This window comes from Pseudorca crassidens, chromosome 17 (genome assembly GCF_039906515.1).
Source record: "Pseudorca crassidens isolate mPseCra1 chromosome 17, mPseCra1.hap1, whole genome shotgun sequence".
NCBI classification, from domain to species: domain Eukaryota; kingdom Metazoa; phylum Chordata; class Mammalia; order Artiodactyla; family Delphinidae; genus Pseudorca; species Pseudorca crassidens.
Genome location: NC_090312.1, coordinates 70166411 through 70227358, shown reverse-complemented (window position 1 = coordinate 70227358; position 60948 = coordinate 70166411). Strand labels below are relative to the sequence as shown.

Below are 60948 nucleotides of genomic sequence, written 5' to 3'. Positions count from 1 at the left end.
TTATTGCCCTTTGCTTTATTGTGCTTCTCAGATATTGTGGTTTTTACAAATTGGAGATTTTGGCAACCCTGCATTGAGCAAGTCGACCAGCACCATTTTTCGAACAGCATTTGCTCCCTTTGTGTCACTGTCACATTTTGGTAATTCCCGCAATATTTCAAACTTTTTCATTATTGTTATATTTGTTATATATGGTTATGGTGTTCTGTGATTAGTGATCTTTTACTCTTTTTTTTTAAAAAAATATTTATTTATTTATTTGGCTGCGCTGGGTCTTAGTTGTGGCACGTGGGATCTTTTAGTCGCGGCGTGCAAACTGTTAGTTGTGTTGTGGCATGTGGGATCCAGTTCCCCGACCAGGGATCGAACCCAGGTCCCTGCATTGGGAGCATGGGGTTTCACCCACTGGACCACCAGGGAAGTCCCAGTGAACTTTTACTCTTGCAAAAAGATTTTGACTCGCTGAAGGCTCAGATCATGGTTAGCATGTTTTAGCAATAAAGTATTTTTAAATTAATGTATACACATTTTTTTAGACACAGTGCACACTTAATGCACAGGCTTTTAGACAGAATTGCACACTTAATAGACTACAGTATAGTGTAAACATAACTTTTATATGCAACCAAAAAATGTGTGTGGCTCACTTATTGCGATATTTGCTATATTGTGGTGGTCTGGAATCAAACCCGCAATATCTCCAAGGTGTGCCTGTATATTGAAATCAGTTTACTCATTAGAGATAACTCACCTAAATACCAACATCTCTAAGCCTCAGTTCCATGATCTGTAAAATGGGACCAATGATACCCTTCTTATAGAAATTTGTGAGAATTAAATAAAATAAAGTTTGTAAAACACTTCACACATAGTAAATACTCAGCAGTGGTAGCTACTATTCTTACTATCTATTCTTCCACTATATATGGCAATATTTTTTTTCCTAGATGGTAAAGCTTAGGAAAGTACGTTTTTTTAAATGATGTTAAAACAGGACTTGGGTACACATTAAACACATCCAATATAACCATGTTAAGGCATCTGCCAATGTTCTGTGGAATTTTGTTCCACATGCTCAAAATCTAGTACATTAGACTTCCGAACTCACTATTCCTTCCACCTGGCAATCTTTTTCATATGACAGCCACATGGCTAATTTCATTACTCAAATGCCACCTTCTTAGTGAGACCTGCTCTGACCATTCTAATTAAAATTGCAACCTGTGGTGCACCCGCCTCTACTCCAACTCCTTAACATTGCTCTGTTCTTTCTATAGTGCTTATCACCTTCTAATATGATACCTAATTTACTTATTATTTTTATCGTTGATTGACTATCTTTCTCTGCTAGGATGTAAGTTCCATAATGGCAGGGATTTTTGTCTCTTTTGTCACATGATCTATCTCAAGAGCTTAAAATAGCACATGGTAGGTTTAAGTAAATATTCAGTTAAACAGAACCTTTTGATTAAATCTCATTCTCCTAAGCTCCATGCTTATACTGGGCATGATGTCTTTCATTTTAAGATTAGAAACTTATTGCAGGGAAATTCGTGGCCTGCTAGATTGGAAATACTCAGATTTTAAAATTATTTTTCCATCCTGTTTGGCCACGACATTCTTGACAGGAAAAGTAGTGATAATGAGCTTTCGTTTTTTTCTGTAAGAAGAGTGAAATATCTTTTAATATTATTCTGAAGACTTGTAAACAAAATACTTAAAAGTGCTAAAATGACAAGAACGCTGTTAAGTATTAGGTTGTGTTTTTTTTAAAGTAACACTTTCTCCTCCTAGTTTTTAAAGTAATAAATGTTCTTTATAGAACACAGGGTGTTAGTCTACTCAGGCTGCCTTAAGAGAATACACCAGACTGGGTGGCTTACATGACAGAAATTAATTTTTCTCACAGTTCTGGAGACTGGAAGTCCAGCCTCGAGGTGCCAGCAAGACTGGTTTCTGGTGAGGCCTCTTTCTTTGGGTTGCAGATGGCTCCTTTCTTGCTGTGTCCTTTCTTATAAGGACACCAGTCCTATTGGATTAGGGACCCATTCTTGTGACTTCTTTGAACCTTATTACCTCCGTAAAGACCTATCTCTAGATACAGTCACATTGAGGGTTAGCACTTCAACATATGACTTTTGGGGGGGGAAACTATTTAGCCCATAAATATAGAAAAGAATGAAAAAGAAAAAAATCATCTATAATACCATTAATTCCCCAGATAAAATCACTGCTAACATGTTTTGTATTTCTTCAGTCATATTTCCTTTGCATTTTCAAAGCTTTGAGATTATAACATAGTATTTTTTCACTTAACATTCTTTAAAATGAAGTCAAAGATTGCAAATGCAGATGCTTACAGATGTCAGGCAGACAGGCAAGATAATAATGATAACTAACATTTATTAAGCCCTGACTATGCCAGGTACTTTTCTAGAGGTTTGTATGTATTATATATATTATCTTTCTTAACCTTCACAGTAACACTCTGTGGTATATACCATTATTATCTCCATATTTCAGAGGAAGAAAATAAGACAAAGGGAGGTAAAGGAGCATATTTAAGGCCACACAGCTATTAGGTAGGTGAATTGGCATTGAGACCCAGCTGTTGAAATGACTGAAGTGTGGTGGCTGGCTACTGTGGTGAACTTGAGAGAGCCTATGCCATTAGGGGGGTACCTACTGCTGATGAAGGAATGATAGTCTACTGTAGCAGATCTTTGAGTTTTTCAGTAGCAGGGAAAATTCTAGATTCTTGTATGAAATGTTAGCAATTAATTAGGGACTTCCCTGGCGGTCCAGTGCTTAGGACTCTGCGATTCCACTGCAGGGGGCATGGGTTCGATCCCTGGCTGCACAGCATGGCCAAAAAAAAAAAAAAAAGGACAGTTAAAGAAACCACTGTTGAGTCACACAAATCTCATCTGCAGGTTGCTTTCAGCTTACGTTTATAAAATAGGGTTCACAGTAGTAATATCTACCTCCTAAGTTTGATGTAAGAATTAAATGAGGACAGTTTATGTACAGCATTTAGCTCAATGCCTGGCACATAGTGGTAAGTAAATGTTAGCTATTATTAGTAGAATAAATACTTTCTCCAGTCATCAAAATTCTTTATAAATATCATTTACTATATTTTTATTTTAAGAAATTATATAATACCTTAGTACATGTCTGTTGTAAAAAACTCAAACAATATGAAAGAATATTTAAAGGATTAAAATTGCATTTGCTTCCTACTCCCAACTCCTTTCTCCTCTCCATGTATAAGTAGGAAGCATATATTACAATATGCTATATTTATCCTTTTGGTACTTGCTTTTTTCACTTAATGTGTCTTTAGATCTTCCAAAGTAGGTTATACAAAGCTACTTCATTCTTTTTAAAGGTTGCATGGTGTATTCTTTAGTATGGATGTACCATAATTTATTGAATTAGGCTTCTCAATTGTCATTTGGGTTGTTTTCAATTTTTTGCTATTTTAAAAAAGGTTCTGCGAAGAGCACATATCTTTGTGCACATCTGTAAGCATTTCCCTATGCTTGATTCTTAGATGGAATTGCTGTATCAAAGCATATTAAGAATTTTCGGGACTTCCCTGGTGGCGCAGTGGTTAAGAATCCGCCTGCCAATGCAGGGGATATGGGTTTGAGCCCTGGTCCAGGAAGATCCCACATGCCGCGGAGCAACTAAGCCCGTGTGTCACAACTACTGAGCCTGTGCCCTAGAGCCCGCGTGCCACAACTACTGAAGCCCATGTGCCTAGAGCCCGTGCTCCACAACAAGAGAAGCCACCGCAATGAGAAGCCCATGCACTGCAACGGAGAGTAGCCCCCGCTCGCTGCAACTAGAGAAAGCCCCGCGCAGCAACGAAGACCCAATGCAGCCAAAACTAACTAACTAAATAAATAAATTTTTAAAAATGCTTTAAAAAAAGCATATTAAGAATTTTCACAGCTACTGTACCTTTGTTAAATATATTTTTAGTAGCTTTGTAATATTCCATTTTATGACTCTACCATTATTTATTAACTCCTTTTGTTGACACATTTAGATGATTTCCAGGTTTTTGCCACTATAAATGGTGCTGTGGTAAATGTCTTTGTGAGCAGGTTATGTGTTTTAAAAGGTAAGTAGTCTGAGAGGAAGTTGTCAACTATTAAGTATATCTCTGACACTTTACTTTCCCAAAGCTATATATTATAAAAAGTATATTTAGTGGTAATATATTATTTTTAGAAAAAGTAGGACTTTGATAAAATCATGGCCTAGGGTTTTTAATACTATACTCAAGATTTTTAGCATCTTTTATGATGTTTCATTTTAGGTGTTGTCAGCTGTAATGAAGAACACTGTGAGACAGAAGATTGAATAAAGCCTTGTAACAACTGGATTAGAGGTTTAGAAAAGAAAGTTAAAATTAGTCACTTTGGTTTTAGTGTTCCAATTTCATAATATTTATTCTTTCTTTTAAATAGATTTAGGGAGTAGAAATTAAAATTCAGTGCTACACGAAAGGATGCACTAATATTTGTTCTTTTTTTTTCTTTTTGTATGAGAGAAGGAGGTAGATAACCAAGAGATATAGTGATTCATAATGAAATATACTAAGTTAAATTTTATGATGTCGGTTCTTGGCATTATAATCTATGTAACTGATTTAATTGTGGACATCTGGGTGTCTGTCAGATTTTTCTATGAGGGACAGCATGTTTTCAGTATTTTAACAGTAAGTTTTATGCTCTTTGGAACACTTGTGGTCCAGTGTTTTAGTTATTCTTGGTTCAAGGACGATTTAAAGGAATCAGGACAAGAAAGTCAGCATTGTTTTCTTCTACTTCATTGCTTGCAAGGAGGAGTTTTTACAAGGTGAGCATATACTTTTGATCATTAACACTATTATTCTTTTTTTCAGACAGAAGCTACCTTTCTGTATCTGGGTAGTCAGATGTACAAAGGTTCCCTATTTGCATGTAGCACAAGGGTTATTTGCTTCTCACTAGCAGTACTTGTGTGAGTCATTGAACTCTCAGAATTTTCCAGGTTCATTAACATAATATTTTAATTTACCTAATTAAGTTACTTTTTCTAATATGTTATCACTTTTTTATGAGAAGGAAAAGGACTCATTTCTATGTCTTTTGAATCTTTTCTCATCTATTTTATATTTTAAGACTGATTATGTAAATATAGCCTTTCACTTGCAACTCTGATAGAGCACTTAATTTTTTAAGTTAATTGTACCATTGATTTAATGAAGTGAAATTTTTACTGCAATAACGCAGTAACCATGTGGTTAGCTTGGTACAGAATCATCCACAGAACTAAAAACAACCTTAAGAATCATGTTGTTTAAAGCCTGTTTTCTGGTTAAAGAAAATAGAATCTAAATAAGCCCTGAGAATTCTGTGATTTTCCATATACCTAATTTCATATGACCTTTTCTTCATTATCTTAAGAGATTTAATTCTGTTCAAAGCGATATATATATTAAAAGTAAAGAGAAGAATTAAAGACAGATATAAAATCATTGTTTTTCGTAGTAAATTTTATCTGTATAAACAGTTGAATTGAAGCCTAGCTTCAATGGCAACATGGTAATTCAGCTTTTGAAAATGGACATTTACAATGTATAAATGTAAAATTGCAGCTTATAGCTGTTGTCACTTTTTAATGTTATAATTGACCTTGCATGGTGTGAAATAAAAGTTTAAACACTGGTGTAAAAAAAAATAAAGACATATTAAGAGGATAACGTATTATTTTGCTACAGTTAGGTTTTGAAGTTGGGCCATTTTTTTTTTTTTTTTTTTGTGTGGTACGCGGGCCTCTCACTGTTGTGGCCTCTCCCGTTGCGGAGCACAGGCTCCGGACGCGCAGCTCAGTGGCCATGGCTCATGGGCCCAGCCGCTCTGCGGCATGTGGGATCTTCCCAGACCAGGGCACAAACCCGTGTCCCCTGCATCGGCAGGCGGACTCTCAACCACTGAGCCACCAGGGAAGCCCTGAAGTTGGGCCATTTTAATAGCCATCTTTCCTGAGAAAGATTTTAGTGGCAGTAGAATTCTAGATGAATAGTTATTTTCTCTCTGTATATTATATTCTCTCATCTTTTTGTTTCCATTGTCACTATTGAAGAGTTAAATGTCAATCTTACTGTTGCTCTTTAAAAGTATTTTGTCTTCTTTTTTTCCCTCTGGCTGCTCTTATGATTTTTCTCTTTATCTTTGGGTTTCTAAAGTTTATGATATATCCAGGTATATATTTACTTTTATTTCTCCTGCTGGGGATTTGCTGGTTCTCTTGATACTATAGATTATTATCTTCCATGAATTCTGCACAATTCTCAGCCATTATCTTTTCTAACATTTTCTTTACCATATTTCTGTCTCTTTTCCTTCTGGGACTCCAAACAAATTTAAGGTAGACCTTCTTGCTGTATCTAACATGACTGTTACATGTTAGATTGTTGATTTGAGATTTTTCTTGTTTCCTGAGGTAAGCTTGTATCACTATAAACTTACCTCATAGAACTGCTTTTGCTGTGTTCCACAGATCATTGTGTTCTCATGTTTATTTGTCTCCAGGTATTTTTTGTTCCTCTTTGATTTTGTCAGTGATCCATTGATTTGTTTAGTAGCATATTGTTTTTGTTTTTTGCATTCTTTTCTCATAGTTGATTTCTAGTCTCATGCCATTGTGGTCAGAACAGATGCTTGATATAATTTCAATATTCGTAAATTTATTGAGACTTGTTTTGTGGCTTGTCATGTGATCTATCCTGGAGAATGTTCCATGTGCACTTGAAAAGAATGTATATCTTGCTGCTTTTGGATGGCATGTTCTATATATAATCTGTTAAGTCCATCAGGTTTAATGTCATTTAAGCCCAGTGTTTCCTTACTGATTTTCTGTCTGGATCTTATGTCTCTCCACTGATGTAAGTGGGTTGTTAAAGTCTCCTACTAGTGTTGTGTTACTGTCAATTTCTCTCTTTATGTTTGTTAATATTTGCTTTATGTACTTAGGTGCTCCTATGTTGGGTACATATGTATACCCATATTGTTATATCTTCTTCTTTGATTGATCCCCATATCATTATGTAAGTCCTTTTTTGCCTCTTGTTACAGTCTTTGTTTTAAAGTCTATCTTGTCTGATATACGTATTGCTACCCCAGCTTTCTTATGATTTACATTTGCATGGAATACCTTTTCCTATACTCTCTCTTTCAGTCTGTATGTCTTTAGATCTGAAGTGAGTCTCGTGTAGGCAGCATATATACAGGTCTTGTTTTTGTGTCCTTTCAGTCAGTCTATGTCTTTTGACTGGAGCATTCAGTCCATTTACATTTAAAGTAATTATTGTTAGATATGTCTTATTGCCATTTTGTTAACTGTTTTGGGGTTGTTTTGTAGTTCTTTTTGGCTTCTTTCTTCTTCTTTTGCTCTCTTCCCTTGTGATTTGATGACTATCTTTAGTGTTATGTTTGGGTTTCTTTCTCTTCTTTTGTGTATATATCTATTATAGATGTTTGGTTAGTTATTACCATGAGGTTCATGTATAACAATCTGAAAATTATACTGACAAGTGATTATTTTAAGGTGATGATGGTTTAAGTTCAAACACTTTCTAACAACCATGCATTTTTGCTTCCTACCACCCATGTTTACTGTTTTGACATCATATTTTACATCTTTCTGTTTTGTGTATCCCTTAACTACTTATTGTGACTATAGATGATTTTACTACTTTTATCTTTTAACCTTCCTACTAGCTTTATGAGTGGTTGATCTACTACCTTTACTGTATATTTGCCTTTACCAATGAGATTTTTCCTTTCATAATTTTCATATTTCTAGTTGTGGTCTCTTTTCCTTAGAGAAGTTCCTTTAACGTTTCTTGTAAAGCTGGTTTAGTGGTTCTGAACTCTTTTAGCTTTTGCTTGTCTGTAAAACTTTATATTTCTCCTTCAAATCTGAATGATATCCTTGCTGGGTAGAGTATTCTTGCTTGTAGGTTTTTTCCTTTCATCATTTTGACTGTATGGTGCCACTCCCTCTGGCCTGCAAAATTTCTATGGAAAAGTCAGCTGATAGTCTTATGGGAGTTCCCTTGTACATACAGAGATTCTTCATTCTTACTGATTTCTTTGCTTAGGAGTTAGGGATGTGGGGACAAGTAGGTAGCCATTTGGAAAAAAATATGTGACTTATAACTGGACCTTCACACAAAGTTCAGGGTTAGCCCATGCTCTAACATGGCACGTGATCTTGAAAAGAGTTTAGCCTGTTCTGTGATGAAGGTGAAATCTTTAGAAGTATATTGATAGAAACATAGAGATGAGTACAGTATTGGGAGAGTTTTAAAATGTTGTAGTTTATGTCTTCAGCTTCCCAGTCTTTGATATGACAGAACATGTGCTCTAACTCCTCCTAACCAGAAGAAAATCTGAAAGGATAAACTGGCAGAGTTTTGTTTCTGGAGTAGCACTAGGCACCCCACCCCTCCCCAGCCCCCAACACTAAATCCCAAACCACAAGGACAAGAAAATAGCTTTTTCCCCTGTTTGCCATTCAAATGGACAGACCACAGATTGTAGAAATTGACCAGAATGGAAGTAAGAGGAAGCAATAGCCAGTATATGCAGCATAAGAACAGTAACGGTTTTGATTCACTTTAGAGTTGGGATAATTTCAGATTGCATGTTATGGACTATACATCTAGGTAAAATACCAGACACCAGGATAAATTTCAAATGAATCAAATATTTAATGTAAAAATACTTATATTATAAGAAAACATGGGAAAATTCCTTTATAGCCTTGAAATAGGGAAAGCCTTTCTAACCATAACTTAAAATCCCTAAGCTATAAAAATTATAGATTTGATAATAAAAAATGCATGCTAATTAAAAAAAGCAAAAATCTCCCAAACAAACAAAAGCAAAGCAAAAAGGAAAACAGCTTTAACAGGAGAAAATATTTGCAATTTTGAATAGAAAAAGGGCTAGTCTTTTAGTATTTAAAGAGCTTCTGAAGTCAAAAAGAAAAAGGTCATCCACCCAATTGAAACATGGGAAAACAGTGAGGATAGTTCAGAGAAGAGGAAATGCAAATGGCTCTTAAGTTGTCTGAAGGATGCTAAGCCTTGTTTATAATTTTAAAATTGCCAATTAAAACTTCGCTGAGATATTCTTCACCTACCAGACTTGCAAAAATCCAAATGATAATACGCTCTCTTGGTAAGGCATGGGAAAACAGGTATTCTCATACTTTGTTGATGGGAGTATGGATTGGTTATGGGAGTATGGATTGCCCACCATCCCTGTGGAAGGCAGTTTGACCATATTTCAAATACACATACATACCTTTAGGCCAGAGGTTCCTCTTCTGGGAATTTATCGTACTTGCAGACATGTAAAATGACATATGCACAGCTTTTCAATTGTAGTATTCTTTGTAACAGCAAAATATTAGAAACAATTGAAATGTCTGTTGGTAGAGTTTATGGTATACCTATGCAATGGCACACTACATAGCTATTACAAAGAATGATAAAGTACTTTATGTACTGAAATGGAAAGATCTCCAATATGTACTTTTAAGTGAAAAGACAAGGTGCATACAGCAGATATGATATGCTACAGTCTGTGTAAAACAAAGTGGTGAAAAGGCATATATACTTATGCTTGCTTGTATATGCATAAAGAAACTCTAGAAGGGTACACATGAAAGTAGTAACTGAATTCTCATGGTCATAGGGGAGGGTGAAAACTGGGTAGTTAGGTCATAGGAGTGGCATGGAGTTTTTTCAGCGAATAACTTTTTAAAAAATTTTTGAATTATTTGAATATTTTGCCTATTCAAACAAAAGAAGAAGAAAAGGAAAAATTGAATTAGGTTTGCTATTAGTGATAAACAGATACTTGATAAACAGACACTTCCCTCTTTTTGTTTTTCTTTTTCTTTGTATTTTCTTAGTGCAGGAAGTGGCAGAATACTGAGATGAATAGTGAGAAATGAGCAAAAATTAAAACGTAATTAATTTAAAACATAAGTTCATAAAAATGGGAAAATTATCCAAGGGTCTGTCTAAACTAAGTATGGAAAAACCTGAGATTTACTGAACTACAGATTCACTTCCCTACAGAATAGATAAATTGAGTTTGTGTTGGTAGATGAAAGACAAGGAATGTCAACATGAATTATTTATTAGGTGTAAGTGCCTGTTGCTACTAAGTATGTTCTCACTGCTCAGGGGTCTGTGGAGTAGAACATTTCATTTTCCAGAATATAAATTAGATGACACTTCTGTATTTCCATTTTATGTACTATTTGTGATAAAACCTTTCTCCTTGCCAAAGGAGACTTTTCCTTTGATGGGTATATGAAAGGCATTTGTATTATTTAAAATATGGAAGTTATTGTTGCTCTTTTAAAATAACTGGTAAAAAAAGTTCAAATCGTGTGAAAGAAAGTACAATGGAGATGAGTCTCCTTCCTTCCGCAGGTCCCTGGGCTCTTTATGGAGTTTCTTAAATGGGCATTAAATAGTTGAACATTTTTTCTTACCTATTCTTCTATTTAAAATGCTTTAGAGAGAGGTCATCTGGTAATGTTCAAATTTCCTAGGGTGCAATATTTATGAAACTTGAGGATCTGGGCCCTTTACTTAAATCTCTAAATATTTGAGGATTTTCCGAGGTATCTTATTGTTGTTGATTTCTCATTAAATATTGTTTTGATCAGACAACATAATTTGTGTGATTATAGTCTTTTTACATTTATTGGCTTGTTTTATGGCCCAACATATAGTCTAACTTGGTGAATATTCCATGTGCATTTGAAAAGAATTTGTAAATTGCTCTTGTTGAGTGTAGTGTTCTATAAATGTATAAATTAGGGCAATATGTATCAACATATTATTAAACATATTATTATAAAACATATTATTAAACATATTATTAAAATCTGCTATATTCTTACTGATTTTTTTCTTTTGGCCTACCTTTTCTTTCAATTACTGAGAGATGACTGTTAAAACACTCTAATATTGTGGACTTATCTTTTTCTCCTTGTACTTTGAAAATTTTTGCTTCGTGTATCTTCAAATGCTATTATCAGGTACATTCAGATGTCTTCTTGAAAAATTGATTCTTATATCATTATGACATGACTCTTTATCTCTGTTAATACTCCTTGATTTGAAATGTATTTTGTCTGGGATACTAATATAGCCATACTAACTATTTTTTTGTGATTTCCTTTCAAACTATTTGTGTCTTTTTTGTTTTTTAATTTTATTTTATTATTTATTTTTGGCTGCGTTGGGTCTTTGTTGCTGCGCGCAGGCTTTCTCTAGTTGCGGTAAGTGGGGGCTACTCTTTGTTGCAGTGCGCGGGCTCCTCATTGCTGTGGCTTGTCTTTGTTGTGGAGCATGGGCTCTAGGTGCGTGAGCTTCAGTAGTTGTGGCATGTGGGCTCAGTAGTTGCAGCTCTCAGGCTCTAAAGTGTAGTCTCAGTAGTTGTGGCACATGGGCTTAGTTGCTCCGCGGCATGTGGGATCTTCCGCTACCAGGCCTTGAACCCGTGGCCCTTGCATTGTCAGGCAGGTTCTTAACTACTGCGCCACCAGGGAAGTCCCTCAAACTATCCGTGTCTTTATGTTTAAAGAGAGTCTCTTCCAAATCATATAGAGTTGAATCTTGATTTTTTTATCCAGTTTGACAATCTTTTATTGAAACTTTCAATCCATTTACATTTCATATATTACTGTAATTATTGATATAGTTGTCTTCTGGGCCTACATATTGTTTTATTTTTTCTGTTTGGGTTCGTTGAGCTTTATGTTGTTTTTGATCAAATTTGGAAAATATTTTTCGCCAGTATGTTGTCAAGTTTTTTTTTTTCCTGCCCCATTCTCTCTCTCTGTTTCTTTTGGGACTTCAATTACACCTTTGTTATTGAGGTTCTGTTAATTTTTTTCATTAATTTTTTCTCTCTGTGTTTTGTTTGCTAATTTCAATATCTGGGTCATCTGTGGGTGTGTTCTTATTAACTGATACGTTTCTATTAACTGATTATGCTCTTTAGCATAAGTTACATTTTCCTCTAAATTTGCATATCATTTAATTTTTTATTGTGTAGTGGACATTGTGATTGATACCTTGTAGAGACTCTGGTTTCTGTTATCTTCTGTTGAAGAGAAAGCAGGTAGTTAAATTATTGGCAAATTACCTTGACGTGATACAGAGGCTTGGTTTAGGCTTTGCTAGGGAAGGTCTATTTTGCTTTTGTTCTTAGTCCTAGGGGAAGTCTTACAGACCTGAAGTATGGTTTTTACTCCTAACTTATCACCCTTTTGGCGTTTCAATGGGATGCTTGAAGTATTTACCAAGCCCCTCCAGTTTGGTGGAACTTAAACTCCAGACTCTTCCCTGTGGTAGACAGCTGCCAAAATCTCTGCTCATTCTTGCCATTTTTCCTCAGTTCCTTGGAGCCTCACCCTAGCTATACATAGTAAGGGGTTGGCCAAGGATTTAAGGAGGGTATATGCAGATTTGGGAAGTTTTTTACTCTGTGGCTCCCTCTTTTCTAGGATCCCTCTTAATTTCTAACCACTCTGGCAGATTCAACCTTAGTTCTCTCACTCTTTGAGCCAGTAATAATTCGACTTTGTGCTTGAGCTGTATCTACTTTTTGCCATTTGGACTGTGGGATGCTGGTAGAGGAAAAGCCAGATAAATGCATCTCATGCAGTATGGTTCCCTTCTTTCAAGGGTTAAGTGCCCTCATCCTTCTTCCTACTTTTGGTTGCTCTTTAGTGCCTTGTTTTCTTTAATATTTTGTCTGTAATTTATCATTGTCATCAGTAGGAAGGTGAGCTTGATACAAGGGAATTTCTCATCACTGGAAGCTGTTTCCTCTTTATCTCAAATAAAAGAATACATTGTGATAAAATATGCTAAGAAAGCTCCTTCTGTTTCTTTTTCTTTGGCCTCTTCATCATTTCTCCCATAAAACTGAAACAATATCCTATTGATTAAAAAATTATATTCATACTCCCCTTCTCATGAAATTATCCTCAGATAAGCAGAACTTTGCATAGGTTTGCTATTAATTGCTACAAAATTGGAAAATATTCCTCTCTAAAGTCACTGGAAATATTAATGTGCACATCTGTAAACAGCTCCATCTTTTTGTTGTTGTTGTTGTTGTTTGTTTAACAGGCACTGATATACCACTTAACATGTGCCAGTTACTGGTCTAAACATTTTACATGTATTAACTCCTTTAATCCTCATATCAACCCAATGAGGTAGATATGATGATTACCCCTTTTTCAGATGAGGAAACTGAGGCATCACTAGGAAGTGATGGAGCAAGGATTTGAATCCAAGCATCCTGGCTTTTTAAGAGTCTGTACACTTAATCACTGTGCTCTGCTGGCTTTCTCACTCTATGCTGTCTGTACTGATTTTGTTCTAGGTATGTACTTGTTAATATTTGTGAATTTTTCAAGTTTTTCAATTAGCAGTATCTATCCTCCTGCTTTAAAAGGATAGATACCTTTAAGAACATACTGTATTACATATCAGTCTTAATAATATACATACAGGAACTCCCTATTGTGCCAGATACCCAGAAAAGGCTCAAACATAAATTCACTTATAAATCTCACCTATAAATCCTAGACAGTGTTAATCATTTTTTTTCCTATACTTTTACAACATAGTATTTACATTTCTGTTGAGTGGTTATTTCTTCTGCCTTGTATTGCAGCTAGCAGTTTATAGGCTTGACCTTCCTATTAGGTTGTAAGGTCATTGAAAGTGGAGGTCATGTCTTCATCATTTTTGTAGACATTCTACCCTGGCATCTAGTCCACATTGAATATAATGGACCATGTTATTCTAAAACTGTGATGGTAAAAAATATACTTTTATTTGCTAGGTGAAGAATCTTTGCATATCCATATATGTATACATCTTGTTTAAAATGAGAATATCTTATATTTGTGTTTTACTTTCAACTTTCCAAAGTCCTTTCATATCTACTGTCTCTTTATCTTTATGGAAAGATTGTCATGAGCTCTCATTTATTCATTCATTCAGTAAATATTTTCTTAGAGCGGCTATGTACCGGTACTATTTTAGTTTCTCAGGATATAGCAGTGAACAAAACAAAGTCCCGGCTTTCATGCAGATTTCATTCTTGTGAGAAGGTACAGATAAGCAAAAATGTGTCAAGTGATGATAAAGAAAAATGATGTAGGATAAAGAGATAGAATGCGATGGATGGTGTGATCTGGAAAGACCTCTGTGAGGAACTGGTATTTGAATAGAGACCTGAATGAAGTTAAGGAGTAAACTTGCAAAATCTCTGGGGTTTAGGAGAGTTCCAGGAAGAGGGAGTAGCAAAGACAAAGGCCTTTAACTTGGGAAAAACAGTAAGAAAGGTACACTGAAATTGTGGGAGAAATGAGAGGGAAAGGCAGATTATGGAGGGCCTTGTAAAATGGCGTAAAGACTTTGTGTTTTATTCTAAGTATGATGGAAATCATTGGAACATTTCGAGTGGAGGGGTAACATCTAAATTATGGTTAACAGGTTCAATCTAGATGCTGTGTAGAGAATAGGATGTATAGGAAGCAGGAGTAGAATCAGAGAGACCAATTATGAGACTATCAAAGTAATCCAGGCCAGAAATATTGGCTGCTGAAACTAGGATGGAGGCAGTGGAAGTGATAAGATGTGTTTAGATCTGGATATATTTGAAGTTAGAGCTAAGAACCAACAGAACCTGCTGAGGAAGTTTTATAGGGTATGAGAAAAGAAAGAAGTTGGAAATTATTCCCACATTTTTGGTCTGAGCAACATGGTGCATGTTAGTGCCATTTACTGAAATGGGAAACATTGACAGAAGGAGCAAGTTGAAACAGGATATATATCACTGCCCTCATTTTATATATGGGGAAACTGAGGTGTAGATAAAGAGTTTTGATAAGCTTTGGGCTAGAATCCTGGTTGTCTTATTGCTAGCCTCAGATATTTTTGAAATAAGTGTTTCAGTTATTTTTGTTATTAATTTTACTTGGATGATGATAAGTCATGTTCATTTAAAAATTCTTTGTAAAGAAGAGCCTGAGCAAGGATGTTTTAGGAGTCTTTGAAATTTTATGTTTTCCAGGGTGGTAATGGTCACAGAGCCTAGCACCTTGTAGATTATGGAGTACAGCTGACCCTTGAACAACATGGGTTTGAGCTGTGTGGGTCCACTTATATGCAGATTTTTTTCAGTAGTAAAGACTACAGTACTACACGATCTGAGGTTGGTTGAATCCACGGATGTGGAACTGAGGATACAAAGGGCCAGCTATCAATTATGTGTAGATTTTTTGACTGCACAGAGGGTTGACATCCCTAACTCCACGTGTTCAAGGGTCAACAGTAATTATTTGCTAGATTAAACTGAAAGAAGATTCAATCTCATCTTCAACCTTGACATTATCATAAGGGCATGTATTTGTCTTTTAGTTAAGATAAATTGCATGAAGTGGAAATTGCAGTTTGTCTTTCAGAAAATAGTGGTTAAGACTAGGAATGATAAGATATAGGTTTGGACTTTAGGTCTGCCCCTTACTCTCTGCGTAACTTTCAGCAAATCACTCTACTGTTCTCAGCCTAACTTTTCCTGTCTGTGATTTGGGAATAATACCTACTCATCTCTCATAATAACTGTGAAGATGAAAGAAGATCATGTATGCTTAACAGTGCTAGCACACACTGGCACATCAGACATGCAATAAAAATTGTGGAGTCTTAAACCTCAATAAAGCTACAATGAAATATTTACATAGTTGAGAGAAATTTGTAGTAGAGAAAGTTTGTGGGAAAATTCTATTCTTAAACACATGTTGCTTTTTTTCCAAAATTATTATGTAAATTAACACACATGTTATAAAGAATCTATTACTGAAGATAAATATTCATGTTTACTTTACAGGTATTGGTTTGCCTTGAAAAAGGGTTATCATGTGGCTTTCAAGTACACCAGCAAAACGGATAACTTCGTGGAAGAACAAATCGATCCTCATAAAGAAGTTATAGATAGGGTGACAGATTTGAGCATGCTCAGGCTATTTGAGACCTACCTGGAAGGCTGCCCACAACTTGCTCTTCAGCTCTACATCCTTCTGGAACATGGTCAAGAAAATTTCACTCAGTGTAGGTCTTTCTTAATAGCCTGTCTTAGATGGATGCCACTGATATTTTATGTCAACTGTGTAACTCTTTGGCAGGTTTTAGAATTATTTTTATTGTTTTTCTTTTTAGAATTATGTATTTTTTTTTGAAAAAGAAGTACATGGTTCAAAGGTACTTTGAGGTATATAAAGGTATACTGTCTCCCTCTCCCTTCTTCCTTTCCCTTCCTTTGTCTGCCCAGAAAACAAACTATTTTTTTTGAACATTTTTTATTTATTTTTATTTTTTAATAGATCTTTATTGGAGTATAATTGCTTCACAATACTGTGTTAGTTTCTGTTGCACAACAAAGTGAATCAGCCATATGCATACACATGTCCCCATATCCCCTCCCTCTTGAGCCTCCCTCCCATCCTCCCTATCCCACCCCCTGTAGGTCATCGCAAAGCACCCAGCCGATCTCCCTGTGTTATGCTGCTGCTTCCCACCAGCCAACTATTTTACATTCAGTAGTAAAACAAACTATTATTGTCAGCTTTCTGATGATTCTTTCAGAAAAAAAAATGTAAAAGCCTATCTTTCTCTTTCCTTCTCTCTCTCTCTCTCTTTTTTTTATAGAAATGGTAGCATAAAAGCCATCTTTGTTTTTTGCACTTAACATATCTTGGAGATCTAAACATATCAGTACAGAAAAAGCACCCTCATTTATTTTTCTTATCAGCATAGTATTACAAATTATGGATGTATCATGAATTATTTAACAGGCTCCCTTTTTATGTTAATTTAGGTTGTTTCTAATATTTTACTGTTGCAAAAAAGCTGCAGTGAATAGTCTTATGCATGCATTCTTTTGCATGTGTGAAGTTTAGCCATAGGGTAAATTCCCAGAATCGCAATCATTGGGTGAAAGTGCAAGTGCTACAAAACTAATGAAAGTTTTACGTTGCTCTTTTATAGCAGATTTCCTCATTAGGGTTAAATGTACATTTTTAAAGGACAATTTGGTATTTCCATTAAGAAAATCTTTTAATAGGTGTTTAATTTGAGATGTTAAAAGAACTATTTATTTGCTAAAAATAGTCCCAGTTTTCATTAGTGACTAGGATTCCATGCAGACTTGGATTCACCTCAGAGTAACAGATTGTCCTCTCCCCTGGAGTTCCCTCTATGCTAGACTCACCTGTGAGAACACTTCATTTCCCCAAACAGTTTTCTTGGTCCCAGTTTCCCACAAACCTCTAGATTGTAGTCCCTTCTAATATTTTTACCTTTACTTTGATTGTTAGTGCACCACTGAAATGAACCTACTGTGTATGAGACCTCTTTTTCCTTGTGATGCAAAGAATTTGTGGGTTGGGATTTATTAGTCCCTGAAGCTAAAGTTCAGCATATAGAGTTTACAACCTGTATAATGGTAGATCTACTGATGTTAACTGTGGCTGCTTCTGTGTGGTGGGATTGTGAATGATTTTATCTATTTCATCTTCCTTATACTTTTCTGAATTTCCAAATTTTCTACAGTAACCATGTATTGTTTTGATAATCAGGAAGAATAATTCAAAATGTAAAAAAAAATCAGTTTATATATAGAACTACTTCAGAAGACTGAACAAATTCTTTTATCTTTGTTCCTTCTGAAATCATGCTAAAGAGGAGAGTAACAAGTAAAAACAGTATAAACCCATAAGGACAAAGAGAATGCAGAGTAGAATAGCAGATTAGAAATGTCAACAAATATTTAGGAGATGGAAAGCAGTTAGAAAACTTGGGTTATTCAAATCAGTTCCACCACCACTAAAAGGCTAGATAATTTGAATCAACTCTCCCCCTGAAATTATCTCAAACAATTGGTTAAGTATTTTCAAAAGTCTTCATAAAAGCTTAAAACAATCTGATACAACAGGCAAAAATATGCATGAAAGTGGGAATGCAGCAGGGTTGAGTAGGACTGTGAAGGCTTTATACCCTGAGGGTTTTTACTGAACCTTATAAACAAGCAGATTCAGTTTTGATGGCTTCGCAGGGTGTGGAGGACTGGAGACAAAACTCAGGGTCTTCACAAGGGAGGGACATCTGGTAGAAAATTCTAATCCGTAAAACTGGCACTCCAAAAGTCACCCTCCTCAGGGTAAAAGTGAAGTTACCTACCTCTAAATGAAACTTGACTGCATAAACAGAAATAATACTATGTGGCTAAGAAAAAGATAGAATGAAGACAAGCAGTAGCATGAAAGTCAGGTGGAAGATGGATGGAGTTAAACTGTTTTAAATTCCTTGTATAGTTCAGGAGAAAGGTAAAGCAAAAGTGGATCCACGTGTAAAACAAAAACAATTAGAGAGACCCGATTTTTGAAAAGAAGAATGTAATATTAGGAAAACAGAATTATGTTAGTGTGCTTGGGCTGCTGTAACAGAATACTATAGACTGGGCAGCTTAACCAACAGAAATATATTTTCTTACAGTTCTGGAGACTAGAAATCCAAAATCAAGGTGCCAGTAGGGTTGGTTTCTCGTGAGGACTCTCTTTGGGTTGCAGATGGCCACCTTCTTGCTGTGTCCTCACATGTCTTTCCTCTGTGTATGGAGAGAAAGAGAGATCTCTGGTATCTCTTTCTATTCTTACAAGGATACCGGTCCTATTAGATTTGGGCCTCACCTTTACGAACTTGCTTAACCTTAATTGTCTCCCTAAAGGCCCTATCTCAAAGTATAGTCACATTGGGGGTTAGGGCTTTAACATATGAATTTTGGAAGAATACAGTTCAATTCATAAAAGAAATGAAAGTAAGCATTTTTTTTAAAAATAAAATAAAGAACAGTAAATTACAGGGATAAGAAAGCTGACCAATACCACAAATTTCACAAGAGAAAGAAAAGTAAGATATTTTTATTATTTTAATACTCTTTTATCTAATTTTTTTGGCTGTGTACTCTGATTGGGTTTTGATTTGATAATGATTTTATGATATAATTTCCACAGAGAGAAAAGAAAAATTCAATCATTTTTTCTAGCATAGTTAATAGAAATTAGGTTTTTGTTTATTTTTAATTTAGAGAAGTTTCAACTTCACAAAGTATTGATAATATTATAAGTATATTTTTTGATTGTTGTCACATTTGGGGACAACTCTACCAATGTCTTCAATAATGTGGTATAAGATCAGAGTATATCAAGATTTTTTTTGATGAAGTAACTAATTTTAAATACTGTTTGAATTGACAACACTTGTTTATTGTCAATGTCTCCTTTAGTGTATAGTGGGAGTCTTGTTTTCTTTACTGGTGTCAATAATGTCAAATCAGAAGAAATTAATAAGAATCTGTATAGATGTGATTGGGCAAGGTCATTTCATATCGGGAGAAACGCATAAGCAAAGGCGTGGTTTGGCAAAGACAAGGAATTCCTTTTGGATAGAGTATAGTGTACAGATTAGATTAGCAAAATGAGGAGAAAAAATATTGGAAACAGGTAGGTAAGTGGGAAATGGGAAATAACGTCAAACTAATAGTGCCAACTGGATGAGGATAGACCATCATGCCTTAAAATTAAGGAATCAAAGGCCTGTTGACAGCAAGATAGTGAAGTGTTAAGATCAGGCAAACTACTTGAGAATCCTAGATCTGTTACTTACTAATCAGAATTATTCAAGCAAATCTTGTAAACATATCCCCCTAAACCTAATCTATTCTCAACTCAATTTCCCTTTAGCCAGATCCCCAAAATGACCACAGCTTGCTTCAATGCACCTAGGGAAAATGTGAGAGAGGAAAAGTAAGAGACAGGGAATTTTAGCAACTGCAATGAAAATACCTTATTTTTCCAACTTTTATAAAATATATATGACAAAGTGAACACATTGCCAGGGCTTTGCCAGGCTTGGAAGGAGTCTGGACAAGTGTAGGTCCCTGAAATTTAAGCTTCACTACCTTCATGATAAATCTACCTGTGAGGTAAAAATACTGATTAACTTTAAACTTTGATATGTTTAATATGCATGTTGTGATTTCTAGGGAAGTCATCAAAGAATAAAAGCAGCGTATCTCTGAAGGATGTGGGTTACTAGATTGAAAGGTTGATAAAAACGGCCCATACCAAGCCCATCATTATAACATTTCAGAGACGCAAAGATGAAGATAAGATTCTAGAAGATTTGAGAGAAAATAAAGATCATTTAAGGATAGGGAAATTGAATGACTTTAAAATTCTTAACCATAACACTTGAGATTAGAATTTAATAGATCAATGACTTCAAAGTTTCAATGGAAAACATTTTTAAACTTTGAATTCTATTTCTGTTGAAACTGTGTATCAAACATGAGGGTAGAATAAAGACATTTTGAAACATACATGGTCTCAAAAGTTTAGCTTAGGTACAACTTTTCTCAGGAATGTCTGGAGAATGCTTGATCAAACCATGAGAACGAAGCAAGAAGGAAATATTGGAACAGGAAACAGGAAGTCAGCCCTGAAGAGAGGTGAAGGGAAGTTCTGGGAAGACAGGAAGCAAACCTTGACAGCAGCCACCTTTAAGCAGAAGGATCATATTATTAAAAAACAAAAACAAAAAAACCCTAATAGATGTATATAGGGGAGTTTAATTAATTAATTTGAAGAATTTGCTGAGAAATACTGATGAGTCATGAAAAACTAAGCAAAGTAAGTAACAATGAAAAGTTTTAAAAGAAAGGAAATATGATCAGAATGTAGTACTTGGCTGAGCAGTCAAAGAGGCTGTACTTATGTAGTCATAATAAGGTAAACACTGGATATTGATTTTACCAAAAATTGTGATGTTACTCTTTTGGGTAGAAGGAGAGAGAGGAAAATGGAAGGAGGGTGTGTATATATGTGTGCATGTGCAAAAATTTCCCCTTCTCACGTAGGAAATTAATAATCAGAGTCTAAAGTAGATAAGAAATAGCACAGTATGTGTTTTATTTAGAAATATGGCAATACATGTCAGAAGTAAAGGTAGAAGAGTTGATAGTAATTTTTTCTGAGGGTCATGGCTAAGAGGTGAGAAGGGGTAGAGCAGTCTACTGCTATTTTCTTATAAGTTCTTTAGCACTTACCAACTTTTAAAAACAATGTATATGTACTGGTTTGGTAGAAATTAAAACCAATTATAAAAAAGATATCACAGGGAAATTTAGGGGAAAGTGATGTTTTAATTCAAATATTTTTGAATTAAAGAAGAAAGAAAAGAAGCCCAACTAATTGTGCAGTTCAGAGTGGTATATGCTAAAACCAGGAGAGTTGACAAAGACATTTATAATCGTCTTCACTAGAGGATCTATCTTAAGTCTGCCTTCCTATCCTAATATATAGCCCTCCAGTGAGGCTGAATGGGAATGATGAGCATTCTCTATTTTACTCCAAATTATTTCCTTCTAATTCACTAATATCTTTGCTTTCAGTTTTATAAGTCCCCAGCTTTGAGTTCACATCCTTCTACTCTACCATCTTGAGCTAATCTCAGTCTCCAGCTTTGAGAGTGGGGCTAATGACATGCCTTTCCAAAGTAGTAATGAACTTACTTTTCTGTTATTTGTTGGGGAAAAAATGGGATAAAGGTGCTAAGCCTACAGAAATTTGTAAGTTTTAGATCATGTTTGTTCATTTGATCCATCATCTTAAAGATATGGGAAATTGAGCTGTTGATACCTCATACTTACATTAAATTTTCTGTTTAACCTCTCTCCCTTCCTTTCTTCCTGCCCTCTTCTCTCTCATGATGTCATTTCCTAGTGAATTAGGTATATGCCCAAGGTCAAAGCCAAAAAGACTGGAAAAGCTAGGACTATAACTGTAGTCTCTTAGAGAACTTCCAGAGTATGCAGTTTCCATTGTACCAGTTGCTCAATAAAATTTGTCCAGTGAATTTATTCACCATCTTATAAAGCAGTCTAATGTAGTGGTTAAGCACACCAACTTTGGAATCAGGCAAATTTCAGTTCAAATCTCATCTCTCTGAAACTTGGTGGCTGTGTGACTTGGGTCAAGAAATGTATATATATTCTCTAAGCATTAATTCCCTCATATGTAATATAGGAATATTAATATCTATTTCAAAGGATTAAATGAGATGAGTATATAAAGAACCTGATGTGTTTATGGGTGTGTATATACAGATGAAGCATGTATGGCATATAGTAATTTAATATTGCTATTATTATTCCTATAACTATATCTTAAAAAAATTTTTGTTTTGTAGATGCAGCCATCATGGTCTCTTGCTGTGCTATTTCTTGGTCGACTGTTGATTATCAAGTAGCTTTAAGAAAATCCTTACCTGATAAAAACCTCCTTAATGGACCCTGTCCTAAACTCGTATATCTCTTTTACAAGTTGTTTACATTATTATCTTGGATGTTGAGTGTTGTGCTTCTTTTGTTCTTAAATGTTAAGATTGCTTTATTCCTGTTGTTATTTCTTTGGTTTTTAGGTATATTGTGGGCATTTAAAGAACAAACTGATTTTTGTGCTTCCATAGGTATGGAATTCATATACAGGATTGTTGTTGGATTCATTCTTGTCTTTACATTTTTTAATATTAAGGGACAGAATACCAAATGTCCAATGTCTTGTTATTATATTGTAAGGGTATTGGCCACATTGGGGATATTGATTGTGTTCTGGTCTTACCCACTCTCTATTTTTAATTCAGACTATTTTATACCTGTCAGCATCACTATAGCTCTTACTCTTCTCCTTGGAATTATTTTTCTTATTGTTTATTACGGGACTTTACACCCAAACAGAAGTGAAGAAACAAAACTGGATGAAGCTGATGGAAAACCAGTTCAAAGAGATTGTAGAATGAAGTATTTCCTAATGGCATAAGGTATTCACTTAAGAGATATGTTTTCTTATTTTTTGTTTCATTGGTTAGTAAAGAAAAAGTTTGTGTATATGTGTGTTATGTCTTATTTTTGCCTTCTCTAATTTGAGGGCAGTTCTAGTACATTAATTATGTATGTTAGAGAGTATAATAATGTTCTTATTATCTAAGTTAATTTCTCACTTGGTTTTGAAGATCTTGGGTACTTAGATATATTTGCCTATGGCCTGGTAGAGTTGCCATCTTGAGCCTGAACTGAAAGAAATGGTCTCATTCCCATAATTAGAAGGCTGGAATTGAACTTCCCTCCAACTTTTCCCTCATTGTTTCTGAGCTAAAACTGATGTACTCGTAGTGGGGAAATAAAAGGAAGAGAAGAGCAGGATACTCATTCTTCTTTCCTCTATTTTCTTGATTCAGTGAATATATTTTGAGTTGGGGACAGATTGAGTAGAGGAAAAGGGAAAGGAGGGAAGAGGAAGAAAAAACAGAAAATTGACCGTTTTAACCCATCTTAACCATTTATTTATTTATTTATTTTTTGCGGTACGCGTGCCTCCCACCGCCGCGGCCCGTTTGGCTGCGGAGCACAGGCTCCGGACGCGCAGGCTCAGCGGCCATGGCTCACGGGCTCAGCCGCGGCGCGGCACGTGGGATCCTCCCAGACCGGGGCACGAACCCGTGTCCCCTGCATCGGCAGGCGGACTCTCAACCACTGCGCCACCAGGGAAGCCCTCCTTCTTTTTAAAGGATGGATAATATTCCATTGTATATATATATGCCACATTTTCTTTCTTTATCCATCATTGGGTTGCTTCCACCTCTTGGCTTTTGTGAATAATGCTATAATGAACATGGATTTGCAAATGTTTCTCCAACAACCTGCATTCAGCTCTTTGGGATATATACCCAGAAGTGGGATTGGTGGATCATATGGTTTTCCTATTTTTAATCCTTTGAGGAATCTCCATACCGTTTTAGTATAATGTCTGCACCATTTTACAATCCCACTAACAGTGCACAAAGATGACAATTTCTCCACATCCTCACCATCACTTATTTTCTGTTGTTGTTTTTTGTTTTTGTGGCGATAGTGGCTATCCTAATGGGTATGAAGTGATACCTCATTGTAGTTTTGAATTGCATTTTTCTAATTATTAGTGATATTGAGCAACTTTTCATATACCTGTTAGCCATTTGTGTATCTTCCTTGGGGAAATGTCTATATTTGATAAGGGGTTAATATCCAGAATATAGAAATAACTGCAACTCAACAACAAAACACCCAAAAACTTGACTAAAAAATGGGGAAACCACTTGAAGTAACCAAATCATATTTAAATAGTTTTATGTATTATTCCTTCTAGTAAGAACTAAATTTTGGTCCTAGGAGTAATACGTAAACCAGTTATGTTAGATTGAACTCCTGGAAATAATGACACATTTTCCATCGAATTATCCTTTCTTTTTCAGTTCTTTACCCTTTCTTTTCCTTGGGTCAGCTCTTAATGAGTGAGTCCCCAAACAATAGCCTTCTCTATCACCAAGATAAAAAAATGTCCATTTCTATATTTAGTCTTGTAACTTAATATAAAATTGCTGTATAGCTTTTGGGAAGAAGGGTTCAACTACCAAAGCTATTAGAAAATAATAAGTATGTTAAGCATTAACTCTGTGCCTAGCATTCTGTTAGGTACTGTTGTGGATACAAAACAAATGTAGAATAGAGTTATGTTCCTTGAGAAGGTTACGTACTGAGCATTTATAGAAACTGACTTTCTGAATGTTTACTGTTTTCAATTTTGATTTTACAGTAAATGAAACAAATAAATACTTAATAACAGAAGTGGTTATATTTATATACCTACATAGAGTATATAAACCTCAATCAGATGTCCCCTGCACTACTCTTTGAGAAAGTTAGGCAATGTGGAGGAGCCATTTATTCTTGCAGGAGCTAGAGAATCTAGAGTTTACTTTGGGCACATGATCTTGGTATGTGTGAACCGCACTTACCGTATTTCTCCCTCTCTCTGCATGTTTTAGTGTGTATGTATACATGTATATTTGAGACAGTGAAGATGGGAAAAGTTAGGCTCATTTAGCAGCACTTGAGTCAGAACCTTTGAGTCATAAAAGACCAAAAGACTTTGAGTCATAAAATGAAAGTGCTCTTTATTCCTTCCTAAAGATTTAGATGTCCATGTGTTATTTCCCTTCAGCCACGAGAAATTCTTTTAGCATTTTCTGTTTAGGTTTGTTGATGATGAATTCTTTTTTCTTTTTCCTTTATCTGAACGTGTCTTTATTTCTCCTTCATTCTTACAGGATTATTTTTGCTGGATATAGGGTTCTGGGTTGACAGTACTTTTTTCCTTTAAGCATTTTAAAAAATACATTTATTTATTTTATTTATTTTTGGCTGTGTTGGGTCTTTGTTGCTGCACACAGGCTTTCTCTGGTTGCAGTGAGCGGGGGCTACTCTTTGTTGTGGTGTGCGCACTTCTCATTGCAGTGGCTTCTCTTGTTGTGGAGCACAGGCTCTAGGCAGGCTTCAGTAGTTGTGGCACGCAGGCTCAGTAGTTGTGGCTCGCAGGCTCTAGAGCACAGGCTCAGTAGTTGTGGCACACGGGATTAGTTGCTCCGCAGCGTGTGGGATCTTCCCGGACCAGGGCTCAAACCTGTGTGTCCCCTGCGTTGGCAGGTGGATTCTTAACCACTGTGCCACCAGGGAAGCCCCTTTTCCTTTAAGCATTTTAAAGATAATTCAACTAATTTCTAGTATTCATTGTTTTTGTTGAGAAGTTAGTAATAATTCAAATCATTGTCACTTGATATGTAATTTGTTATTTTTCTCTGGCCGTTTTGAGATTTTACCTTAGTTTTTGGTTTGCAGTAGTTTCACTACTATGTTTATGGGTATAGCTTGTATTTATCCTACTTGGGGTTCTCTGAGATTCTTGAAGCTGTCATTTTACCATATTTAATGTTTCTGGTATTCTTCACATATTCTTTCTATCACTTTATCTCTCTTCTTGGACTTCACTAACATGCGGTAGACCTACTGATATTATCCCATAGACCCCGAAGGCTCTGTTCATTTTTTTCCAATTTATTTTCTCAGTCCTTCATACTAGATTTGTCTTCAAGTTCACTGATTTTTTCATTCATTCATTTAATCTGTTAAGCTCATCCAATGAATTTTTTTAAAAAAATTCAGATATTTTTATGTTCTAGAATTTTCATTTGGTTCTTTTTTATGGCTTCTATTTCTCTGCTAAGATTTTATATTTTTCCTTATTAAGAGCATGCTTTCCTTTATATCTTTGATAATACTTATAATAGATGCTTAAAATCCCTGTGTGTTGATTCCAATATCTGGGTCATCTCAGGATTGGTCTCCATTAATCACCTTTTCTCTTGAGTATGGGTTACATTTTCCTGTTCCCTCTTATGTCCACTAATTTTGAATTGTGTCCTGGATGCTATGAGTGGTGCACTTTAAATCCTCTTGATTGTTTGTTTTATAGAGGAGTATTTTTTTTTTTTTAGCAGGCATTTAACTTGAACTTTAAACTCTGAACTCTAAACAACCTTTATTTGTTTAACCTTCAGTGTACTACTTGGAGCCTACTCCTCATGTATATATAGTTCAAAGTCAGTCAGAGATTGGGGAAGAGTTAATATATGGAATGAGGCTGTCTCTGTGTTGGCTGTCTCCTTTCTAGGATTTTCACCATCACTTTTCAGTTGCTGTGGTCACTCCATACTCTGTCCTCTGGGACGTTAAACCATTAAGACTGCAGCTTTTCTATCTGGGTTTGTGTACACAGTGTACTGACTGGGGTCTATCTTCACTCAGTGCCATTCCTTCTCCCCAATGTTGACCGCTTTCCAATGTCTGCCTGCTTTTTTGCTGTCAAGTGTTTTCAGGTAGTTTTTTTTCATATTTTGTCCAGAGTTTACAATGGTTGTTTGTGAGAGAGTTTAAACAGTGGGAGTTATACCCATCTTTTTTATTAATCAGTAACATTTTCAGCAATCTTTCTGTAATGTTTGTATTCTTTCTGTGATATTTGCTTAAAATGATGTGTAAATTCCTTTTGTTTAACATTTAATCCTCTCATATCCTTACTTATTTGACCCTCACAAAAAACTGGGCAATATAGTTATTATTATTATCACTACCCTTTAGCTGGGAAAAGCAAGCCTCAAAGAATTTAAGTAACTTACCAAAGTTCATACAGATCAAATCTCATAACTTTTGACGTCAAGTCTAGTTTACTTTCATTCTGTTCTTTATCTGATAAATAGATGAACTGACCATCAGCAGCCTAGAGCTGTACTAAATTAAACATGATTTTAAAACTATTATTAAATTACTTATTTGCCCACAAAACAGTTTTTTAAAAGTCTGGCCCCAATATTTTTTGGCCTTAGTTCAGCATGGGGCTGAGGTTGTGTCACTGATAGTTTGAATAATTCAACTAACAATATATGTAATGGGAAGTAGCAATTTATGTAATGGAAAAATGGGTAGAAATAATATACATCTACTAAAGAGTCTGAATATTAAATGCCCCATCCAAACCTGGCTTGAATATTCATTCCATTCAACAAACATTTTTCCATTGATTTTATATCAAAGAAACAATGTAGTGGTTAAGCACACCAACATCGATCCTGGATCCTGGTCAGATGTTTTGGCTAGTTAGCAAGCTCTTAAAGTGAACTTTTAATATCGAATTAATTTACCTTTATTCATTTTATCCTATTTTCTATATCATTCAGTTATAGATTTATAGCACTTTTAAATCCCCCACGAACTAAGTGTCAGCTTTTTCTAGATTATTCTGCACATATGAAGGGCCTAGGAATAATTATGAATAATTATGAGCAATAGTCTCATAAATGAGCACTCATATGCACTGCCCTAGTCAGGGTTCTCCAGAGAAACAGAAACAATAGGATATATATGGATGCCTGTAAGAGAGGATTTATTATAAGAAGTAGCTCACGTGGTTATGGAGGCTGAAAAGCCCCACCATCTGCTCTCTGCAAGCTGTTGAAAGCCTGTGGTGTAATTCTGTCCAAGTCTGAAGGCCTAAGAATCATGGGGCTAATGATGTAAACAATGATCTGACTCCAAAAGCTTGAGAACCTGGAGAACCAATGTCTGAGGACAAGCGAAGATAGATGTTGTAGTTTGAGCAGAGAGAGCGAATTTGCCCTTCTTCTGACTTTTTGTTCTATTTAGGCCCTCAACAGATTGGATGACACCCACGCACACTGGGCAAATGCTTTACTCAGTTCACCAAATCAAATGCTGATCTCTTCAAGAAACACCCTGACAGACACTCCCAGGAACAATGTTTTACCATCTATCTGGGCATCCCTTAGCCCAGTCAAGTTAACCCATAACATTAACCATTACATGCACCTATATACTTCCACATTTACTTCAAATACAAATAGAATGCTTCCCTTAGACTAGTGGTTCTCAAATGTTAGTGTGCATCAGAATCACATGGCGGGGCCATTAAAACAGGTTACTGTACACCATCCACAGAGTTTCTTTTAAGTAGGTCTTAGGTGGGGCTTGAACTTTGTTATGTCTAAGAAGTTCCTGGTTGTTGCTAATGCTGCTTATCTGCCCATCCGGCTTTGAGAACTGTTGCTGACTTTTGAAGGCAACAGTTATATATCACTGTTAATAACTAGTTCTAAAATAGCCACTAGGGGGCAATGGAACCACAGACAAATTGGATGTGCAGCTTCATAGGTTCCCTGGTTTATGCTATCAGTTACAGTATTGGCGCAAGCCATAAGAAAACCGAAGCCAAACATTAATTTCCTGTACAATATCTTGAGGCTCATTCTCAACTGTAATATAAATCAAAGCTTGTCTTTATGATTGCGGGGGTCATAGAAGTATAATGCAATTCTAACTCTGGCTGATGCCTGTTTCGTGATCACAATAAATTAAAAGTTGGACTTTTCTAAGTGGGCATTTGCATATATACCTAGTAGTTTTGGGGGTTAACATGAACAATTTGTGGTTTCCCAAAGAGACTACATTTTGATAATAGGTTTAGTTTGTTATGGAGATAACTCTATACTTAAGTGGTATTTATTGTTTTAAGACATGCACTTTTTATTGTGTGAAAATGAGACCTAAGTACTTTTAAAAAAATGTTAAACCTAGTATACACTAACCTCAATTCACAGAACATAAAGATTCACAGAGTATAGGGAATTTGTAATTATTTTCTCCTAGATATATTGTTTGATGGTACAAAAGGACTAGAGAAAAATCAAAAGATGTAGTTTGCACGGTGTTGTTATGTTTTCTTTTTCCTTTTTGCTTTGAAAGCCCAAAGACCTGAGTTATTCCGTGCCTTGACATTATTACCTGGATGACCTTGATGATTTAATCTCTCTAAGTCTCAGTCTCTATATATGTAGAGCGAGAATTATATAATACAACTATCTCTCTGGGCTGCTGTGAAAAATCAGTGAGATACTATATATGATAGTATTTTATAGATTGTAACTATCTCTGAAATTTTCTATTTTTGACATACTTCCACCAGCATGCAGTATATTTTGAATTGGTTTTGATGCCATTGTTATACCTTTGTAAAATTGCTTCCGCACATATAAAATAGTAATACTCATATAAAAAGTTTGGAATTATATGGCAAAGAAGTTTAATTTTTTTGCATGTAACATCTTAGTTTTTCATTAGTTTTTTCTTGTGTGGTAAGTATTGTTCCTGATATGTAGAAAATATAATCTACAGGGACTGCTAAATACAACTAATTAGTACTGAAATCAGGATGAAGCTTAAATTGCAAATCATTTTCTGGCCTTTGGAAGTATACATGAATATGTGTGTGGGGGGTGTAGATGTGTGCATGCACTTAATGAATGGTAGGATTTCATTAAATATTTGTTGGTAAGTATTATTTCTCTTATTTTTCTGGACCACAGAACCCCTTAGTTATGGTTGCTTTACGATTAAACATTAGTTTTACTTATAGTTTTTGTTATGTGTCTAACAGTATGCTTGCTAACTAGACTATAAGCTTGTATAGATCGGGGATTGTATTTCTGTGCCCGCTTGGAGGTCTTTGCATAGAGTTTTCAGGAGTTTCCAATAGCAACAAAGTACTGTTACTTTTTGTGAACCCCTGGAAAAGTGAATATATCTCATTCAATAGACTACTAGGAAAGTCATCTTATTCCTCTTCGGAGCAATTAATCAATCCAGCAGTTTGTACTTCTGAGCGCTGTCTATGTATTCAGCACGGTGGTAGGATAAGGCTTAGTAAATACCTGTTTCTTAATTGATTGGTCACCACTCCAGAGAGTGATTTGTGTGTTTTGGTGGTCTATAGATAAAAAGCACTTTTTAAAAAATTGTGGGAAAATTACTGTGGTAGTCTGTTCTTTTTTTTTTTAACAGCTTTATTGAGATATGTCACATACAACTCACCTACTTAAAGTGTACAGTTCAGTGTTTTTTAGTATATTTACAGACATGTTCAACCATTACCACAGTCAATTTTAGAACATTTTCAGCACCTCAGAAAGAACTTCAGTACCTTTATCACACCTGTGATGGTTAATTGGTGTGTAGATTTGGCTGCGCCAGAGTACCCTGATATGTGGTCAAACATTATTTTGGGTTTTCTATGAAGATGTTTTTAGATAAGATTAACATTTAAATAGGTAGACTTTGAGTAAAGCAGATTGTTCTCCATAACATGGGTGGGCCTCGTCCAACCAGTTGAAGGCCCGAATAGAACAAAGGACTGACCTCTTCCGGAGCAAAAGGGAATTCTGGCCTTTGGACTTGAACTACAGCATGAGCTCATCTTGCTTCTCCAGCCTGTTGGCCACCCTTCAGATTTTGGACTTATCAGCTTCTATAATTGCATGAGTAAATCCCTTAAATCTTTTTCCATATATACACATGCTATTGGTTTCATTTCTCTGGAGAACACTAACTAATAACCCACCCTCCCCAATCCTGGCCTCCCCATCTTCCCTTCCACTGCTCCCAGCCCTAGGCAACCACTAATCTACTTTCTATAGATTTTCCTATTCTGGAATTCCATGTGAATGGAATCATATGTGGTCTTTTGTGATTGGCTTCTTTCATTTAACGTAACATTTTCCAGGGTCATTTATGTTGTAGCATGTATCAGTGCTTCATTCCTTTCTATGTATAATAATATTCCATTGTATGACTATACCACATTTTGTTTATCTGGTTGTCCGTTAATAGATGTTTAGATTGTTTCCACTATTTGGCTATTATGAATAATGCTTCTATAAACATTTGGTACAAGTTTCTGTGTAGATGCATGTTTTCATTTCTCTTGGGTATATACCTAGAAGTGGAATTGCTGGGTCGTATGTTTGATTCTTTGAAGAATTGCCAGACTGTTTTTCAAAGCAGCTGCACCATTTTACATTTTACTGTCAGTAGTGTATGAGGGTTCCAGTCCCTCCACGTATTTGCCGACAATTGTTATCTGACTTTTTGATTTTAGCTATCCTAGTGGGTAGAAATGGTATCTCATTGAGGTTTTGATTTGTATTTCCCTGATGATGAATAATGTCAGGCATCTTTTCATACAGGTATTATTGGCCATTTGTATATCTTCTTTGGGGAAATGTCTATTCAGATCTTTGCTCAATCTTTAACTGGGTTATTTGTCCTTTTATTATTGATGTGTGAGGTTTATTTATATGTTCTAGATTCAAGTCTCTTATCAAATATATTATTTGAAAATATTTGCTCCAATTCCTTGATGGTGTCTTTTGAAGCACAAAAGTTTTGAATTTTGATAATGTGCAATTCATCAATGTTTCCTTTTGCTACTCATATTTTTGGCGTCATACCTAAGAATCCTTTGCCAAATCCAAGGTTGTGAATATTTGCCATTATGTTTTCTCCTAAGAGTTTTATAGTTTTTGTTCTTACCTTTATGTCTTCAGTCTATTTGAGTTATTTTTTGTATATGGTGTGAAGTAAGAATCCAATGCCATTCTTTTGCATGTGGCTATCCACTTGTCTCAGCACCATTTATTAAGAAGACTAGTCTTTCCCCATTGACTGGTCTTGGCACCCTTGTTGAAAATTAGTTGGCCAAAGAGGTATCGGATTATTTCTGGACTCTCAGTTCTATTCTATTGGTCTGTATGTCTGTCCTTGTGCTAGTACCACACTGTTGTGATTACTGTTGCTTTGTAGTAAGTTTTAAAATTGGGAAGTGTGAGTCTTTCTAGTTATTTCTTCTTTTTCAGGGTTGTTTTGGCTATTCTGGGTCCTTTGCAATTCCATATGAATTTTAGAATCAACTTGTCAAAGAAGTCAGCTGGCATTCTGATAGGGATTTTGTTGAATCTATAGATTAGTTTGGTAAGTATTGCCATCTTAACAATGTTAAATCTTAGAGTCGTTGAATGTAGGATGTTTTCCCACTTATTTAGATCTTTAATTTCTTTGAACAATTTTTTTATAGTTTTCAGAGTGTAAATTTTATGCGTTTGTTAAATTTACTCCTAAGTATTTTATTTTTTTGCCGCTATTGTGAATGGAATTGTTTTCTTGATTTCATTTTCAGATTGTTTATTGCCAATGTATGGAAATACAACTGACTTTTGTGTATTGATCTGGAATCCTGCAACCTTTTTAAACTCATTTATTAGTTCTAATAGCTTTTTAGTGGTAGGATTTTTTAGGATTTTCTATATACAAGAGCATGTCAGCTACAAATGGAGATAGTTTTACTCCTTCCCTTCAAGTTTGGTTGCCTTTTCTTTTTCATGCTTAATTCCCTTGGCTAGAACTTTCATACAGTGTTGAATAGAAGTGGTAAGAGCAGACATCCTTGTCTTGCTCCTCATTTTAGAGGGTAAGAGTTCAGTCTTTCACCATTAATTATGATATTAGCTGTGGGTTTTTCATAGATGCTCTTTATCAGGTTGAAGAAGTTCCCTTCTATGCCTGGTTTGTTTAATGTTTTTATCATGAAGGGGTGACGTATTATTTTCAAATTCTTTTGAGATGATTATGTGGTTGAGATGATTATGTGATTTTTGTTTTTTGTTCTGTTGATATGATGTACTACCTTAATTGATTTCAAATGCTAAACCAACCTTGAATCCTTGGAATAAATCCTAGTTGGTCATGGATCTTCTTTCACCTCTCCTTCTGGTATTGCCTGTATCTGTATGTTGGCGTGCTTAGTGGTTTCTCACATTTCTCTGAAGCTCTGTTTATTTTTCTTCCTTCTCTTTCCTCTCTGTTCTTTAGCTTACATAATCTCTATCAATCTGTCTTCAAGTTTACCATTTTTTTCTTCTGGTAGTTCAAATCTATCGTTGATCCCTTCTAGCAAATTTTTATTTCAGTTATTGTACTTTTAACTCCAGAATTCCATTTGGTTCTTTTTAAAAAAATTTCTCTCTTTATTGGCATTCTCCATTTGGTACAACACTGTCAGTATTCTTTCCTTTATTTCTCTAAATATGGTTTCCTTTAGTTCTGTGAACATATTTATAATAGTTACTTTGAAAAGTTTTTACGTTGAATCAGGCATTTGGTTGCTCTCATAGGAAGTTTCTGTTGCCTCTTATCTTTTTTGGAGTAGGGGGTTATAATTTCTTGTTTCTTTGCATGCCTCATAATTTTTATTGGTAACTAGACATTTTAGATAATATGTTGTAGCAACTTTGGGCACTGGTCCCTTCATTCTGAGGCTTGTTATTGGCTTGCTTATTTGTTTAGTGATTGGCTGGATCATTTTAGTGACGTCATCCTTCCCCCACCCTCCACCCGCAGTATTAAGCCTCTGATGCTGCTAGGCACAGCTTTAGGTTTGCCCACAGTCACTTTGGGACGACTGCAGCACTCGTAGGGGTCTTTTCCTCGCTGTCCCTGACCACACTCAGCTGTTAAAACTCTACTAAGTGTTGGCTGGTTGCTCTACTTTTTACAAAACTGCCCTGGAGCATAAATTGCTCTACAAATGAATCCAATCAAATTATGGCTTTTTGGACAGAAAAGTTTCTGAGATCAGTGTTTGATATTTGTCTGACCCCAGAAAGACTCCTCCTAGCTGTCTTATTGCCCAGTTCTCTCCTGCAAATTAGCCAGCCTACTCTAAGCTTTTTCTTTATTACACACAGAAATCTCCTCCCAGGTGCCTTTCATCACAGCCTCCACTGTTCTTGAGAGTGCTCTTAGGTTAATTTCTCCAAGCTCTGGTGCAAATGAAGTCAGTTTCTATGGGAAGAGATCAGGAGCTATCTGTTGATGACTGCTTCTCCCCCAGGTAAAATCTCTGAGCCAGGGCCCTGGAGCTGAGTGGGGAGGGACAATGGCAAGCTTCTCTCTGTGTGATAGCCCCACTGCCTCAGTTCCATAAGTGGGAGTGGGGTGAAAGTAGGGAGACCCCACCTCTTGACTGCGCTTGCCTGAGACTTATCCCCAGCAACAGGCAGCTGGGTGCAAGATGAGGAACACTGAAGTCTTGCTAACTCTCAGGAAGAAAGCGCTAAGAGGGAGCCCTGTGTTTCTGGCTGCAGGAGTCTTGAGTGGAGTGTCTGCTTCATTGTGCCGGGTGTGGAGTGGGGAGAGTGGTCTTGATTCAAATACCACAGATTCTCACCTTTCTTCTAGAAATTTTCTTAGGTTTTCTTGAGTAGATGTTTCTTCATTTGCTGTTTACACTTAGGACCACTTCCAGAGGCTTTAATTGCTTGCTTTTTAATAATTCTCACAGTTTCACTAGGGAGTGATTCGGTGGAGCTCTTCATGCCGACCTGCCACTATTCACAGCAGTGTGTTGTTCTTGACAACTGTCCACTAGCCTGACATTATGAAGATTCATAAAACTCAAGCCAATAAGACAGTTCCTTGATCCATTGTGGGAATTCAGGGCCCTTCAGGCACCCATTTAAACATAACTCTTCTTCATAATGGAGCTGCTCAGATAACTTGAATCTAGGATGCTCTAGGAGACCCAGCTCCCACTTCAGTTCTTTCTATCTTTCTAAACACTTTTCTGTGATACAATGGTAACATTTTTTGTCTTTCACAAATAACAGCTGTATTTAGACAGTGTCCTTTTTAAGTCAGTCAGTCTTGATGACATAATTTCTTGGGGTTGAGATTAGAGTAGTTCAACAGTTAGCATTTTAAGTTGTCGCTCACCCTCTTGTTTATATTATCTGCAATAGCCAAGCCAGCAGGCTTGGGCAGTGCAGTTAGAGTAATAGCAGAGCACTGCATGTGTGGCCTTACCCTACTGGCACTTCACATGGAGCTGCCTGGCTAGTCAAGAGGCAAATTCCTGATGTTCTGGCCTGTGTTACTTGTGATGGTTAGGGATGAATTATGTAGAGGTCTGTCTAGCAGTTTGTGACAGGCAGAGATCTCTGAGTTTCCACTGCTAAATAGTGATGTGTAAACAAAAAGGGCAGAAGCCCTTTTTGACTGTATTGTATAGGGAAACATAAAATTTCTATTTCCGTCACGGAATATACTCAAATATCTTAAATCATATGTATCATTCTCTCTATAAAGGAAAAGATACTTTGCCTACCTAGAAAGCAAAACTGAGTCAGTTAAGGACTTATATAACAAGGAAAAATTTAAAATAGTTAGAGATAGTTTTAACAAATTTGGCAATATTGGTAAGAGACAGAATTCTTAGGTTTATGCTAATCACTCAGGTCTGATTTTTCTACATCTTTCACTGGGATTTGAAAATCAAACGTCAAGAAAATTTCCCACTCTTGGTTATAATATGCAAATGCCTGCTTTCATTAAATACTTCATCCCCTCCCTTTTCATGATTAGTACATTTGGGCTATATAGGGACTTCCAAAAGTCTTTAGAATTAAAAGTCTTTCCAATTTTCAGTTGAAATGGGTTTGTTGTTCTGCCAGAATTGTCTTGCCAACTGTTTTCTTTCTGGTAATGAAGAATATAAGCTTTTATCAAGGAATTTTTCATCCAGCTCAGGTCCATGCAATGATACAGCTGAATGTGTATTGGCCCAGGTACACTACGTGCTGTTAACAGGACTCACTTCTTCAGGAAATAACAGCTATTTTAAAAGGGGAGTGGAGGACAAGGAAGGGAAGGAAAAAAAGCAAAAGGAATCACTTTTCTAAGGACATAGTTCAGTCATGGGATATATGCAGATGAGATTTTTTTCCCTTTTTATTGTGAGGAATGTTTGAAAATCATCTGTCTGACAGATCGTACATCATTCTTAACCTTGTCCTTTTAATCCAACAGTAAATAGAAAACAAATGTTTTTTTTCCCCTGGAAGGTATGATCATGACATCTTGCAACTTACATTTTTAGTAAGTTAAATTAAAGATAATAAGCTATTTTTCCTTCTGTCATTGTGTAGGAGCGGGACAGCATTCCAAGGAGTTGTTTTAATTACCCTATTGGTATGTACTGTGACATCTGGTGGCATTGGTGAGCTTACCTGATGGACCACAAAGAACCCTGATTTATGAACCCATAATTGGGTTTCCAATAAACATTTGTCAAAATAATGTATTAGTTCAAACCAAAGCCTTCTCTATTTATTCATATAAAAGAGCACTTAACTTTCAACAAAGAATTGCCTATCATCAAAAACACTCTATAAAGGAATCAGATTTAGGAAGACACGATTCTAGAGGGTGACTGCTCAGAGAACACAGCTTATTTTAACTCCTTAGAGGACTTAGTGTTCTAACTTGCTTGTTTTCACCATATTCCTTCATGTTTTTAAGTTCAAATAAAGATTTTAGTATTCACTTGTTAAGGTACTTGTTACAAAATGAATCTAGTGACTTAAAAATACTTATTCAGTTATGAATCTTTAGCAGGTATCATAGCTATTTCAAATTCTGTGATGACAACATATATCCATTCTTATTCAATTTACTTCTAAGTAAGAGCAAAACATACACTGCCCACATACTAGTTTGTAAATTGCTAAGGCTTCTGATAAGGGAATCGTCATTGATCTTTATTTTAAATTTTACTTGTTTACTCTTTAACAGATTAGTCTTTGTTCCTGTTGGAGTTTCACATCAATAAGTAAGATATGTTATTTACACAGCATGTGTACCTTGGAGCCTTCACTCTGTACATTATTTTTTATTTTTTGTGGCACGCGGGCCTCTCACCGTTGCGGCCTCTCCCGCTGTGGAGCACGGGCCCCGGACACGCAGGCCCAGCGGCCATGGCCCACGGGCCCAGCCACTCCGCGGCATGCGGGACCCTCCCAGACCGGGGCACGAACCCGCGTCCCCTGCACCGGAAGGCGGACTCTCAACCACTGCGCCACCAGGGAAGCCCGCTTTGTACATTATTATAAAGCACCTTATGAAGCATTATTCTAGTATTTAAAAGTTATTATCCTCTTTTTTGTTATGGTATACATAACATAAAATTTACCATTGTAACTAGTTTTGAGTATCCAATTCAGTGGCATTAAATACTTCACAATGTTGTGCAACCATCATCACTATCTACTTCCAGAACTTTCTCATCATCTCTAACAGAAACTCTGTACCCATTAAACAGTAATTCTTCATTCCTCCCTCACCCTGCCCTGGTAACCTCTATTCTATTTTCTTTATGAATTTGACCATTCTAGGTATCCCATGTAGTTGAATCATACAATATTTGTTCTCTTGTATCTGGCTTCACTTGTAATGTTTTCAGGGTTCATTCATATTGTAGCATACATCAGAATTTTATTTCTTTTCATGGCTGAATAATATCCCATCATATGTATAGACCACATTTTGTTTATCCATTCATCTGTCAATGGACACTTGGGTTGTTTCCACCTTTTGACTATTGTGAATAATGATACAATGAACATTCATGTACAAATATCTGTTCGAGTCCCTGCCTTCACCTTTTTTGGAGTGGAATTCCTGCATCATATGATAATTCTGTGTTTAAGTTTTTGAGGAACCTCACTATCCCCTTTAAAAATTTATTAAAAGTGTCATTCCTTATGCTAAGTATTGGAGTCATCCTAAGTCATGATATTATTTGAAAAAGTTAATTTATAAACAGGTTGAGTTCAGCTGTTCACATCAATAAGTATTTAAAGAACATTGATCATGTTCTAAGTAGAGTTCTAGCCATTGAGGTCACAAAAATAAATAAGATAAGGTCCCTGATCTTAAGGGGTCTTTGTAGTCCCCGAGTCTTAGGAAATTCAGTCACTAGTAATATTCTCAAGTCTGCTGTACTTTATTTATTTGAGTTATGAACCAGAAATAAATCTTTCATGCTCTTGTTATCCTTTTAAGAAAAAATATAGAGGCACTACTGAAATTATGCACCATATGTGGTAGATTTTGGGTAAAGAAAGGTTGATCCTGAATAATCTTGTGATCAGATCCAGAATAATTTTGTGATTGGAGGATGTAAAAAGGGATTTACATGAAGGAATCTCAGCTTGGGGTCTGTGAGAAAAAGATTAGAGAGGGAAAACTGTGGGATGTAAGGTAAATTAAGGGGTTCCCACTGGTATATTCTCTACCTGTAATTTTGGGGAAAGCTTAAGACATGTAGGGGTGGAACATGGTTCACCACTGCTTCAGAAGAATGGTGATTAATTTTGAAAAATGTCCCGAGGCAGTGGTCTTGCTTACTTATACTTGGTCATGGGACCTTCTGGGCCTTTGTAGGATAGAGCAGGGATCATTCAGCTGAAGTTCTTTAAGAACCTATGGGTATCCTGTCAGTTTGTGCTCTGCTACTTTTCAGCATTTCTAGAGATTTGGGTTTGAGGTCAGAATCCCCCTGTAGGCTTCACCTGAAATAGAATTTATGATTGGCTGCTCTGGCCCTTGGGAGGTCCCAGTAATGTTTTCCTTCTATTTATAATAAATAATTTTCATAAACAGTGCATGCATTCAATTTATAGGTGTTTGAACTTTTTAGCCTACATGGAAATTTCAGATTAGAAATTAGGAAAAAGCAGATCTAGAACTTATTGAAAAAAAATAAAAAGAAATTCTTTTTCTCCTGCCATCTTATAGTATCAGTAAGTATAAGGCCAGTGAGCTGTCTCCGTCTCCTATTTGAAGTACAAATGCAAACAGTGGTGTTGCTGCGGTTCAAATTAGTCTTCAAGTGTGTTGGGGGAGGGGAACTTATGCCCTAGTCTTGTGTTGATCTTGAGTATACACTGGCTGATAACTGGTGAGCTGGATTTAGTGGACTCCATTTCTGGGTAATATATTGGCATTTGCTTCCGAAGTCTGCAGTGGATACAACTCCTGTAAATTTAGACTCAGCTTTGTCAGGACCTGTTGGTTCATCGTATGGGTCGTGGCTTTACCTCAGCTCTCACTGATGCTGCCTTTGTCTCAAGTCTCTTGCCATGAACTGCAGAGAACACTGACTGCCTCCTTGAGCTGCTTCTGTGGGTCTCTTGGCTCCACAGCATAGAAAGCCCTGTCATAACTGCTATCCTGTTAACTTCTCCTTCCTTCCTCAGGCGCATGTGGAAATCTTTGAGTTTACTCCGCTAAATGAGAGATTAGGAATGATAATTAGGCTTCTTTCTGCCTGGCTATCCTTTTCTGCCTTCTTTACTCTGCTGGGGCTGTGCCGTGTTAGCATAGTGTTGCCTTTTGCGCAGTGGTTTTGTTCCTGAGACCCAAAGGGCAAAGAACCCCTTTGCCTTCAACTTTCCCTTTATCTCACCTAAAGGTTCTTTTTCCCCATCTGAGACTTCAGCTTGGAGAGGGTGGATCAGGAGATACTTTTCTTTTGCTGCTTCCCTTCTCTCTGTCTTCCTTCCTCTTCCCAAAAGCCACTTGCAAAAGAAGGAATAGGCTTTCACACTTCTTGCTGTCTTATCTGGACTTCTGTTATGTAAAAATCTCTGATCAAGTCAGCCAGATCTGCCTCTTCACCCATAAAAGAACCTTAAAAATCCTTCTCTCTCATACAAAGCCTGACTTGCCAGATTATTTCCTATCTTTGTTGACTTGAAAATTCTATTTGGTGGCCCAAGTGATTACAAACTTTTATTTCTCTATATATTAATGCTGCAATAATTCTGATCTCCTCACCTCATTTCTCAAGGAAGATGGATACTTTAGGATGTCTAAATGGTATGTAAAAGAAGAAAGCCTGGTAATATATTTCAAAAAATATTATATGTGCTATCTATGGATCAAGTGACTGTTTTAGTTCATCTGCCTTGCATGTGACATTAGCCTGTAAGTAAAGATAGGGTTAGACTAGCTCAGAAGAAAATGTGGCCTGTACTGATTGATTCGTAGGCTGGTAGTACCTAAAATGTCCCTCGACTGTATCCACTAATGACAGCTTATACATTGACCTTCAGATGATCCATTCTCACTTGTCAAGCCCCATTTCCTAAGATTTGGGTAAAGCAAATGGCCCAATCCTGCTGTAGAATGAATCTTTTAGGACCTGGCAAAAAGAGAATTTTGAATATTGACAAATCTTTGGAAGATAACTTTTTAAAAATAAATAAAAATTGGCTTATGAAAAAAAAACCTAAGAAAATACTCTAAATAGGTTTTAAATAAACAAAATAAAATATACAAAATAAAAATGTTTTGTTTCCCATGTGTAATGTTGAACACTTTTTTTTTGAAGGAATTTTAATTTTATTTTTTAGAAGTTATTAGTATATTGTGTAGGAGGTGAGAATGACATTTTAAAAGTCTTTATTCTTGATGGGATTGAACTTCCATTATTTTCGGCCTTATGACTTCTCAAAATTTGAACAGTTTGCCTATAGCAGGTATTTCTTTTGTAAATCTCTTGGATAATAAGGTTCTTCCTACAGGAAAATAAAGAAATTCCAAGTTCTCCAAATATGTATATGTATATGAGAATATGGAAATAAGATATATATATAAGATAATGGTAATTTTGTCAGAACTACCTTCAGTATGCATCCAATTATGTTTTTTTAAATTTAATTTTATTTATTTTTTTACACAGTAGGTTGTTACTAGTTATCCTTTTTTTTTTTTTTTTGCGGTACGCGGGCCTCTCACTGTTGTGGCCTCTCCCGTTGCGGAGCAACAGGCTCCGGATGCGCAGGCTCAGCGGCCATGGCGCACGGGCACAGCCGCTCCGCGGCATGTGGGATCTTCCCGGACTGGGGCACGAACCCATGTTCCCCGCATCGGCAGGCGGACTCTCAACCACTGCGCCACCAGGGAAGCCCTAGTTATCCATTTTATACATATTAGTGTATACATGTCAATCCCAATCTCCCAATTCATCCCACCACCACCCCCTTCCCCGCCACTTTCCCCCCTTGGATCTAGAGACTGTCATACGGAGTGAAGTAAGTCAGAAAGAAAAAAACAAATATTATATATTAACGCATATATGTGGAACCTAGAAAAATGGTGCAGATGAACCGCTTTGCAGGGCAGAAATAGAGACACAGATGTAGAGAACAAACGTACGGACACCGGTGTTGAACACTTTTATAGTTAGACTTTATTTAAGATGGTCCAGCCAAGCACCAAACTTATATTATACATGGCAAGTTAATGCCATAATACCAAGAGAATACCTCTTTCTTTGCATCATTACAGTATGTTTTCTCTACCAGACTATAAGCAACTTGAGACCAAGACTGTGTCTTATTCACTTTTGTAATCCCAGACTCTAAGGTGATAACTGGAACAATGTAAATATTAGCACGTATTTGCTGTCTGTTTAGATCTTTGCTGATCTCTGAACAAAAGGCATGTGAAAGAGAACCGAAAGGAAATGATGTATATCTCTTTTTAATGTTGTATGCTTGGGACAATACTCCATGACAAAGGAACCTAATAATTTGAGTTTTAACTTGTGTTGACCCCAAAATGAATTTGAATGGCCCAACTTAATAACAGGCAGGGCTTTGGGTGAAAAACAGATTTCTTGGCAATCTAATCTAGTTTATAACAGCATGAAATGCCTTGGTTAGCACAGTCTTCACAAGCTAACAAAGCCAGGAGTTCTATAACATTTATGATACTGATAGGAGCGTAAAAATGTATAAGGTTTCATTTGATGTACTACAAGTACTCTGGATTGTGATATCTCCTGGTCATAACATCATACTGAAATACCATGGCAACTTAAAAAAAATATTTATACAAATGTTAAAAAAATAAAATTAAAAAAACCTTGTGAGATGAACAGCAAAATCAGTCCTTTGATTTTTAATTTATGAGTTGCAAGTCTTTGCTTTTTAGGACTTGAAAATGTTTCAAATTTCCCCATTTCTAAGGGGAATATTTTGGTATTGAAAGTTTAAAGAATTTTAATGGCAAGAATAAAGCATTGTTAGTTCCAATTGAATAAGTGTTTTGAGAATTGTTATTATTATTGTTTTATATAAAAAGGTTATTTGTGCATGTAAGGGGAACATATTTTTGTGATAAACCTGTCACATAGTCATTGTGCTATAACAGAAGTCTTGTTACTTTGTAAAAAGCCCGAATATTATGATTACTGAGTGCTCAGAAATGTTCCTTGAGTGGTTATAAACAGATCTGACCAATAGATATGGTGAGGTAAGCAGTTCATAACTGTCTTTGAGGGATTCTTAGTTTGGGTTGCCCAACTGAAAAAGGAGTATTATTTGACATGTCTATGGATATAATGGTATGCTGGGCAGCAGGTCTGTGGCCTAATTCAGCCAGAGAACGTGCATTAACAAATTGGCTCTGTCAATGATGGATTATGCCTGAAAGAAGTTAACTGAATACAGTCTACTGGTGTAGTCATAGAGCAGCTCAGCTTTTTTTCTTCTTCCCATCAGGCTGACTTTTGGCTCAGCACTTAACAAGCTCCACATGCAAAACTGGATGATCCTGGTTGCCGTAAAGCGCCCTCAACGTGTGCGTTTGGGGAAAGTGAAGAAATACTTGGATTAAATTTTTTGTGTTAATCTTTTGGAATGTGTGTGGATCAGACTCTGGGAAGGAAATTGATAGCTTCATGGTGCAATGTTGGCATACAATTTCTAACTTCCATTTGTCAGCTAAAACGGGAAGTGTTCAGGGTCAAAAACATTTATTTGCAACCTACAAAGATAATGAATGGACAAAAATGAGTGTGTTATTGTAATATTTGGAATTAAAGCCCAGCATAAAGTCAAGCCATTTAATTAGTCCTTAAGCCAGTTGGTTGCAATGGACTCTTCATTTCTTTGTAATTTTTGTTAGATTTAGTAAGAAGGCAGAGCATAGCTGTTAGTATGGGGTTGCCTTTATGCAGAATAAAAATATGGAGCTTTAAAATTTAGAGCAGTGCTTCATTAGAAATAACTCCATGCCATTCTTTTGGACTCTTTAATAGCACTTTTCAGTTTTTCTTTGCACTGCCCAGGAGATGAACACATGTCACCTTTAATAGCACATTTCTTCATTGAGGTTATACTTCTAATTTCATGCTTGATGGAAGTTCTCAACTGATGATATGCCAGCTTTCTGTATGAGAAGTGTCAGTAAGTCTTTACATTTCTAAGAAAAATAGCACTTGAATTGTGTAACCAATCCATTTATTACTGATCAGGCTAGAATATGCTTTAGTAACAAAGAATGCTTAAATCTCAGTGGCTTAACAAAACAAAGGTTTAACCCTCACTCATGCTACATGTCCACAATTGATTGGCAGGATCTTTGACAGAGGTTCCATTTGGATAGACGCTTTCATGATTACACGGCAAAGGGAGCATGTTAAATCATATCCTGGCTCTTAAAGCTTCCTCCTCATATCCATTCACATTTTATTGGCCAAAGCAAATCAGTATTTGCCTACCCCAAAGTCTCAAAGATTTTTCTCCTATGTTTTCTTCTAGAAGCTCTGTAATTTTTACATTTAGTTTAGTGAGCCATTTTGGATTATTTTTGTGTGTGATATGAGGTACGGATTAAATTTCATTTCTTCCCATGTGGATTTCCAGTTGTTCCAGAATAATTTGTTGAAAAGATTGTCCTTTCCCCATATAATTATCTTAGCACATTTGTAAATAGCAAATTAACTATCTGTCTATCTGTGTGCCTATCTATCATCTATCTATCATCCATCTGTCTGTCTACCTATCTATCTATCTATCTATCTATCTATCTATCTATCTATCTATCTATCTATCAATCATCTTTATATATCCATTACTGGGCTGTCTGTCTTGGTCCATTGCTATATATGTTTATCCTTAGGCCAGTGCATACTGTTCTGATTACTGTAGCTCTAAGTTTGAAATAAGTAGTGTAATTCCTATAACTTTGTTCTTTTTCAAAATTGTTTTCACTGTTCTAGGTCTTTTACAGTTCCATGTAAATATTGTAATTAACTTGTCAGCCTTTGCAAAGAAGCCTCCTGAGATTTTGATTAGGATTGCTTTGAATCTTTGGGCCAATTTAGTGAGGGAGAATTTATATCTTAACCCAGTTGAGTTTTCCAATATGTCCTTATCTATCTAGGTCTTTAATTTTTTCTCAACAATATTTTCTAATTTTCAGTGTATACTATTAAATTTATCCCTAAGTATTTCATTTTTCAAACTAATGCAAATGGAATTATTTTCTAAATTTCATCTTCTAATTTTCATGCTAGGATATATAAATACAACTGATTTGTGTATATTGGCCTTGCATCCCATAAACTTGCTAAATTCACTTATTAAATTTTAGTAGCTTTTGGGGGCAGATTTCTCAGTATCTTCTATGTATATAATAATTTCTTTTGCATGGTAAGATAATTTACCTCTTCATTTTCAAATAGTATGCCTTTTATTTCTTTTCTTGCATTATTTCACTAGTAGGACCTCAAGCACAATGTTGAACAGAAGTTGTTAGAGCAGATATTTTTGCCTTGTTTCTGATCTTTGGGGGAAAGATACTGTCTTCACTATTAAGCGTGATGTTAGCTGTAGGTTTTTAGTAGCTGTAGGTTTTTAGTAGATGCTTTTTATCAAGTTGAGGAAGTTTTCTTCTAGTCCCAGGTTTCTGAGATTTAAAAGTTAAGGATGGGTATTGAAGTTTGTCAAATGTTTTTATGCATTTATTGAGGTGCTCAGATGTCTTTTCTCCTTCATTCTGCTAATATGGTGCTGCAATGAACATTGTAGTACATAACTCTTTTTGAATTATGGTTTTCTCAAGGTATATGCCCAGTAGTCGGATTGCTGGGTCATATGGTTCTATTTTTAGTTTTTTGAGGAGCCTCCATACTGTTCTCCATAGTGGCTGTATCAATTTACATTTCCCACCAACAGTGCAAGAGGCTTCCCTTTTCTCCACACCCTCTCCAGCGTTTATTGTTTATAGATTTTTTGATGATGGCCATTCTGACCGGTGTGAGGTGATACCTCATAGTAGTTTTGATTTGCATTTCTCTAATGATTAGTGATGTTGAGCATCCTTTCATGTGTTTGTTGGCAATCTGTATATCTTCTTTGGAAAAATGTCTGTTTAGCTCTTCTGCCCATTTTTGGATTGGGTTTTTTTTTGATATTGAGCTGCATGAGCTGCTTGTATGTTTTTGAGGTTAATCCTTTGTCGGTTGCTTCGTTTGCAAATATTTTCTCCCATTCTGAGGGTTGTCTTTTCATCTTGTTTATGGTTTCCTTTGCTGTGCAAAAGCTTTTAAGTTTCATTAGGTCCCATTTGTTTATTTTTGTTTTTATTTCCGTTTCTCTAGGAAGTGGGTCAAAAAGGATCTTGCTGTGATTTATGTCATGGAGTGTTCTGCCTATGTTTTCTTCTAAGAATTTTATAGTGTCTGGCCTTACATTTAGGCTTTTAATCCATTTTGAGTTTGTTTTGTGTATGATGTTAGGGAGTGTTCTAAGTTCATTCTTTTACATGTAGCTTTTATGTGTCTAGTGTTCCCAGCACCACTTGTTGAAGAGGTTGTCTTTTCTCCATTGTATATTCTTGCCTCCTTTATCAAAGATAAGGTGACCATATGTGTATGGGTTTATCTCTGGGCTTTCTATCCTATTCCATTGATCTATATTTCTGTTTTTGTGCCAGTACCATACTGTCTTGATTACTGTAGCTTTGTAGTATAGTCTGAAGTCAGGGAGCCTGATTCCCCAGCTCTGTTTTTCTTTCTCAAGATTGCTTTGGCTATTCGGGGTCTTTTGTGTTTCCATACAAATTGTGAAATTTTCCGTTCTAGTTCTGTAAAAAATGACATTGATAGTTTGATAGGGATTGCACTGAATCTGTAGATTGCTTTGGGTAGAATAGTCATTTTCACAATGTTGATTCTTCCAATCCAAGAACATGGTATATCTCTCCATCTGTTTGTATCATCTTTAATTTCTTTCATCAGTGTCTTATAGTTTTCTGCATACAGGTCTTTTGTCTCCTTAGGTAGGTTTATTCCTAGGTATTTTCTTCTTTTTGTTGCAGTGGTGAGTGGGAGTGTTTCCTTAATTTCTCTTTCAGATTTTTCATCGTTAGTGTATAGGAATGAAAGAGATTTCTGTGCATTAGTTTTGTATCCTGCTACTTTATCAAATTCATTGATTCGCTGTCGTAGTTTTCTGGTAGCATCTTTAGGATTCTCTATGTATAGTATCATGTCATCTGCAAACAGTGACAGTTTTACTTCTTCTTTTCCAATTTGGATTCCTTTTATTTCTTTATCTTCTGTGATTGCTGTGGCTAAATCTTCCAAAACTATGGTGAATAATAGTGGTGAGATTGGGCAACCTTGTCTTGTTCCTGATCTTAGAGGAAATGGTTTCAATTTTTCACCATTGAGAATGATGTTTATGCCTCTTACTGTTATTGGGGAAAGACTTGTGTCATAAAATCAGCTGAGAAAATGTCCTTCCTCTTCTATTTTCTAAGAATTATTTTTAAAGAACTAATATTTCTTTCTCTAGTATTTAAAATATTTCACCAGTGAAGTCATCTGGGCCTGGAATTTTATTTATGAGAAGAGTTTATTCTAATTCAGTTTCTGTAATTGATATGAGGGCTATTCAGATTATCTGTTTATTCTAGAATCAGTTTTTGTAATTTGTGTCTTTAAGGAATTTGTCTATTTCATCTAATTGATCAAAAATATTTTGCTAAAATTATTTTACAATAGTCTCTTCTTTTAAGTATTTGTAGGATCTTAGTGATTTTCCTTTTTTAATCCTAGCATTAGTAACTGAGTTTTCTTTTTTTTTTTTAAACTAGAGATGCTTTTCAATTTTATCAGACTTTTCAAATAACTGGCTTATATTTCATTGATTTTTCTCTTTTGTTTGTTTTGTGTTTCACTCTTTTCTTTATTATGTTATATCTTTTTACATGTTTTAAATTTGAATCTATCAGTGTTTTTAATTTGATGTGAATTTATTGTAGATAGCTTATAGTTGGGTCTTGGAATTTATTCAGTCTGACAATCCCTGCCTTTTAATTGGAGTGCTTAGACCATTTACATTTAATGTATTTATCAATATATTTGTGCTTAATTCTAACAATATAGTTTGTTTTCTATTTGTTCTATCTGTTCTTTGTTCCTTTATTGTTTATTTATTCATAAATAATTAATAAACTTTATTGTTTTTGTACAGTTTTAAATTTACAGAATAATTGAACTCATACATAGAGTTCCATATACTCACTACCTCTGTCCCCACAGTTTCCCTTATTATTAACATCTTACATTAGTGTGGAACATTTGTTACAATTAATGAGCCAATATTATTATGAACAATAGTTTATAGTTTACATTAAGGTTTATTTTTTGCGTTGTATAGTTCTGTGGGTTTTAACAAATGCATAATGAAATGTATTATTATTACAGTTTCATGTATAATAGTTTTGTTATCCTAAAAGTACCCTGCATTTCACCCATTCATCCCTTTCTTCGTTCCTCCAGAACCCTTGGCAACTATTGATATTTTTCTGTTCCTTTTAAAAAATGTCATGTAATTGATGCAGGATCCAATCAAGGTATATGCATTACATTTTTTTATTATGTCTCTCTAGCCTATTTAAAACAGAAGAGAACTTCTGCTTTCCCCCACCCCTGCCCCACCATGACATTGACATTTCAAAAGAGTTTGAGCCACAGATATAGAAAACAAACCAGTGGGGAGGGGGAAGGGGTAACATAGGGGTTGGGGAGTGGGAGATACAAACTATTGGGTGTAAGATAGGCTACAGGGATGTATTGTACAACATGGGGATATAGCCAATATTTTGTAATAATTGTAAATGGAGTGTAACCTTTAAAAATTGTATAAAATATTAAAACTTGTATAAAATATTAAAACAATTAATAAAAGGGAATCTCAAAAAGAAAAATGTCCTAGAAGAAAACATAGGTAGTATGGTCTTTGACATTGGTCTTAGCAATGTTTTTTTGGATCTGTATTCTCAGGCAAGGCAACACAATTGAAAATAAGCAAATTGGACCTATTCAAACTAAAAAGTTTTTGCACAGTGAAGGAAACTATCAACAAAATGAAAAAGGAACCTACTGAATGGGAGAAACTATTTGCAAATGATATGACTGAGAAGGGTTTAATTCCAAAATGTATGAAGAACTCATACAACTCAAAATCAAAAAATAAACAACCCAATTAAAAAATGAGCATAGGACGTGGATAGGCATTTTCCCAAAGAAGACATACAGATGGCCAACAGGCATATGTAAAGATACTAAACATCACTAATCATCAGGCAAATGCAAATCAAAACCACAATGAGATATCACCTCACACCTTTCAGAATGGCTATTGTCAAAAGACAACAAATAAAAACTGTTGGCGAGGATGTGGAGAAAAGGGAACCTTAGTACACCATTGGTAAGAATGTAAATTGGTGCAGCCACTATGGAAAACAGTGTAGAGGTTCCTCAAAAAATTAAAAATAGAACTACCATTCAGTCCAGCAATCCCACTCCTGGGTTTTCATCTGAAGAAAATGAAGATGGTAATTTGAAATGATATATGCATCCCAATGTTCATAGCAGCATTATTTACAATAGCCAAGATATGAAAGCAATGTAAGTGCCTATTGACGAATGGATAAAGAAGATGTAGTATATATATGTACAATGGAATATTACTTAAAAGATTGTATCATACTATTATATATATACTTTAAAAGACATTATAATATAATACTATATAATATTATATATAATATTCTAAAAAAAAATGAAATCTTGGCCATTTGTGACAACATGGATGGACCTGGAGGGTATTAAGCTTAGTGAAATATGTCAGACAGAGAAAGACAAATAGAGTATGTTTTCACTTATATGTGGAATCTAAAAATAAAAGAAATGAATAAATATAACAAATCAGAAACAGATTCATATATAAAGAACAAACTAATGGTTACCACATAGGGAGGAGTAAGGGGAGGGGGAAATGGAAAGGGATTAAGAGGTACAAACTACCAGTTATAAAATAAATAAGTCACAGGGAATGTAATGTACAGCACAAGGAATACAGTCAACATTTTATAATGACTGTATGGTGTGTAATCTGTAAGCATATTGAATCACTATGTTGTAAACCTGAAACTAATATAGTGTAGCAAGTCAACTATATTTCAAAAAACTGTCTTCTTTCACTCATAATCATTTGAGTCTTGTTCATGTATCAGTAATTTATTTTTTTTAATGCAGAGTAGTATTTTATTGCATAGATATACCACACTATGCTTATCCATTTGTGCACTGATGGACATTTGAGTTGTGTCCAGTTTTTGGCTTTTCAAATAAAGCTGTTTTGAACATTTGTGTACAAGTCTTTGTATAAACATATATTTCATTTCTCTTGAGTAAATACCTATGGGTGAAATGGCTGGTTATATGTTTAAAATTTTAAGAAACTGACAAACTGTTTTCTAAAATGATTGTATCACTTTATATTTCTAACAGCAGTGCATAAGATTTTCAGTTGTTCCATATCTTTACCAACACTTGGTATGTTCATTTTGTTAATATTAGACATTCTAATTGATGTACAGTGATCTCTCAGTGTGATTTAGATTTGGGTTTTACTAGTGATGAGTGATGATAAGCCACTTTTTATATGCTTATTTGCCATCTATATATCTTCTTTGTTGATGTGTTTGTTGAAAACTTCTGTCCATTTAAAATATAGATTTTTTTCTTTAAATTTATTTTTATTTTTACTTTTTTTGCGGTATGCGGGCCTCTCACTGTTGTGGCCTCTCCCGTTGTGGAGCACAGGCTCCGGACGCGCAGGCTCAGTGGCCATGGCTCACGGGCCCAGCCGCTCCGCGGCATGTGGGATCTTCCCGGACCCGGGCAAAAACCCATGTCCCCTGCATCGGCAGGCGGACTCTCAACCACTGCGCCACCAGGGAAGCCCTAGATTTTTTTTTTTTTATGTTGAATTTTGAGAGCCCTTTATGTGTTCTGGATACGAGTCCCTTATCAGATATGTGCTTTGTAAAGATTTTTTTCCCAGTCTATGTCTTGTTTTGTTATTCTCTTAACAGGGTCATTTGAAGAGTAGAAGTTTTTAATTTTGTTGAAGTCCAATTAATCAATTTATTCTTTTATGGATTATTCTTTTTGCTTCATATCTGAGAAATCTTAGCCTAATCCAGAGGTCAGCAAACTATGACCTGTAGTCCAAATCTGCCCTGCTGCTTGTTTTACATGATCTGTGGGCTAAGAATTTTTTTTTTAAAGTTGTTTATTTTGTTTATTTGTTTCTGGCTGCATTGGGCCTTCGTTGCTGCATGCGGGCTTTCTCTGGTTGCGGCGAGCAGGGGCAACTCTTTGCTGCGGTGCGTGGGCTTCTCATTGCAGTGGCCTCTCCTGTTGTGGAGCACGGGCTCTAGGCATGCAGGCTTCAGTAGTTGTGGCTCGCAGGCTCTAGAGCACAGGCTTAGCAGTTGTGGTGCACAGGCTTAGCTGCTCCGCGGCATGTGGGATCTTCCCGGATCAGGGCTCAAACCCGTGTCCCCTGCATTGGCAGGCAGATACTCAACTGCTGCGCCACCAAGGAAACCCCTAAGAATTTTTTAATAGAAATTTTTATTGAGATAACTATAGGTTCATGTGAAGTTATAGCAAACAATAGGAAGGCATCGATGTAAACTTTCTCTAGTTTCTCCCAATGGTAGAAGTTTGCAAAACTGTATAGTTCAATATCATAACCAAGCTATCAATACAATCCACAAACCTTATTCAGATTTCCACAGTCTTACTTTTACTCGTTTGCGGGGGTAAATATGTTTTTTACACTTGTAAATGGTTGAAAAAATCAAAAGAATAATATTTCTTGATGTCTGAGTATTATATGAAATTCACATGTCAGTGTCCACAAGTAAAGTTTCATTGGAGCGTGGCTACATTCATTCATTTTTGTATTATCTGTGACTCTATGATAGCAGAATGGAGTAGTTGTGACAGAAACCATATGTGGTGATCCCATTGCCTTCCACTGCTGCTCAGTGCACTATAAATTGCAGTGATACAGTTATAGCTTGATATCATTTTGTGTATCACATATCCCTGTCCCATGACATTATTTTTACTTTTTAATTACCAGGGCATTCCCATTAGGTCACAACAAGAAAAGAAGAGAAAAGTAGAATTTGAATATCATACTTTTAAGGCACAGTGGAATATAACAATTTAAATTAATAATTTCTTAACAAATTAGGTGGTGAAGCATTTATTTATTTAAAAATTTTTAATATCTTTATTGGAGTATAATTGTTTTACAATGGTGTGTTAGTTTCTGCTTTATAACAAGTGAATCAGCCATACATATACATATATCCCCATATCTCCTCCTTCTTGCATCTCCTTCCCGCCCTCCCTATCCTACCCCTCTAGGTGGTCACAAAGCACCAAGCTTATCTCCCTGTGCTATGTGGCTGGTTCCCACTAGCTATCTATTTTACATTTGGTAGTGTATATAGGTCCATGCCACTCTGTCACTTTGTCCCAGCTTACCCTTCCCCATTCCCGTGTCCTCAAGTCCATTCTCTATGTCTGCGTCTTTATTCCTGTCCTGCCCCTAGGTTTACTAGAAGCATTTTTTTTTTAAGATTCCATATATATGAGTTAGCATATGGTATTTGTTTTTCTCTTTCTGACTTACTTCACTCTGTATGACAGTCTCTAGGTCCATCCACCTCACTACAAATAGCTCAGTTTTGTTTCGTTTTATGGCTGAGTAATATTCCATTGTATATATGTGCCACATCTTCTTTATCCATTCATCTGTCGACAGACACTTAGGTTGCTTCCATGTCCTGGCTATTGTAGATAGTGCTGCAATGAACATTGTAGTACGTAACTCTTTTTGAATTATGGTTTTCTCAAGGTATATGCCCAGTAGTCGGATTGCTGTGTCATATGGTTGTTCTATTTTTAGTTTTTTGAGGAACCTCCATACTGTTCTCCATAGTGGCTGTATCAATTTACATTTCCCACCAACAGTGCAAGAGGCTTCCCTTTTCTCCACACCCTCTCCAGAATTTATTGTTTATAGATTTTTTGATGATGGCCATTCTGACCGGTGTGAGGTGATACCTCATAGTAGTTTTGATTTGCATTTCTCTAATGATTAGTGATGTTGAGCATCCTTTCATGTGTTTGTTGGCAATCTGTATATCTTCTTTCGAGAAATATCTACTTAGGTCCTCTGCGCATTTTTGGATTCAGTGCTTTTTTGATATTGAGCTGCATGAGCTGCTTGTAAATTTTGGAGATTAATCCTTTGTCAGTTGCTTCGTTTGCAAATATTTTCTCCCATTCTGAGGGTTGTCTTTTCATCTTGTTTATGGTTTCCTTTGCTGTGCAAAAGCTTTTAAGTTTCATTAGGTCCCATTTGTTTATTTTTGTTTTTATTTCCGTTTCTCTAGGAAGTGGGTCAAAAAGGATCTTGCTGTGATTTATGTCATGGAGTGTTCTGCCTATGTTTTCCTCTAAGAGTTTTATAGTGTCTGGCCTTATATTTAGGTTTTTAATCCATTTTGAATTTGTTTTTGTGTATGGTGTTAGGGAGTGTTCTAATTTCATTCTTTTACGTGTAGCTTTTACATGTCCAGTTTTTCCAGCACCACTTGTTGAAGAGGTTGTCTTTTCTCCATTGTATATTCTTGCCTCCTTTATCAAAGATAAGGTGACCATATGTGTGTGGGTTTATCTCTGGGCTTTCTATCCTGTTCCATTGATCTATATTTCTGTTTTTGTGCCAGTACTATACTGTCTTGATTACTGTAGCTTTGTAGTATAGTCTGAAGTCAGGGAGCCTGATTCCCCAGCTGTGTTTTTCTTTCTCAAGATTACTTTGACTATTCAGGGTCTTTTATGTTTCCATAGAAATTGTGAAATTTTTTGTTCTAGTTCTGTGAAAAATAACATTGGTAATTTGGTAGGGATTGCACTGAATCTGTAGATTGCTTTGGGTAGTATAGTTATTTTCACAATATTGATTCTTCCAATCCAGGATCATGGTTTATCTATCCATCTGTTTGTATCATCTTTAATTTCTTTCATCAGTGTCTTATAGTTTTCTGCATACAGGTCTTTTGTCTCCTTAGGTAGGTTTATTCCTAGGTATTTTCTTCTTTTTGTTGCAATGGTGAGTGGGAGTGTTTCCTTAATTTCTCTTTCAGATTTTTCATTGTTCGTATATAGGAATGCAAGAGAATTCTGTGCATTAGTTTTGTATCCTCCTACTTTATCAAATTCATTGATTCGCTGTCGTCGTTTTCTGGTAGCATCTTTAGGATTCTCTATGTATAGTATCATGTCATCTGCAAACAGTGACAGTTTTACTTCTTATTTTCCAATTTGGATTCCTTTTATTTCTTTATCTTCTGTGATTGCTGTGGCTAAATCTTCCAAAACTATGTTGAATAATAGGGTGAGAGTGGACAACCTTGTCTTGTTCCTGATCTTAGAGGAAATGGCTACAGTTTTTCACCACTGAGAACCATGTTGGCTGTGGGTTTGTCATATATGGCCTTTATTATGTTGAGGTAAGTTCCCTCTATGCCTACTTTCTGGGGGTTTTTTTTATAAATGTGTGTTGAATTTTGTTGAAAGCTTTTTCTACACCTATTGAGATTATCATATGGTTTTTCTCCAATTTGTTAATATGGTGTATCACATTGATTAAAATCCGTGTTTTGAGGAATCCTTGCATTCCTGGGATAAACCCCACTTGATCATGTTGTAGATCCTTTTTATTTGCTGTTGGATTCTGTTTGCTAGTAGTTTGTTGAGAATTTTTGCATCTGTGTTCACCAGTGATATTGGCCTGTAGTTTTCTTTCCTTGTGACATCTTTATTTGTTTTGGTATCAGTATGATCGTGGCCTCATAGAATGAGTTGGGGAGTGTTCCTCCCTCTGCTATATGTTGGAAGAGTTTGAGAAGGATTGGTGTTAGCTCTTCTCTAAATGTTTGATAGAATTCTCCTGTGAAGCTATCTGGTCTTGGGCTTTTGTTTGTTGGAAGATTTTTAGTCACAGTATCAATTTCAGTGCTTGTGATTGGTCTGTTTATATTTTCTATTTCTTCCTGGTTCAGTCTTGGAAGATTGTGCTTTTCTAAGAATTTGTCCATTTCTTCCTGCTTGTCCATTTTATTGGCATATAGTTGCTTGTAGTAATCTCTCATGATCCTTTGTATTTCTGCAGTGGTAGTTGTTACTTCTTTTTCATTTCTAATTCTATTGATTTGAGTCTTCTCCCTTTTTTTCTTGATAAGTCTGGCTAATGGTTTATCAATTTTTTCATCTTCTCAAAGAATCAGGTTTTAGTTTTATTGATCTTGGCTATTGTTTCCTTCATTTCTTTTTCATTTATTTCTGATCTGATCTTTATATTTTTTTCCTTCTGCTAACTTTGGGGTGTTTTTGTTCTTCTTTCTCTAATTGCTTTAGGTGTACGGTTAGATTGTTTATTTGAGGTGTTTCTTGTTTCCTGAGGTAGGATTGTATTGCTGTAAACTTTCTTCTTAGAACTGCTTTTTGCTGCATCCCATAGGTTTTGGGTTGTCATGTTTTCATTATCATTTGTTTCTAGGTATTTTTTTGTTTCCTTTTTGATTTTTTCAGTGATCTCTTGGTTATTTAGTAGTGTATTATTTAGCTTCTATGTGTTTGTAGTTTTTGCAGATTTTTCCCTGTAATTGATATCTAGTCTCATAGTGTTGTGGTCAGAAAAGATACTTGATACGATTTCAATTTTCTTAAATTTACCAAGGCTTGATTTGTGACCCAAGCTATGATCTATCCTGGGGAATGTTCCATGAGCACTTGAGAAGAAAGTGTATCCTGTTGTTTTGGGATGGAATGTCCTGTAAATATCAATTAAGTCCATTTTGTTTAATGCATCTTTTAAACTTGTGTTTCCTTATTTATTTTCATTTTGGATGATCTGTCCATTGATGAAAGTGGGGTGTTAAAGTCCCCTAATGTGATTGTGTTACTGTTGATTTCCCCTTTTATGGCTGTTAGCACTTGCCTTATGTATTGAGGTGCTCCCATGTTGGGTGCATAAATATTTACAATTGTTATATCTTCTTGGATTGATTTCTTGATCATTATGTAGTGTCCTCCTTTGTCTCTTGAAATAGTCTTAATCTTAAAGTCTATTTGGTCTGATATGAGTATTGCTACTCCAGCTTTCTTTTGATTTCCATTTGCATGCAATATCTTTTTCCATCCCCTCACTTTCAGTCTGTATGTGTCCCTTGGTCTGAAGTGGATCTCCTGTTGACAGCATATATACAGGTCTTGTTTTTGTTTCCATTCAGCCGGTCTGTGTCTTTTGGTTGGAGCATTTAATCCATTTACATTTAAGGGAGTTATTGATATGTATGTTCCTATTACCATTTTCTTAATTGTTTTGGGTTTTTTATTGTAGGTCTTCTCCTTCTCTTGTGTTTCTTGCCTAGAGAAATTCCTTTAGCATTTGTTGTAAAGCTGGTTTGGTGGTGCTGAATTCTCTTAGCTTTTGCTTGTCTGTAAAGCTTTTAATTTCTCTGTCAATTCTGAATGAGATCCTTGCTGGGTAAAGTAATCTTGGTTGTAGGTTTTTCCCTTTCATCACTTTAATTATGTCCTGCCACTCCCTTCTGGCTTGCAGTGTTTCTGCTGAAAGATCATCTGTTAACCTTATGGGGATTCCCTTGTATGTTATTTGTTTTTTTTTTCCTTTACTGATTTTAGTATTTTTTCTTCGTATTTAATTTTTGATAGTTTGATTAATATGTTTCTTGGCATGTTTCTCCTTGGATTTATCCTGTATGGGACTCTCTGCACTTCCTGGACTTGATTGAATATTTCCTTTCCCATATTAGGGAAGTTTTCAACTATAATCTCTTCAAATATTTTCTCAGTCCCTTTGTTTTTCTCTTCTTCTCCTTGGATCCCTATAATTCCAATGTTAGTGCATTTAATGTTGTCCCAGAAGTCTCTGAGACTCCTCATTATTACCCCTGAGGGTAATAATGAAATTATTTTCATTCTTTTTTCTTTATTCTGCTCTGCAGTAGTTATTTCCACTATTTTATCTTCCAGGTCACTTATCTGTTCTTCTGCCTCCGTTATTCTGCTATTGATTCCTTCTAGAGAATTTTATATTTCATTTATTGTTTTGTTCATCATTCTTTGTTTGGTCTTTAGTTCTTGTAGGTCCTTGTTAAATGTTTCTTGTATTTTCTCCATTCTATTTCCAAGATTTTGTATCATCTTTACTATCATTACTCTGAATTCTTCTTCAGGTAGACTGCCTATTTCCTCTTCATTTGTTTGGTCTGATGGGTTTTTACCTTGCTCCTTCATCTGCTGCATATTTCTCTGTCTTCTCATTTTGCTTACCTCACTGTGTTTGGGGTCTCCTTTTTGCAGGCTGCAGGTTCATAGTTCCCATTGTTTTTGGTGTCTGTCCCCAGTGGCTAAAGTTGGTTCAGTGCGTTGTGTAGCCTCCTGTTGGAGTGGATTTGTGCCTGTGTTCTGGTGGATGAGGCTGGATCTTTCTGGTGGGCAGGACTGCCTTCAGTGGTGTGTTTTGGGGTGTCTGTGACCTTATTATCATTTTAGGCAGCCTCTCTGCTAATGGGTGGGGTTATGTTCCTGTCTTGCTAGTTGTTTGGTGTAGGGTGTCCAGCACTGCTGCTTGCTGGTCATTGAGTGGAGCTGGATCTTAGCATTGAGATGGAGATCTCTGGGAGAGCTTTCACCATTTGATATTACGTGGACCAATGTCCTGAACTCGGCTCTCCCACCTCAGAGGCACAGGCCTGACAACCAGCTGGAGCACAAAGACCCTGTCAGCCACATGGCTCAGAAGAAAAGGGAGGAAAAAAAGAAAGAAGGAAAATAAAATAAAATACAGAAGTCATTAAAATAAAAAATAGAAAATTTAGAAAGTAATAAAAAAACAAAGAAAGAAAGAAAGAAGAGAGCAACCAAACCAAAAAACAATTCTACCAATGGTAAGAAGTGCTAAAAACTATACAAAAAAGAAAAACAAAAACGGACAGACCGAACACTAGGACAAATGGTAAAAGCAAAGCTATACAGACAAAATCACACAAAGAAGCATAAACATACGCAAAAAAGAGAAAAAGGAACAAATATATATATATATGTGTGTATAAAAAAAGAAGGAAGAGAGCAACCAAATCAATAAACAAATCTACCAATTATAATAAACTCTAAATACTAAACTAAGATAAACGTAAAACCAGAAACAAATTATATGCAGAAAGCAAACCCCAAGTCTACAGTTGCTCCCAAAGTCCGCCTCCTCAATTTTGGGATGATTTGTTGTCTATTCAGGTATTCCGCAGATGCAGGTACATCAGGTAGATTGTGGAGATTTAATCTGCAGCTCCTGAGGCTGCTGGGAGAGATTTCCCTTTCTCTTCTTTGTTTGCACAGCTTCTGGGGTTCAGCTTTGGATTTGTCCCTGCCTCTGCATGTAGGTCTCCTGAGGGCCTCTGTTCTTTGCTCAGACAGGAGGGGGTTAAAGGAGCAGCTGATTAGGGGGCTCTGGCTCACTCAGACCAGGGGGGGAGGGAGGGGTATGGATGTGGGGTGAGCCTGCGGCGACAGAGGCCGGAGGGACATTGCACCAGCCTGAGGTACGCAGTGAGTTTTCCTGGGGAAGTTGTCCCTGGATCCTGGGACCCTGTCAGTGGTGGGCTGCACAGGCTCCCAGGAGGGGAGATGTGGATAGTGACCTGTGCTTGCACACAGGCTTCTTGGTGGCCGTAGCAGCAGCCTTAGTGTCTCATGCCCGTGCCTTGGGTCTGTGCTGATAGCCATGGCTTGTGCCCATCTCTGGAGCTCGTTTAGGTGGTGCTCCGAATCCCCTTTCCTTGTGCACCCTAAAACAATGGTCTCTTGCCCCTTAGGCAAGACTTTTTCCAGACCTTTTCCAGGACTCTGGAAAAAGCTGTGGCGCACTAGCCCCTTTCAGGCTGTGTTCCTGCAGCCAACCCCAGTCCTCTCCCTGGGGTCTGACCTCCAAAGCCTGAGCCTCAGCTCCCAGCCCCAACCCATCCCGGCAGGTGAGCAGACAAGCCTCTCAGGCTGGTGAGTGCTGGTCGGCACCGATCCTCTGTGCGGGAATCTCTCCTCTTTAGCCTCTGAACCCCTGTTGCTGCGCTGTCCTCCGTGGTTCCGAAGCTCCCTCCCCGCCACCCCCTGCCTCTGCCGGTGAAGGCACTTCCTAGCATGTGGAAACTTTTCCTCCTTCACAGCTCCCTCCCAGAGGTGCACATCCTGTCCCTATTCTTTCGTCTCTGTTTTTTTCTTTTGCCCGACCCGGTGCGTGGGGAGTCTCTTGCCTTTCGGGAAGTCTGAGGTCTTCTGCCAGCATTCAGTAGGTGTTCTGTAGGAGTTGTTCCACATGTAGATGTATTTTTGATGTATTTGTGGGGAGGAAGGTGATCTCCACATCTTACTCCTCCGCCACCTTGAAGGTCTCCCTGCATTTATCTATTGTGGAATGAGTCAATAGCTGTGCTGAAAGAATGCAATATATATTGATTATACATTACCAGACTATTCACCACAATATTCTCTACTCATAGGAGAGAATAGTCAGGAAAAATTAGACATTTTGATATGAAATATCTCATCATGGCAAAATTTCTTTCCAAAGATAAAAAAATGAGGCTGCAACCAAAGTAAGTTTTCAAGTGGTCCATCTGTTAGCCAAGCAGAGATTTCTGATGGTGAGTTAATGAAATCTTGTTTGTAGCAGCTGAAGAAGAAATGTGTCCAGAGAAAACATTTGTTTAAAACAATTAGTTGTTTGGCAAAATCGGTTGCTCAAAGAGTTGAGGACATTAGGAGGAACATCAGTAGTTAAAAAAGAAGGCAAATGATGTCAAGCAGGTTCCCTTGACTCTTGACGAGTTGAAAAATGTTACTGATATTCCTTAATTGTTATTGTTTTTTTCAAAGAATCAATACCAAGTTTGAAGTGATAAAGTATTAGCCCTATGGAGAGTCTGCATGGAACAACTACAGGTGAGAATATTTTCAAATAAGTTATGAAAACACTAATTTAGTACAACCTGAAGGGTGGTACTTGCTAACATGTGTTACATCTGATGGTGGTAAAAACATGAGTGAAGCAGGAAAGGTTTGGTTGAACAAATTAACAAAGCTTTTGAAAATAAAAGTTGTTTAAAGCCTTTGGTTATTCAGCGGTACTTTCCAGAAAATATTTGAACCTGTTATTTGTTTTTGAAACAGTAGTGTTAACAGTGAACTTCATTCACTCTCATGGGCTTAATGGTTTTAAGTTCTGTGAATTTTTGTCAGAAACAGAAGCAGAATATCCTAGCTTGGCCTTCCACATGATGGTTCAATAATTTAGCAGTGGTAGAGTTCTTTTGTGATTTTTCTGAGTTCAGGGCTAAGATTGCAATTTTTCTGAAAGCGAAGAACCTCTTTGAATTGTTATTATCAAACACTGAATGGCTTTGGAAATTAGCTTTTGCTGCAACTTAACAAAGTTTATTAATGAATTTAATTCAAAATTACAAGGAAAACAGTGCTTACATGAGTAACTTATAATGAGGCAAAGTCATTTTGATTTTTGTTGTTGAAATCTCAAGTAATGTCAAACTGCTTTATCCACTTCCTATACTGTCCAATGTTAAAACAAGCAATGAGACCTTCATTCCTACAGAGATTTGTAGCAGGTATCTTTTCCAGAAGCATTTTAAGACTATAATGCAAATGCAAGAGAACTTCCATGTTTCAAAATCCATTTAACTGTGCAACTGAGGAGCTTCCACCTAACCTTCATTTGGAAGTAATTAATCTGCAATGTAATGACATGCTGAAAGGAAAATACCAAGAAAAGAATCTAACAGAATTCTGTAAATGCCTTTCAAGTGATGAATATACTCAAAATGACGTGATTTTGGATCGCTATCAGTATTTGGTAGTACCTATCAGTGTGAAAGACACTTTCAAAGATAAAAATGTGTAAAATCTCATTACAGATTAGCATTAAAAATGTACTATTGCAATTAATTTTTTAAATTTATTTTTTATATTGAGATAGAATTCACATATCATAAAATTCATCATTTTAAAGTATATATTTTAGTAGTTTTTAGTATTTTCACAAGGTTGTACAATTACTATCTGTTCCAGAACATTTACATCAGCACCAAAAGAAACCCCATACCCATCAGCAGTTACTAATTCCCCCTTCCTCTAACTGCTCTTTACTTTCTCTCTCTATGGATTTGCTTATTCTGAACATTTAATATAAATTAAATTGTTTATGTGGCCATTTGTCTGGCTTCTTTCCCTTAGCATATGTTTTCAAGGTTCTTCCAGTTGTAGCAT

The 60948-nt window shown here is 36.1% G+C and overlaps 1 protein-coding gene across 1 annotated transcript; it reads left to right on the top strand.

Annotated features, from left to right (window-relative positions):
- Positions 1-4343: 4343 nt before the first annotated feature.
- XKR9 (XK related 9) lies at positions 4344-23120 on the top strand. The gene is made up of 3 exons (XM_067711235.1): positions 4344-4872; positions 16008-16228; positions 22424-23120. The coding sequence occupies exons 1-3, from the start codon at positions 4601-4603 to the stop codon at positions 23050-23052; spliced, it is 1122 nt and encodes a 373-aa protein (XP_067567336.1). The 5' UTR covers positions 4344-4600; the 3' UTR covers positions 23053-23120.
- Positions 23121-60948: the final 37828 nt, after the last annotated feature.

Excerpts from the sequence above, each read along its gene's own strand:
- XKR9 (XM_067711235.1), top strand. The coding sequence starts at position 4,601 with ATGAAATATACTAAGTTAAATTTTATGATGTCGGTTCTTGGCATTATA. Across the intron at positions 4,873-16,007 it reads CAAGGAGGAGTTTTTACAAG|GTATTGGTTTGCCTTGAAAA; the intron begins GTGAGCATATAC and ends TTTACTTTACAG. Across the intron at positions 16,229-22,423 it reads TCAAGAAAATTTCACTCAGT|ATGCAGCCATCATGGTCTCT; the intron begins GTAGGTCTTTCT and ends TTTGTTTTGTAG.